This window comes from Ambystoma mexicanum, chromosome 1p, assembly GCF_040938575.1.
Source record: "Ambystoma mexicanum isolate Mex_15411 chromosome 1p, UKY_AmexF1_1, whole genome shotgun sequence".
NCBI classification, from domain to species: domain Eukaryota; kingdom Metazoa; phylum Chordata; class Amphibia; order Caudata; family Ambystomatidae; genus Ambystoma; species Ambystoma mexicanum.
In genome coordinates, this window is record NC_090921.1 from 899143500 (window position 1) to 899215588 (window position 72089).

The following is a 72089-nucleotide window of genomic DNA, read 5'->3' on the forward strand; positions in this document are numbered from 1 at the left end:
ACTTTGTTAAAGGGACGTTATGGTTAAGTTGCGCTACTAAAAACCTATGAAATTCAGTGAAAAAACTTTGTTAAAGGGACGTTATGCTTCCAAGTAAAACCGAAAAACCCTTGAAATTCGCCAGTTATGGTAAGCTAAGCAACCATAACTCGCGACACCACCATGCACTGCTAAGACTAACACCCAGGACATCAAAGATGACATCACAAATGTCATTGATGACATCACTGATGACATCACATGTCTGGCTCACTATTTTTTCTTTTGCTGCCATATCTAGGCCACATGGTTTTCTTCAGTAACAGTGAGAAACTAAGAATTTTATTTTATTTGTAGACATATCCTTCTAGTCGGTTCTTACAGTAATTCCCTTAGAGTACAGTCACATCATATGAAATATATACATATGGGAAAACACAAGCTTGAAAGACAGCAATCCTTTTTGTGCATAAAGATAATTACTAGACTTATGAGCACTTTCTGATAGTTCTGTTGTTTTTTTTTATGGCTGTACTTTCCCTGTATATGGTCATATTTGTATACATTGTACTCACACTACTTTCCTTAGGGTCCAATCACATCAAGTGATACATATACATAGGGTAAATAGCAGCTTTGAAACAGAGCAATCATTTATTTGCATGAAACTAATCAGTTAAGTTATGAATTGTTTCTGCTACTACTTGTGCTTTTTTGCTAACTTCACTTTCCCTGTATATACCCATAATGGTATGTGTTCTTGTGTCTTTGTGTTTTGTCTATAGTAATGCAATTATGTAATACATGGGTTTTATTAGCTAATTATTACATATTTCACAGTACACACAAATCTATTAAGAAAACAATTATCATTTAATTATTCAACATATTAACATTACGAATATCATACCTTCATCTTGTACGCTGCACACAATGTTATGTTTCTGTATGAGTAACTTAGTATACTAGATAGAACCCCATAATAGGATGCTATTTATATCAATGCATCGTTCAATGCACGTATTAGGGTATATTTCTTGCAATGATTCTTGACACTTTTCTCGCAACATAATAAGAATCCCGTCTACACATATTTCATGAGAAGTACATATACATGTGATGTCATCAGTGATGTCATCAACGACATTTGTGATGTCATCTTTGATGTCCTGGGTGTTAGTCTTAGCAGTGCACGGTGGTGGCGCGAGTTATGGTTGCTTAGCTTACCATAACTGGCGAAGTTCAAGGGTTTTTCGGTTTTACTTGGAACCATAACGTCCCTTTAACAAAGTTTTTTCACTGAATTTCATAGGTTTTTAGTAGCGCAACTTTACCATAACGTCCCTTTAACAACTTTTTTTTCACTGAATTTCATAGGTTTTTAGTAGCGCAACTTAAACATAACGTCCCTTTAACAAAGTTTTTTCACTGAATTTCATAGTTTTTTAGTAGCACAACTTAACAATAATGACTTTGACTTTATATACATGTCATATGGAACTGACTAGATCTCTTCTTATGAACTTGATGTCCGCGAACTTATTTAATGTTCGCGGACATGTTCGGAGAACAGTACCACTACCTAAAAACTGTGGGGGGGGGGGGTGGTGGGGTATGTTTGATTGTTATATCATAATATAGGAACATTTAACAAATTCAAAAAGCAGCACACAAACACATTATATATAGTAATACATAAGAAATGTAAACCATATATGTAACACAATAACCATTCATTTAAATACAATATGTTCTGAAATGGAATATACCACAAGAAGATAAATTGGCTTCCAACATAATTACCTCACATACACAACAGAACTGAGAACACGACCAGACCCACTGAATACATAGGACTTATTTTACCAGAAATAGTAAGTGTACTTCATTTTACTCATATATTTATAAACTTTCTGTATTAGATTAAAAAATATATTATCTTTTTTTTTTTTTCTCACAGAAATGTCTAGTACTCTGGAATGGCTAGAGGAGCATTTCCCACATGAAAAAATGTCACAAGATAGTGAAACTAATGGTAAACACTTTATAATATAAACCATTTATTTATTATTTTTTTATATACATTTAACATATATATAATTTTTTTGTACAGAGCATACCAAAATAGAAAAAACTTCAGAAAACCCTGTTATGGATAACAGTCTTCACAATATAGAAGAAAAAATGGATGTATTGTTGGCTAATTTTATTAATTTAAAAACTTTTATTGAAAATCATTTCAAACCAAAAACCTCGTACCATTGCCCCACATGTACTTGTCCCTCCTCACCATATCCCAGTCAATTATCCCCAAACCCTCTCCATAATCCAAAACGTTTTGATGAGACTTCCATCCCTTCTTCACCTAATACCAATCATGTTGAAACCCCAAATTCTCCTGTTTTTGTTTCTGTTTCTGCCTCACCTTCTCTGTCATAAATTATTAATATATGTTAAATAAAGTTTAATTTTTATATTGTATTGTGAATAGTTTCTGTTTTTTTTTTTATAAAAACAATAAAAGTGTCCGCGGACAGTGCGAGTGTTCTGAAATGATCGTACATAAATGAAAATGGAGGTGTCCTGAAGAACACCACACCTGTTCGTACTGTTCGCTAGCAAGTAGAAACTGTTCTAAGAACACACGTGGTGTCCTGAAATGTTCGTAAAGAAACAAAAATTAAAGTGTTCTAAAGAACACTATATCTGTCCGTAATGTTCGCTATCAACTTAAAACTGTCCTAGGAACACAATTGGTGTCCTGAAATGTTCGTAAATAAATGAAAATGATGTGTCCTGAACAACAGTACAACTGTTCGTCGTGTTCGCTAGCATCATGAAACTGTACTAAGAGCACACGTGGTGTCCTGAATTGTTCGTAAACAAACAAAAATTAAAGTGTACTAAAGAACACTATACCTGTCCGGTACTGTTCGCTAGCAAGTTCAAACTGTTCTAAGAACGCTATTGGTGTCCTGAAATGTTTGTACGTAAACGAAAATGGAGGTGTCCTGAAGAACACTATACCTGTTCGTAGTGTTCGCTACCCAATTGAAACTGTTCTAAGAACACAATTGGTGTCCTGAAATGTTCGTACATAAACGAAATTACACGTGTCCTGAAGAACACTATATCTGTCCTTACTGTTCGCTACCAAGTTTAAACTGTTCTAAGAACACACGCGGTGTCCTGAAATGTTCGTTTCACGTGTGACGCACTTTTAATTACTTCAGAACCCGAACAGTGTCCGTAGGACATCAATGCGCATGCGCTAACCAATCTCTGTGCACTTGGTGTCCTGAGGACAGGTGCTTCCTTCACGGACTAGTTCGCGAACGGATCATATGACCACGCCCACGCTCATCGTGTGTCCTGAAATGCGGACACTGTTCGTGTCCCCGAACAATTTAAAAGTACATTTTCAGTTAATCCATAATATTTTTCAATAAAGTCTCACCATGGCACAAGTCCCACATAGCAATCTTGAGTTTCTATATACCTTTTGAAACTTTCCGATCCTTTTTTTGTGTTCGATCTGTCGGTGGACAGTGCGCATGTCCGCGAACCACGCACAAGCACCCCTATAAAAGACCACGCCCAAGAGCTTATTCCCATTGTGTTTCTGGCTATTCTTCAGAATACAGTGATTTTTGCTGCCACCTGCAGACTACACCATCATCGAGATGGCATCCTTGGCTGCTGAACTGCCACTTGGTGCTGCACCTGCTTCAGCACCACCCCAACCCCCTCCACCACCACCCCCTCCCCAAGGGCCTGAAGATGGGAACAGGAGTGAGGATGCGGAGGAGGAAGAAGAGGATGATGAGAATGAGGTAGAGGAAAACCCTACTACCCGCACTAGGCGTGAGTCTTGGGTGTGGCGGTTATTTACCATTCATGGTAATGTTCCTAAGGCTCGTGCGAACTGTGTTACCTGCAATGAGTGCAAAATGATACTCACTCGCGGGAAGTACGGTAACTACAGCTTTGGGACCACTACTATGAAGTGACACCTGAGGTCATTTCACTCTGGGGCTATTTGCAGGGTTGTACCTTGTGAAGAACGTAGCAGGTTGATTTCCTCTACTTCATCCTCTGTTTCTGATCCTGTCACCACAAGGACCACCTCTGTGGGACAGCGTCTTCCTCAAGCTGCCTCACAGGCCATACAGAATAGTGATGACCCTTACCTTTCGAGGGTCACAGTTGTATGTATGTATGTGACACAGTACTCTGCAGGGGGGAGCGACTTCGGAGTGCTTTTGAGACTATCGTCTCAGAGCACAAGAAGACCTGCTCACTACCCAAATAAAACCCACTCTACATCTTCCTCTCTCAGCTCGCCCTTTCTTATCCCTGTGGTTGGTGTCCCCCCTTTACCCTCCTTTACCCTCCTCTCCTAGTGTGTTGTGTCTGAAAAACCCCAAAAAATACAAAATTACAAAAATCAAAAAAAATAAGGCTCTTTTCAGAGCCGCCTTTCCCAGTTAAAAAATAGTAGTGAAAATAAATGAAGCAGGGCTCTTTGTATTTTTTAGAAGTCCGCGGACAGTTCGCGAACATTAAAAAAATTGGGTTGCTGCTCCATCACAAATATTGTAATTTTCTCTGGAAAGAAGTGGTGGCTCTGAAAAGAGCCTTTGGGTGGTGTTTGTAAGTCAAAAATTGTAAATGCTTAACATCTACTTCAAAATCGTTGTTGTAATTCCAAAAAAGGTCGCAATGCATTTTGTACATTTCTCAGAAAAATCTGATTGCCAGCATAAGTAAGATGGACTCCATCTCTGCGAAAAATGTATGTACTACAAAACATAATATTTTCATTGTGAAAAGAAGACATGCCAAAATCTCTTAGAAAGGCACAAACAGCCTTATTAACATTGCGCCTTGCTTTCTCCATTTATGGACCAAATGAAGAAGAACGAAGCCACATTTGTCTCTGCGCAATCCATGAAAATATCACTTGAGAATTAGGAAACATGTCCATAACCTTCCTAAATCCTTCTTTCATAGCAAATTGCAAAAAAATTCCAGTCACATGTCCTAAACTGTTCCCTCCACAATGAATTACAATTATGTCTGGATGTTGCTCTGTCTCCAAAGTAGCACAGAGAGGTAGCAAGTCCAACCACTTCATTCCACGTACTCCATGCCAGTGTACTTCCACATGTGGGAATCCAAGATCTACAGCTACTCCACAGCTTTCTGCATGCACCTTCAACCAATGTATCCACGAATCTCCTAAAATCCAAACAATCTGTTTTCTGAAACACACAGCCATAGCTATCTGATGTTCTCGCAGCAAAAAGAGTATCTCAGAAAATCTCTCCTGGCACAACACACCCACCAAACTTTCCTGACCAATCCCTTTCATTGCTTATTCTCATTTACATGACTTCTGAACCCAAAAATCCCTGGATGTAACTCCCGATGTCCGCGAACTACCGCCATGTCCGCGGACATATCGTAACATGAACAGCCCTTCTACCATGTCCACTACACTCTCTCTGCCATTCCCTCATTGGATGTACCACAAAAATCACATGACCATGCACCAATCACATTCAAGACCTCTACATCTGACTGCATCATCATAGATCAGCACTGCAAATGTACTCTGAATCTCTCTGAGTACAAGTGTCATATCATTGGCAAGCAGCATCTACCAGAAATACTGTACGAGTCTTCAAGATTTCTACTTGCAGCTCCATGCATATCCATATGCATGAACACAAACTTCAGGTAGGCATATTTTCTGTATAGTAGATGAGCACATTTTCAAACATACTTTTACCTTGTAAAATCTGTAAAATGAATTTACTGTACTTTTTTCAATTTCCTAACATCAACTATCACTTATAAACCTTTATACTATTTACTTTCTTTATACACACACACTCAAATCATGTTAAACTAACATTTTTTAAATGAAATATATAGACTACATATATTCAAACAAAATTGCATGCAAACACAATCTATGTTTAAACCTTTATAAAAATATTTATACAATTTCATATTTTTTGTTTTTATTTATTTATTCACTTAATTACTTTAAATTAGACATGACATTGAGGCGCTATTACCTAGAACAGTTTACTTACAGAAATAGTGGTATTCACTAATATATTATAAATTTCACAAGACATAGTAAAGATATTTTTTTTTGCTACAGTTAGTCATTCAATACAATTTGTTCATTAAGAACATATCATATGTACTGAAATGATGCAATGTATCTAATGTAAATAAATTAGTTTAATGGTTTTACAGAAGGCACTGAGGATTTCAATTAAAATAATCAATATCTACATTAAAAACAGTGCTATATAGAAACAAAGTTACTAAATTGAAGCTTTTACAATTGCAGTGAAGACCAGTTTCCTGAAAAGAAGCAGCGGAATTCGAAGAAGAAAGAAAAACTAAGAAGTTACCTGTTAATTAAAAAAAAAAAGTAAGTAAAATATCACCATAATATTTGTATTATTAATTAAATATACTATAACGTTAATACGAGCTATTTTGGTCTAGATTTTGTACCATTTTGTCCAATAATGTCCATGTCTTAAACAGCGATCTACAGCCAGAATGGCCCACAAATTTCTATTTTTGGACACACAAATTACCCAACTGAACCACTACAATTTTCATATTATAGAACAAACAACTGTTTTAATTGTATACATTAGATTTACTATTTGTACTTTTCCACACCACTAGCTTACTTTTTTTTGTCATCTGAACCCCAGTTTAGTAACACATAAATTCAAGAATACCTATCCCTACTAGTTTTAGTTCCCAATGCACAATCACACACCATTACATACATCTTTATCATCTTACTCAAACACTCATGCACACAGCACACATACATTCCAGACCACCCCAACCCATATCTTATTTATTTTTTTCAACAGACCCTAAAGAATGCCTACCAAAAGTCAAGTCCGTAGAAAGCAACGCAAAAGTAGAGCAAATGAAAATAAAGGTGTCCAACATAAGCATCCATCTCTAGCAGAATTTGTAAAAAAAGTTGAAACAAAACAGCTAATACAATCATTCGTGAAACACAAGAAGTTTCAAGTACAACAACGTCGCTTCCTCTATCAAAATGTAAAACAAACCAAAAAACAATTAACAGAAAATCAGCTATCAGTACAGATAAAACTACTTCTTCAAATTTCAATATAGTGCAAAGTAAGCATACCAAGAAAAGTATTTTAGCCAAAATATACCGTCACAAAGTCCTTCAAAATCTTATAAAAACAGGAGAGAAATCAGGTTCAAAGCTTAAAACCTATCGTAGGAAATTAATCTTAGAAGCATTGATGGACAGTGCAAATCTTCTCAAAAGAAATTTATTTATTTTACTGTTAAACAAAATGAAACCACTAACAAAACTAATAACTAAATTACAAAAAAGACTTCTCAATAAGCGAAATATCAACAGAAAGAACTTCTTAAGTATCAGCCGAGGTGAATGGAATCACACTACAAGCACAGAACCATGTTTTAATGAAGAACGTACAAACAAAAGCAAACAAATACAATTGCCATACGTAACAGTGGTCGAGGTTATGAAAAAGTGAATAATACCATAATGGAACAAGAAGTACTTCTTACAAAAATATGCCCTGAAAACTTAGAATTACCCCTCCATTCAACTGAATCAGAACATCTAGTGTACAAATGGCCATGCACGTCAATGTGTAACATTCCCAAACAATGTTTCAAATCTTTACGCCAATTCCTCAATAAATATGTAAAAAGCAAAGACAAAATCAAAATTAAATTACTGCAAAATATAGATACCTGTCCAGTGTGCAAGTACACAGGACTGCAAGGACATTCACTGGCCTGCATTACAGCACCTACTTGTAAAACCACTTTCAATGATATCAAAAGGATATCAACACATCATTCAACTATAAGAAATCTAGTCTATAAACTGTACTATGCTAAAAGTCCTGCTTTAGCACTAGCAAAGTTAAATAACATCCTTCTACATGGTACAGCAAAAGACCTACTTGAAGAAATTCACTATATCCAGAAAAAATATTTTGGAAGTGAAAGCCATTTACAGAATGAAATAGCTTTAAACCAATTAAGCAACAATTCTACACATGGCAACCTTTTGCTAAACACATACAAAAAAGAAATACTAACATTTAAATGTACATCAGCTGAAGTACCAAACCATGTATATGTATGTTGCTTTAGAATTTTTTATAAAAGTAACACAAAAACTGTGGACCTATCATACAAGATAGAAGACAATGAAGATTCTAAATGGTTTGAATTAGCTCTCTACCTTGTAGCAGAAAACAAATATGAAATAACTGAGCCCTTAATACTTTGCAGTTATTGCACTACGAAACTTGACAACAACCAAACTCCTTCACGTTCTATCACAAATAATTTGGAATTATACCCAGTACCAAAACCTCTACAACAACTTAATTTATATGAGAGCATCATAATTCAAACAGTACACCCATTTCAAGCAATAATACGCCTTCAATCAAAAACAGCAAAATTACCTCCCTCTGAATTCGTAAAAGGCATTTGTGGAAAAGTAGTTTATTTACCATTAAATCTAAAAGAAAATGTGCATACTCTAGGAGTGCAACGTCCAATGCAGCAATCTTTAATTATATTAGTAAATGGAGTACCTACAAAAGACAAAAAAATATGGCAACAGCTGGTAGATTTCTTTAAAGTTAGACAAGCCTTCCAATATCTTTAAGAGAATAATGAATATTACAGAGAAATTAATATTGAAGAAAACTTGAAAGATACAACTGAAATAATTCAAGAAACACAAGAAGCTGGTCAATTTGAGCTACTAGATCCTGCTACAATGTCAAATACTTTAGACCAGTATACAATTCATCCTTTGCACTGTAATGACACCGTACAAGATGTACTGGAAACTTACCAAATGCGTCAAACAAAAGGATCGCCAATCAGTATATGGGAAAAAAGTATAGAAGCATGTGCTTTTCCTCTACTCTTTCCTACTGGCAAAGGAGGAAGGTATGATGATAGACCTATTCAAATATCAGCTTCAGAATACCGTTCATTACGGATGTATTCTGAAGATCCCAGATTTAGACAAAATGTGGAATACATATTCCACCTACTCTTTGAAAGTGAACTAGCACCTTTATGTTATGGAGTTGCACACATATTAAAATCAGGATCACACTTTCAAAATATGACAGCTACACAATTATTAGAGAAAGTGCAACAAAAGGATGAGGTTTTACAATCAGATATTACAAATCTATTAGCAAATATGCGTGGTACTAAAGAGTACTGGTTTCGACGTCATGGAGATGTACGTTGTATGATCAGAAACCTTGGCCCACTCTCTTGGTTTGTTACATTAAGTTGTGCAGAATATGCATGGGAAGATTTACATGATTTCCTACGCATATCAAATAAAAACAAAACAAACATAGATATTCTAACACCTGGAGAACTTTGTTCTTTGGATCCTGTTAATGTTTCAAGATATTTTCACCATCGCTTCATTGCTATGCTACATTTTATTTGTAATAAAACTGTTCCTCCCCTTGGAGAAGTGCAACACTTCTTTTGTAGAAAAGAATACCATGCCAGAGGAGCCCCACATATCCACATGCTTTTATGGATTAAAGATGCTCCTAAATTTGGTCAAGACAGTGATGCCACTGTTTTACAGTTTATTGAAAAATATGTCCCTTGTGAAATTCCATCAGAAGCCACAAATAGTGATCTTCATGCACAAATTTTACAATTTCATAGACACAAATGTGAAAAATATTGTCGTCGCAAATACAAAAACAAAGGCAAATACTTCACCAAATGCCGATTTGGTTTGCCCACTTATGGAATGCAAAGATAGATGTGCAGTACATTGCAGACAATTCTACTGCAGTTGCACGATATGTCACAGCATACTTAACTAAAGCAGAAAAGACAGAGCTCCAAGACCTCTGGAATGACTTGTTATCAGATAAAACAGTATCTCAGAAATTATACAGCTTGGGCATAAAAATGCTCACCCATAGAGAATGTGGATTTTATGAAGCAGCTGATCGTTTAACTGGTACTTCATTGTATGGTAAATCTGAAAATATAGTATGGCTAAGTCTTGGTCCAGCTAAATCTAGAAAAAGAGTTCTAAAATCATATGAAGATATAGAAACAATAGCCAAACATGATCCCAACAGCCAAGACATTTTAAAAAAACAATTTATTGGACACATACTACCCAAACAGAGGTAATGCTTTGGAAAACATGTGTCTATACCAAATAGCCCAAAACTACACATACAGAAATAATATGAAACCTGATGAAAAAAAAGGTAAATATAGAGTGACAGACTGTGAAGGCACCTTAGTTAAACTCACTAAACCAAATTTAATTAATCATATCAAATTGTCATTGAAGACTCCTCAACATAAAGAAGTATATTACATGTCCCTGCTACAACTCTTCAAACCATGGAGAAAAGAAGAACAATTACTATATAACTATGACTCATATGAGGATGCTTTCAAAGCAAATGAAAGCACTATAACTGATGTAAACTTTACACAGTACAAAACAAGGTTGCATAATGAACAGAAACATGAAAAAGAACTCCAAGCCCAACTAGATAAGGATACTCCTGACAGTAGTCAACCTTCTGTAACAGGAAGCCAAGAACCACTGGGAGAACCACTAATAACAAATGAGGCAGAATTAGCTATGATAGAAGTAGAAAACACCATGTGTCAGTATGAAGATAAGGAAGACTTAACTATACTACAATCAAAACTAAACAATGAGCAAAGTAGCATTTTTCAAGAAGTAACAAAACAAATTGCACATGGTGTAAAACATGAAAATAAAGAATGCCCCTGCCATAATTATAAACCTATACTACTGTACGTCAGTGGTGAAGCTGGTTCTGGCAAAACATTCCTAATCAAAATCATTAGTAAGTTCCTTCAACAATTGACAAACAACAAACTGTCAGCTGTTGTCACTGCCCCCACAGGTTTAGCTGCCTACAACATAGGTGGTGTTACATTACACCGATTACTACTATTACCAGTAGAACACCAGAACAAATTAGACTATTACAAACTTTCTGCAGAAGCTGCAATGGAATTATGCAGAGTATTGAAACAAATGAAAATGCTACTAATAGATGAAGTGAGCATGGTCTCCTACCTGATGTTAGCTTTGATTCACCTCAGATTACAAGAAGTACTCAAAACAGACTATGAAGAGCTCTTTGCAGGAAAACACATTATTGTTTTTGGAGATCTGCTTCAATTAACACCAGTAAAAGGTAAACCTATTTTTAAAACATTAGGGCACAAACTCTGACGTAAAACTGTTGGGAGCATTGGAAATGTCAACCTTTGGCAACATTTCCAATACAGAGAATTAACAGTAAACATGCACCAATCTGCAAATCTAACTTATGCCAACATTTTAAAAAGTTTGAGAGTTGGTATACTTTCTAAAGAAGCAGAAGCAACATTGAAAACCCGGCACATTAATGCACTTTATGGCGATAATGCATGTGCTACAGATGTTATGGAACAATTAGCCCACAAAAATGTCAATTGTATGGCCTTAATGCCAACTCTTGCAAGCTGTCTCAAATTCAATTAAATAATGTTAAGTAAAGAAATGCAACCAATAATGGAAATTAGCGCCACAGACAAACTAGATGTACATGGTATGACACTACCCATGTGTGACCAAGCCGCAACAAGACTAAATAATTTAGAAAAATCAATCTCAAACACAGCAGGCTTAGAAAAGATGTTAAAATTATCCTTAAATTGCAGAGTAATGCTTAAACGTAACCTTGACGTGGACCAAGGACTAGTTAATGGAGCACTGGGTACAGTTGTTGGCTTTCAAACATACCCACGTGACAACAAAATTCAGTTTGTCAATATACTCTTTGACAAACTTTCAGAAGTAAAACAGATAGGACGCTCAACAGCTAGATTCCTTCTCTTCAAAGATATGTATGTACGCAGAGAACAATTTTCTCTAACTCTTGCATACGCAGTCACAATTCACTTGACGGTCTATTTCTAATCAACTTTGATGCAAGTAAAGTAAACGCTGATATTCCTTGCATTTTAGAATATAATAGACTTCGCTCACTATACACTCCCCATCTAAATACATATTCTGTTCCACAAAAACTAAAACGTTGTAAAAGAAAACTAAATCAAACAGAAATGCAACAGGACGTCACTGCAAATCCTCCAAAGAGAGTAAAAGAAACTAATACTTCATCAAGTACCATAAACAAAAAAGAATCAATTAGAGAAAGTAAACCAGGTACTTCTTTAAAGAAGGAAGACAAACTCCAAAAAAAGCAGTTAGATACAGAACTACCTGGACCATTTAAATTCTCAAATATAGTTGGTGTAAGTTGCTATGCAAATGTAGCAATGAATATTCTATTTCAATTACCACCATTTGTTGACAAAATTTACTCACACAGTACAGACCCATTGTGTTTGCAAATGTTAGTACTTCACAGAAATGCAGCAAACAATCCTGACAACACATATAGTGTTTTTGGAATAAGACGAAAATTGGACTACTGTGCTGGAATGGTGAAATTCACTATAAACTCACAGGAAGATCCACAAGAATTTCTAATGTACTTACTATTAATACTGTAAAACAAAAACATACCTATAAATGAAATCTTCCAGATTTCATACATGCAGAAACATACATGCACTCTGTGCAACAATGTGACACAAGAAGAAAATCCCAATGAACGCTTCATATATATATCAATACCAAATTGTGAATCCATTCCATTTCAGCAACTTGTACAAAATGCAAACCATGGTAGATTATGCTCTACCTGCAATTCAGATAATCGCTCCACGTTAGTAATACAAACACATAGTAAATACGTAATACTAATGCTTCAACGTTACAATGCAGATGGTACCAAAAACAACTGCAAGCTGACTGGATTCACACATAGTCAAATATCACTTGGTAAGAAAACCTTCACAACAATAGGTATAATATACCACGCAGGAGCCACAACCAATTCAGGGCACTACACAGCATATATAAAAAAGAAATGTGGATGGTTTGAATGTAATGATAGTACCATTACTCTAAAGCAGAGATTACCAGCAAATCTTACAAACGCTTATTTGATGTTCTTAAAACCAAAATTTGATAAACAAACTGTATTTAAACCCTTAAGTAAATTTGTGTTAAAAAAATATAAACTGTTAGAATACTCCAAAAGCTATCTAACTGCTCAAAGATTCTACAACAACTAATCAGATAAATGAATACCACTAAATTAGACCAAAAAATACACAGTTAGAATTCGCCAATTGGTATCTAACTGTCCCAAAATTATAAATTTGTGTTAAAATAATATAAAATGTTAGAATACTCCAAAAGCTATCTAACAGCTCAAAGATTCTACAACAACTAATCAGATAAATGAATACCACTAAATTAGGCCAAAAAATACACAGTTAGAATACGCCAATTGGTATCTAACTGCTCCAAAATTTTATAATATCAAAACACATGAAGAATCTGTTACTGCTCCAAAAAAAATACAACAAAGCAAAGAATAAAGCATTAGCCAGAAACAGCAAGTGAACACTGAAAACAAACAAACAAATAAACTGTAGCATAACATAAAAAGGTTTTTTTTAATCCAACATGGATTTTTTTTTCTCCCACAGACCCAATGATTTTAGCAACAAATACAGACTCTGAGCAAATTGCACAGTACTCTGATTTGTACTCTACTAAATATGAGGGTCGAAAAAAATAAAAGTATATTGCTTATACAATGTAATAAGTCATTACAAAATACTAATACTAACATGCTATTTTCTTTTATCACAGAAATGAAGAAGAAAAACATGGACTCCCATTACTAGACCAAACAGTAAGCATACAATAATAAGGACAACCATAGCAGCATATCACATCCATAGTATCTAATACCTTTGTTCCTTATACATTTGTTTTTCACCCAAAGTTATAAGCAAATATGAATGTGATATGCTGTGGTGGTTGTTGCCAGGGCATAGAGTCTTGGGTGCATGGCCAAAACGCTTTTGGCCATGCACCCAAGACTCTATGCCCTGGCAACAACCACCGCAGCATATCACATCCATAGAGTCAAACATTTCAACTATGATCTATGGGAAACTTTTAATGTCCGCGAACAATGTGAGTGTTCTTGGAACACTTTGAATTTACCAGCGAACAATACAGACACCGTTTTCAGGACACCCCCTACGAACATTTCAGAACAACGCAATAGTTCTTAGAACACTTTCAACTTAACAACGAACAATACGGACAGCGTCCTAAGGACACCCCCTACGAACATTCCAGGACACCGGGAGTGTTCTCAAAAACGTCTTCAGAACACCCCCATTTTGTTTATTTGTGAACATTTCAGGACACCGCGGGTGTTCTTAGAACACATTCAACTTGACAGAGAACAATACGGACAGCGTCCTCAGGACACCCCCTACGAACACTCCCCGGACACCGCGAGTGTTCTTAGAAGTGTCTTCAGAACACCAACATCTTGTTTATTTGCGAACATTTCAGGACACCGCGAGTGTTCTTAGGACACATTCACCTTGACAGAGAACAATACGGACAGCGTCCTCAGGACACCCCCTACGAACATTCCAGGACACCGGGAGTGTTCTTAGAAGCTACTTCAGAACACCACCATCTTGTTTATTAGCAAACATTTCAGGTCACCGCGAGTGTTCTTAGGACACATTCAACTTGACAGAGAACAATACGGACAGCGTCCTCAGGACACCCCCTACGAACACTCCCCGGACACCGCGAGTGCTCTTAGAAGCGTCTTCAGAACACCACCATCTTGTTTATTTGCGAACATTTCAGGACACTGCGAGTGTTCTTAGGACACATTCAACTTGACAGAGAACAATACGGACAGTGTTCCCAGGACACCCCCTACAAACACTCCCCGGACACCGCGAGTGTTCTTAGAAGCGTCTTCAGAACACCCCCATTTTGTTTATTTGCGAACATTTCAGGACACCGCGGGTGTTCTTAGAACACATTTAACTTGACAGAGAACAATACGGACAGCGTCCTCAGGACACCCCCTACGAACATTCCAGGACACCGGGAGTGTTCTTAGAAGCGTCTTCAGAACACCACCATCTTGTTTATTTGCGAACATTTCAGGACACCGCGAGTGTTCTTAGGACAAATTCAACTTGACAGAGAACAATATGGACAGCGTCCTCAGGACACCCTCTACGAACACTCCCCGGTCACCGCGGGTGTTCTTAGAAGCGTCTTCAGAACACCCCCATTTTGTTTATTTGCAAACATTTCAGGACACCGCAAGTGTTCTTAGGACACATTCAACTTGACAGAGAACAATACGGAGAGCGTCCTCAGGACACCCCCTACGAACACTCCCCGGACACCGCGAGTGTTCTTAGAAGCGTCTTCAGAACACCCCCATTTTGTTTATTTGCGAACATTTCAGGACACCGCGGGTGTTCTTAGAACACATTCAACTTGACAGAGAATAATACGGACAGCGTCCTAAGGACACCCCCTACGAACATTCTAGGACACCGGGAGTGTTCTCAAAAACGTCTTCAGAACACCCCCATTTTGTTTATTTGCGAACATTTCAGGACACCGTGGGTGTTCTTAGAACACATTCAACTTGACAGAGAACAATACGGACAGCGTCCTCAGGACACCCCCTACGAACACTCCCCGGACACCGCGAGTGTTCTTAGAAGTGTCTTCAGAACACCACCATCTTGTTTATTTGTGAACATTTCAGGACACCGCGAGTGTTCTTAGGACACATTCAACTTGACAGAGAACAATACGGACAGCGTCCTCAGGACACCCCCTACGAACATTCCAGGACACCGGGAGTGTTCTTAGAAGCTACTTCAGAACACCACCATCTTGTTTATTTGCGAAAATTTCAGGACACCGCGAGTGTTCTTAGGACACATTCAACTTGACAGAGAACAATACGGAGAGCGTCCTCAGGACACCCCCTACGAACACTCCCCGGACACCGCGAGTGTTCTTAGAAGCGTCTTCAGAACACCACCATCTTGTTTATTTGTGAACATTTCAGGACACCGCGAGTGTTCTTAGGACACATTCAACTTGACAGAGAACAATACGGACAGTGTTCTCAGGACACCCCCTACGAACACTCCCCAGACACCGCGATTGTTCTTAGAAGCGTCTTCAGAACACCCCCATTTTGTTTATTTGCGAACATTTCAGGACACCGCGAGTGTTCTTAGGACACATTCAACTTGACAGAGAACAATACGGACAGCGTCCTCAGGACACCCCCTACGAACACTCCCCGAACACCGCGAGTGTTCTTAGAAGCGTCTTCAGAACACCCCCATTTTGTTTATTTGCAAACATTTCAGGACACCGCGAGTGTTCTTAGGACACATTCAACTTGACAGAGAACAATACGGAGAGCGTCCTCAGGACACCCCCTACGAACACTCCCCAGACACTGCGAGTGTTCTTAGAAGCCTCTTCAGAACACCCCCATTTTGTTTATTTGCGAACATTTCAGGACACCGCGGGTGTTCTTAGAACACATTCAACCTGACAGAGAATAATACGGACAGCGTCCTCAGGACACCCCCTACGAACATTTCAGGACACCGGGAGTGTTCTCAAAAACGTCTTCAGAACACCCCCATTTTGTTTATTTGCGAACATTTCAGGACACCGCGGGTGTTCTTAGAACACATTCAACTTGACAGAGAACAATACATACAGCGTCCTCAGGACACCCCCTACGAACACTCCCCGGACACTGCGAGTGTTCTTAGAACAGTTTCACTTTGCTTGCGAACAAAACGGACACATGTTGAGTCCTTAGAACACCCCCCAGTCAGTTTATTTAGAACATTTCAGAACACCCGTGATGTCCGCAAACAAATCGAACACAAAAAGAACGTCTAACACATAAAAACACAACTTTCATCCTATCTCATACACTCCCACCCTCCCCAAACACTCCTACACACAACACACTCTACAAAATACACATTTTGAACAAAGTTTCACCGCGCTGTCCGCGGACGTCCGCGAATCCAAGATGGCGGGCGCTACCGAAAAATCTGACGCTATTCACGCTCCACGCCGTCCAATCAGCGAACACGTTGCATGTCCGCGAACATCACGCAAGACGATTGGCCAATCAGGACACTGTCCGCGGAGCGAACAGGGAAGTGTGTCCGCGAACCGAACACAGATATCACACATTTCTTTTGACCTACTTTTTGGTCATTTTAAAACAAACTACTGGATGGATTTTCACCAAATTTGCAGAAGCACGCTTTCGGGACCAAGCCGCTGCTCCTGGTCCAAATTTGGTGGAAATCCGTCCAGCGGTTTGGGCTGTAGGCGCGAGCACATTTTTTTTCCCATTCAGTCTATGGGAAAAAAAAAAGTTTTGGGACCCCCCCTATAACTTTGCCCCCCCCGGACGAATCCTCAACAAACTTTGCAGAAAAATTCAGAGTGACGCAAATAGTTTGGTGAGGATCCGTCCAGGGAGAGCGAAGTTATAAGCCACCCAAAAAGTGCTCTTCCTATGGAAACAGCAATTTAACCATAACTACATGGCCACTAACGTGGCCATGTAATACATATATATATATATATATATATAATATATATATATATATATATATATATATATATATATATATATATATATATATATATATATATATATATTCTAAGAACACCCGCGGTGTCCTGAAATGTTCGCAAATAAACAAAATGGGGGTGTTCTGAAGAAGTTTTTGAGAACACTCCCGGTGTCCTGAAATGTTCGTAGGGGGTGTCCTGAGGACGCTGTCCGTATTGTTCTCTGTCAAGTTGAATGTGTCCTAAGAACACTCACGGTGTCCTGAAATGTTCGCAAATAAACAAAATGGGGGTGTTCTGAAGACGCTTCTAAGAACACTCGCGGTGTCCGGGGAGTGTTCGTAGGGGGTGTCCTGAGGACGCTGTCCGTATTGTTCTCTGTCAAGTTGAATGTGTCCTAAGAACACTCGTGGTGTCCTGAAATGTTCGCAAATAAACAAGATGGTGGTGTTATGAAGAAGCTTCTAAGAACACTCCCGGTGTCCTGGAATGTTCGTAGGGGGTGTCCTGAGGACGCTGTCCGTATTGTTCTCTGTCAAGTGGAATGTGTCCTAAGAACACTCGCGGTGTCCTGAAATGTTCGCAAATAAACAAAATGGGGGTGTTCTGAAGACGTTTTTGAGAACACTCCCGGTGTCCTGAAATGTTCGTAGGGGGTGTCCTGAGGACGCTGTCCGTATTGTTCTCTGTCAAGTTGAATGTGTCCTAAGAACACTCACGGTGTCCTGAAATGTTCGCAAATAAACAAAATGGGGGTGTTCTGAAGACGCTTCTAAGAACACTCGCGGTGTCCGGGGAGTGTTCGCAGGGGGTGTCCTGAGGACGCTGTCCGTATTGTTCTCTGTCAAGTTGAATGTGTCCTAAGAACACTCGTGGTGTCCTGAAATGTTCGCAAATAAACCAGATGGTGGTGTTATGAAGAAGCTTCTAAGAACACTCCCGGTGTCCTGGAATGTTCGTAGGGGGTGTCCTGAGGACGCTGTCCGTATTGTTCTCTGTCAAGTGGAATGTGTCCTAAGAACACTCGCGGTGTCCTGAAATGTTCGCAAATAAACAAGATGGTGATGTTCTGAAGACGCTTCTAAGAACACTCGCGGTGTCCGGGGAGTGTTCGTAGGGGGTGTCCTGAGACGCTGTCCGTATTGTTCTCTGTCAAGTTGAATGTGTTCTAAGAACACCCGCAGTGTCCTGAAATGTTCACAAATAAACAAAATGGGGGTGTTCTGAAGACGTTTTTGAGAACACTCCCGGTGTCCTGGAATGTTTGTAGGGGGTGTCCTTAGGACGCTGTCCGTATTGTTCGTTGTTAAGTTGAAAGTGTTCTAAGAACTATCGCGTTGTTCTGAAATGTTCGTAGGGGGTGTCCTGAAAACGGTGTCCGTATTGTTCGCTGGCAAGTTCAAAGTGTTCTAAGAACACTCACATTGTTCGCGGACATTAAAATTTTCCCATAGATCATAGTTGAACTGTTTGACTCTATGGATGTGATATGCTGCGGTGGTTGTGGCCAGGGCATAGAGTCTTGGCTGCATGGCCATGTGGCCATGCACCCAAGACTCTATGCCCTGGCCACAACCACAGCAGCATATCACATTCATATTTGCTTATAACTTTGGGTGAAAAACAAATGTATAAGGAACAAAGGTATTAGATACTATGGATGTGATATGCTGCTATGGTTGTCCTTTTTATTGTATACTTACTGTTTGGTCTAGTAATGGGAGTCCATGTTTTTCTTCTTCATTTCTGTGATAAAAGAAAATAGCATGTTAGTATTAGTATTTTGTAATGACTTATTACATTGTATAAGCAATATACTTTTATTTTTTTTCGACCCTCATATTTAGTAGAGTACAAATCAGAGTACTGTGCAATTTGCTCAGTTTCTGTATTTGTTGCTAAAAGCATTGGGTCTGTGGGAGAAAAAAAAAATCCATGTTGGATTAAAAAAAAAACCTTTTTCTGTTATGCTACAGTTTATTTGTTTGTTTGTTTTCAGTGTTCACTTTTTGTTTCTGGCTAATGCTTTATACTTTGCTTTGTTGTATTTTTTTTGGAGCAGTAACAGATTCTTCATTTGTTTTGATATTATACAATTTTGGAGCAGTTAGATACCAATTGGCGTATTCTAACTGTCTATTTTTTTAATATATTTTAGTGGTTTTGATTTATCTATTTGGATATTGTTAAATTTTGGGACAGTTAGATACCAATTGGCGTATTCTAACTGTGTATGTTTTGGCCTAATTTAGTGGTATTCAGTTATCTGATTAGTTGTTGTAGAATCTTTGAGCTGTTAGATAGCTTTTGGAGTATTCTAACAGTTTATATTATTTTAACACAAATTTATAATTTTGGGACAGTTAGATACCAATTGGCATATTCTAACTGTGTATTTTTTGGTCTAATTTAGTGGTATTCATTTATCTGATTAGTTGTTGTAGAATCTTTGAGCAGTTAGATAGCTTTTGGAGTATTTTAACAGTTTATATTTTTTAACACAAATTTACTTAAAGGTTTAAATACAGTTTATTTATCAAATTTTGGTTTTAAGAACATCAAATAAGCGTTTGTAAGATTTGCTCGTAATCTCTGCTTTAGAGTAATGGTACTATCATTACATTCAAACCATCCACATTTCTTTTTTATATATGACGTGTAGTGCCCTGAATTGGTTTTGGCTCCTGCGTGGTAGATTATACCTATTGTTGTGAAGGTTTTCTTACCAAGAGATATTTGACTATGTGTGAATCCAGTCAGCTTGCAGTTGTTTTTGGTACCATCTGCATTGTAACGTAGAAACATTAGTATTACATATTTACTATGTGTTTGTATTACTAACGTGGAGCGATTATCTGAATTGCAGGTAGAGCATAATCTACCATGGTTTGCATTTTGTACAAGTTGCTGAAATGGAATGGATTCACAATTTGGTATTGATATATATATATATGAAGCGTTCATTGGGAATTTCTTCTTGTGTCACATTGTTGCACAGAGTGCATGTATGTTTCCACATGTATGAAATCTGGAAGATTTCATTTATAGGTATGTTTTTGTTTTCCAGTACTAATAGTAAGTACATTAGAAATTCTTGTGGATCTTCCTGTGAGTTTATAGTGAATTTCACCATTCCAGCACAGTAGTCCAATTGTCGTCTTATTCCAAAAACACTATGGGGCCGATTCATGGCACCAACGTGCACCGAAAAAAGTAGCGCAAGCTGGCGCAAGCGCGAAAAAACAGGCGCACGCGCATGCGTGCGATTCATGGAAGTCCCTGCGCGTGTTTACCTCAGGATGTGCGCCAAACCTGTGCATGGCGCACACGTCACTGCAACATCCCGAACGGCGTGCGCGACGCGCACAGTGAAAGCGCACAACCTTGGCGCACACACCAAAAAGGGGGCTGAACACGGGGCGTAACGCGCGGAATGGGGAACAACGCGCGAAAATAAGGGCGTAACTGTGATGTACTGCTAGGAAGCAGACGGAATGCCCACACGCACGCGAACCACACATATTCATGGAATCGAATAGGGCAAAGCCACGCAAGGCCAAAGACACGCACAGGCCTAAACACGTCCGCCACAGGAAGGCAGGCGGTAGCGTCCCCGCGCATTACAAAAGTGCCAATATACAGCAATGTTGAATGTCCCATACTGTTACTGTGCCTGGGGGAGCGGGCCACGTGTATCTCAGGGGTTCGCGTGAAGTTTTACACGCGATCGGGCCTGGGGGAGCGGGCTCCGTGTATTTCAGGGGTTCGCGTGAAGTTTTACATGCGATCGGCCCTGGGGGAGCGGGCTACGTGTATTTCAGGGGTTTGCGTGAACTTTTTCACGCAATCGGGCCTGGGGGAGCCAGGTACCACTCACCATCTGCCTTGCGTGTAGAAGAACGCGTAGCCAACACCCGCTGTGAAGTAATAGCGTGGGAACCCCAACGGATGGAAAACACACGCACCGCACGAAAAGCACGTACAGAGCAGTGTAAAGGCACGCAGGATCTCCAAGCCCTGTCAGGGCAACGCCCGTGCGCAAAACGTCACAGACGCGCTTACGTTGTAAGGGCCTTTGGTCCAATGAAATCGCGTACGCGCTAAGGGCCTTTCCTCGAATTTCACACTGACGTGCAGGATTTTCACGTGCCAAATCACTCCGTATCAAGCTGGCCACACGGAAACACACGGAAGACCACGCTCCTGCCCACGAGGCTGAATTACTGCCCCCCAGTGCCCCGAGCAGCCTCCCACGTGCCATCTGCTGCTGCCTGCCTGCTGCCACCGTGCCCTGCCATTTGGTGCCTGCACATCAGCCATCTGCAGGGGTCCAGTTGCTGTGTCCACCCCTGCTGGAACAGAAGAGTCCCGACTCGGATAACATCGCTCCACAGCCCAGCCCCAGGACCCAGTTGCCCACCCACCCCTGCCCCTGGGGTTGCCATGTCGGGCACATCAACATCTGGCACCAGTGGCAACCCCCGGCCAGAGGGGCAGAGGGGCACCAGCTTCACTGCCACCGAAGTTGGTGTCCTGGTGGAGCAAGTCCTGGGGCAGTATGATGCCCTCTTCGGATCGTCCCGCGCCAACAAGGAAGGACGGGAGAGGATCTGGGCCGACTGTGTGGTTGCCATCAACGCGGAGGGGGTGGCAACCCGCACCATCCAGAAGGTCAAGAAGCGCTGGGAGGACTTGAGGTCCAGGACCCTTATAAAGGCCCGGCGCCTCGTGGAGGGGGACCGGGGCGGCATGAGTTCCATCCAGATGAGGGTCCTGGAACCCGTACACCCAGCGCTCCACGCCCAGGTCCTTGAGAGGGAGACCCGTCTGGAGTTGAGCGGTAAGTGGCCAAGCATTGCTGTGTGAGACAGGGCATGTTGCAGTGTGCTGGTTGTCTGATACTTGCCTGTATGTGTGACATAGGCCATGTACGCATGTATGTGTGCAGGGATATCATGGTAATGCATGTGAGACCAGTAATTTGTGAACTGCACGGTTGTTGCATGTGTTTAAATGCTACATGGGGAGCCCTATGCAGATTGTACACATGAGAGCATGGCAGTCTCTGTTCCTGGACATGGGTGGGGGTGAGGGATGGGTGCTGATGCCAGGTACATATATGGTATCCATGTCTGTGTGCCTGACCTGCGTGTCTGTGACCTGTGAATGCCATGGATGCATGACACATGTCTGTGACAATGTACAGATTCACTGATGCAGCCTAGTCATCCTTGTATCCACTGTGATTGGGGTGTACGGGGCCAGATGGATGTGACTGAGGTGAAGTGTATGCATGTGATAAGCATGACCCATGATGCATGTGAGTTCCATTACATTGTATGTTTCGAGAGTCCATTGGACATGTATGGAAATGTCCATGGCATGCACCTTGACTGTCACTGTGTGTGTTTTGCCTGGACTGACACATGTGTTGTGGAGGGACATGATGGAAGTGTACTTTGACAGTGGCACCCATCTGCTATTGCTTCCTGTCTAGGGGACCATTGTACCGTACCCTGATGCTTGTGTTCTATGTCTCCCTCTACGCAGCGGCTAGTGAAGAAGAGGGCGGAGATGGCGCTGTGGAGCAAGGCGGCGGGGATGCCCCCACGGCTGCAGCGGAAGGGGTGGGTGAGCCCCCACGCCAGTCGTTCTCCTTGCCGTCTTCCGGCCCAGATGCCACCAGGTCCCCCTGTGGACCTGCCCTGACCAATGCAGCCAGCTCGGTGGGGATCCCATCCCTGCCACAGTCGGGAGTCAGAGGTCCAGCAGGGGTGGACACCACAGCAACTGTACCCCAGCAGATGGAGGATGTGCCGGCATCATCAGGCAGGGCACGTGCACAACGGCGTCGGTGGATTACATCAGCCTGGATGCCGTTGTGCTGGCAGAGGCGGTGGCATCGGAGGCAGCAGCGGAGTCAACGTGGGAGGCATCATGGCTCGGGGCCATCAACATTGGAGGGGCAGGCATCGGCCGGAGGGCAGGAGGACCCAGGACGGGAAGTGTCTTCCGTGTGGCAGCGGTTGGGCCAGCAGACAGGTGCGGAGCGGCGGCAGGCGGAAGAGGCGTGGCTCACAATGGTCAGGGCGGAGAACTCCATGCAGAGGGCCCTGAGGCGGGCCGAGTGCCTCGAGGCAATCCGCAGGGGGTTGGAGGAGGAGATGGCGTCGTCCCTGCGGACCCTCGGGGCCATGGAACAGGACCGCCTCCGGGACATCGAACAGGAGTTCGATGATGCCCTGGCCCGGAACACCACGGAGTGAGCCACTGGACTTGCCCGCCGCCTTTGTATATAGTTATATAGTTAGTGTTAGGTTTCCTTTATTTTTTTTTTTATTTGGTTGCGATTGGACAATGCGCCACATTTTTGTATATAGTTCAGTTTTTAGTTAGTTGTCATAGTTAGGTTTCATTTGGTTGAGCTCATGGACCCGGGATTATCTTGTAAATAGTTCTTAAATGGATTTTTTTCATCGCCATGGAGCAATGGTTTTTGTTTATCATTTACACTTGGATTACTTTTCTGACTGTGACTTTGGACACCATTTATTTTGATTGTGCTGTGTGTTTTTGATTTTTTTCATGGACATTCATCTTCTTTTGGTTGTTTTGCTTTGTGGTTTTTCTCATTTCATTTCCATTCAAGTTAATTTTAAATACATTTTTATTTTCATCCTTCAATGTGTCGTATCATCTCATTGCTTTCATGCATGTCATGTTGGGTGTTTTAACATTCACTTGCAGCCATTGTGTGTGACAGACATGTGTTCATTTGCATTATTTACATTGGGGGTCTAACATGTAATTGCCTTTGATATGTGGGTTGATGTGATAGTTGGTTGGACCTTTTGGCAGGGGAGGATGACCATTACGGACATGATTGGGGATTGTTGGGACCCAGGTGCAGGGGGGCATGGATGGGACATGGGCGAGGACCTGGTGGAGGGTGCCCATGACTGCCGGAGGCTGGGGGTGGTGGGAGACATGTGTGGGGGCCTGCTGGCAGGTGCCCCATGACTGCTGGGGGGTGGGGGTGCTGGGAGACATGTGTGGGGGCCTGCTGGCAGGTGCCCCATGACTGCTGGGGGGTGGGGGTGATGGGGAACATGAGCGGGGGCAAGGTGGAGGGTGCCCATGACTGCTGGGGGCTGGGGGTGGTGGGAGACATGTGTGGGGGCCTGCTGGCAGGTGCCCCATGACTGCTGGGGGGTGGGGGTGCTGGGAGACATGTGTGGGGGGCCTGCTGGCAGGTGCCCCACGTTGCTGGGGGGTGGGGGTGGTGGGGAACATGAGTTGGACATGGGTGGGGGCCTGTTGGCAGGTGCCCCACAGTGCTGGGGGGTGGGGAACATGAGTTGAACATGGGTGGGGGCCTGGTGGAGGGTGCCACACAGTGCTGGGGGGTGGGGGAGGTGGGGAACATTTATTGGACATGGGTGGGGGCCTGGTGGAGGGTGGACCACAGTGCTGGGGGGTGGGGGGTGGGGGGTCGGAGACATGGGTGGGGGCCTGCTGGCAGGTGCCCCACAGTGCTGGGTGTTGGGGGGTGGGGAACATGAGTTGGACATGGGTGGGGGCCTGCTGGCAGGTGCCCCACAGTGCTGGGGGGGTGGTGGGGAACATGAGTTGAACATGGGTGGGGGCCTGGTGGAGGGTGCCCCACAGTGCTGGGGGGTGAGGGGGTGGGAGACATGGGTGGGGGCCTGGTGGAGGGTGCCCCACAGTACTGGGGGGTGGGGGTGGTGGGGAACATGAGTTGGACATGGGTGGGGGCCTGCTGGCTGGTGCCCCGCAGTGCTGGGGGGTGGGGGGTGGGAGACATGGGTGGGGGCCTGGTGGAGGGTGCCCCTGGTGGCTGGGGGTGCAGGGGGACATGCATTGGTAGGCAGTAGTGCAAGTTGACATGTGGGTTGGCTGGGGGGCATGGCCATGGTGGATGGGGTGCCTGCAGGACATGTGCATGGTAGGCCCCTGTGGTGTGAGCCACCTGCAGGGGCCGTGGAGCGTGTACAGGGAACACCTGGGAGGACCCACACGTGCAATTCACGTGTGGTGCTCCCCGCGCACCCCTGTAATACACGTGCCCTGATGGAATTGTGTGTGGAACTTCCTGCGCACCCCTGGAATACACGTACCCTGCTGATGTTGCGTGTGATACTTCCCCCGCTCCCCGAAGTACACGTACCCTGATGGAATCGCGTGTGGAACTTCCCGCGCACCCCTGATATACACTAACCCTGCTGATGTCACGTGTGAAACTTCCCGCGCACCCCTGAAATACGCGTACCCTGCTGAAATCGCGTGTGGAACTTCCCGCTCACCCCTGAAATACGCGTTCCCTCCTGAAATCGCATGTGTAACTTCCTGCGCTCCCCTGAAATACCCGTACCCTGCTGAAATTGCGTGTGTAACTTCCCGCGCACCCCTGAAATACGCATACCCTGCTGAAATCGCGTGTGGAACTTCCCGCACACCCCTGAAATACACGTACCCTGCTGGAATCGCGTGTGGAACTTCCCACGCACCCCTGAAATACGCGTACCCTGCTATAATCACGTGTGGAACTTCCCGCGTACCCCTGAAATACACGTACCCTGCTGAAATCGCATGTGGAACTTCCCACGCACCCCTGAAATACGCGTACCCTGCTGAAATCGCGTGTGTAACTTCCCGCGCACCCCTGAAATACACGTACCCTGCTGGAATCGCGTGTGGAACTTCCTGCGCACCCCTGAAATACGCGTACCCTGCTCGCACGGGGCCAATCATGTGTGGAACTTCCCGCACACCCCTGAAATAAGCGTACCCTGCTGGAATCGCGTGTGGAACTTCCTGCGCACCCCTAAAATACACATACCCTGCTGGAATCGCGTGTGGAACTTCCCGTGCACCCCTGAAATACGCGTACCCTGCTGGAATCGCGTGTGGAACTTCGCGCGCACCCCTGAAATACACGTACCCTGCTGAAATTGCGTGTGTAACTTCCCGCGCACCCCTGAAATACGCGTACCCTGCTGAAATCGCGTGTGTAACTTCCCGCGCACCCCTGAAATACACGTACCCTACTGGAATCGCGTGTGGAACTTCCCGCGCACCCCTGAAATACGTGTACCCTGCTCGCAAAGGGCCAATCGCGTGTGGAACTTCCCGCGCACCCCTGAAATACGCGTACCCTGCTGGAATCGCGTGTGGAACTTCCCAAACACCCCTGAAATACACGTACTCTGCTGAAATCGCGTGTGGAACTTCCCGCGCACCCCTGAAATACGCATACCCTGCTGAAATCGCGTGTGGAACTTCCCGCGCACCCCTGAAATACGCGTACCCTGCTCGCACGGGGCCAATCACGTGAGGTACTTCACGCGCACCCCAGTGATACACGTAGCCCACTTGCCGTGCCGGTACAGGGTTAGCGCAGCCCTTTGCGCTGGATTGGGGATTTTGATGGCTTTTCCCTGCGCGAGAGGCGTTCTTGGGGGCGTAACTGGCACTGCTGCAGGGTCGCTGCGCCACTGTGCACCACGGCTGGTTTTGGTGGCTGGAATCCATGAATATGCTGTGCGCGGAAATGGATTTTAGCGCACGCGGCTGGCGCAGGGATTCGCACGCGCACACTGTCCGCCAGCCACGTGCGCCACTTGTGCGCTGCATTCTATGAATTACCCCCTGTATGTGTTGTCAGGATTGTTTGCTGCATTTCTGTGAAGTACTAACATTTGCAAACACAAAGGGTCTGTACTGTGTAAGTAAATGTTGTCAACAATTGGTGGTAATTGAAATAGAATATTCATTGCTACATTTGCATAGCAACTTACACCAACTATATTTGAGAATTTAAATGGTCCAGGTAGTTCTGTATCTAACTGCTTTTTTTGGAGTTTGCCTTCCTTCTTTAAAGAAGTACCTGGTTTACTTTCTCTAATTGATTCTTTTTTGTTTGTGGTACTTGAAGTATTAGTTTCTTTTACTCTCTTTGGAGGATTTGCAGTGACGTCCTGTTGCATTTCTGTTTGATTTAGTTTTCTTTTACAACGTTTTAGTTTTTGTGGAACAGAATATGTGTTTAGATGGGGAGTGTATAGTGAGCGAAGTCTATTATATTCTAAAATGCAAGGAATATCAGCGTTTACTTTACTTGCATCAAAGTTGATTAGAAATAGACCGTCAAGTGTACGTAAGCGTGATAGTGCTACGTAGCTCATGCCTTCTTTAAAGACTGTGTTACCAATATCTATCATTGCTTTGTCTAGGGTAAGACCTTGTGATTTATGAATTGTGACTGCGTATGCAAGAGTTAGAGAAAATTGTTCTCTGCGTACATACATATCTTTGAAGAGAAGGAATCTAGATGTTGAGCGTCCTATCCGTTTTACTTCTGAAAGTTTGTCAAAGAGTATATTGACAAACTGAATTTTGTTGTCACGTGGGTATGTTTGAAAGCCAACAACTGTACCCAGCTCTCCATTAACTAGTCCTTGGTCCACGTCAAGGTTACGTTTAAGCATTACTCTGCAATTTAAGGATAATTTTAACATCTTTTCTAAGCCTGCTGTGTTTGAGATTGATTTTTCTAAATTATTTAGTCTTGTTGTGGCTTGGTCACACATGGGTAGTGTCATACCATGTACATCTAGTTTGTCTGTGGCGCTAATTTCCATTATTGATTGCATTTCTTTACTTAACATTATTTCATTGAATTTGAGACAGCTTGCAAGAGTTGGCATTAAGGCCATACAATTGACATTTTTGTGGGCTAATTGTTCCATAACATCTGTAGCACATGCATTATCGCCATAAAGTGCATTAATGTGCCGGGTTTTCAATGTTTCTTCTGCTTCTTTAGAAAGTATACCAACTCTCAAACTTTTTAAAATGTTGGCATAAGTTAGATCTGCAGATTGGCACATGTTTTCTGTTAATTCTCTGTATTGGAAATGTTGCCAAAGGTTGCCATTTCCAATGCTGCCAACAGTTTTACGGCAGAGTTTGTGCCCTAATGTTTTAAAAATAGGTTCACCTTTTACTGGTGTTAATTGAAGCAGATCTCCAAAAACAATAATGTGTTTTCCTGCAAAGAGCTCTTCATAGTCTGTTTTGAGTACTTCTTGTAATCTGAGGTGAATCAAAGCTAACATCAGGTTGGAGACCATGCTCACTTCATCTATTAGTAGCATTTTCATTTGTTTCAATACTCTGCGTAATTCCATTGCAGCTTCTGCAGAAAGTTTGTAATAGTCTAATTTGTTCTGGTGTTCTACTGGTAATAGTAGTAATCGGTGTAATGTAACACCACCTATGTTGTAGGCAGCTAAACCCGTGGGGGCAGTGACAACAGCTGACAGTTTGTTGTTTGTCAATTGTTGAAGGAACTTACTAATGATTTTGATTAGGAATGTTTTGCCAGAACCAGCTTCACCACTGACGTACAGTAGTATAGGTTTATAATTATGGCAGGAACATTCTTTATTTTCATGTTTTACACCATGTGCAATTTGATTTGTAACTTCTTGAAAAATGCTACTTTGCTCATTGTTTAGTTTTGATTGTAGTATAGTTAAATCTTCCTTATCTTCATACTGACACATGGTGTTTTCTACTTCTATCATAGCTAATTCTGCCTCATTTGTTATTAGTGGTTCTCCCAGTGGTTCTTGGCTTCCTGTTACAGAAGGTTGACTACTGTCAGGAGTATCCTTATCTAGTTGGGCTTGGAGTTCTTCTTCATGTTGCTGTTCATTGTGCAACCTTGTTTTGTACTGTGTAAAGTTTACATCAGTTATAGTGCTTTCATTTGCTTTGAACGCATCCTCGTATGAGTCATAGTTATCTAGTAATTGTTCTTCTTTTCTCCATGGTTTGAAGAGTTGTAGCAGGGACATGTAATATACTTCTTTATGTTGAGGAGTCTTCAATGACAATTTGATATGATTAATTAAATGTGGTTTAGTGAGTTTAACTAAGCTGCCTTCACAGTCTATCACTCTATATTTACCTTTTTTTTCATCAGGTTTCATATTATTTTTGTATGTGTAGTTTTGGGCTATTTGGTATAGACACATGTTTTCCAAAGTATTACTTCTGTTTGGGTAGTATGTGTCCAATAAATTGTTTTTTAAAATGTCTTGGCTGTTGGGATCATGTTTGGCTATTGTTTCTATATCTTCATATGATTTTAGAACTCTTTTTCTAGATTTAGCTGGACCAAGACTTAGCCATACTATATTTTCAGATTTACCATACAATGAAGTACCAGTTAAACGATCAGCTGCTTCATAAGATCCACATTCTCTATGGGTGAGCATTTTTATGCCCAAGCTGTATCATTTCTGAGATACTGTTTTATCTGATGACAGGTCATTCCAGAGGTCTTGGAGCTCTGTCTTTTCTGCTTTAGTTAAGTATGCTGTGACATATCATGCAACTGCAGTAGAATTATCTGCAATGTACTACACATCTATGTTTGCATTCCATAAGTGGGCAATGATTGCATTATAATCATTGATATATTTTTCTTCTTCTTTTCTTTTTATGTAATATGTATTTTTAGGTGACTTACCTTTAACACTATGTCTAACTGAAGACATGAGGTTGTTTACTTGACCTGTATTTGTAACTGGTCTAGGGAAACCAAATCGGCATTTGGTGTAGTATTTGCCTTTGTTTTTGTATTTGCGACGACAATATTTTCCACATTTGTGTCTATGAAATTGTAAAATGTGTGCATGAAGATCACTATTTGTGGCTTCTGATGGAATTTCACAAGGGACATATTTTTCAATAAACTGTAAAACAGTGGCATCACTGTCTTGACCAAATTTAGGAGCATCCTTAATCCATAAAAGCATGTGGATATGTGGTGCTCCTCTGGCTGGTATTCTTTTCTCCAAAAGAAGTGTTGCACTTCTCCAAGGGGAGGAACCGTTTTATTACAAATAAAATGTAGCATAGCAATGAAGCGATGGTGAAAATATCTTGAAACATTAACAGGATCCAAAGAACAAAGTTCTCCAGGTGTTAGAATATCTATGTTTGTTTTGTTTTTATTTGATATGCGTAGGAAATCATGTAAATCTTCCCATGCATATTCTGCACAACTTAATGTAACAAACCAAGTGGGTGGGCCAAGGTTTCTGATCATACAACATACATCTCCATGACGTCAAAACCAGTACTCTTTAGTACCATGCATATTTGCTAATAGATTTGTAATATTTGATTGTAAAACCTCATCCTTTTGTTGCACTTTCTCTAATAATTGTGTAGCTGTCATATTTTGAAAGTGTGATCCTGATTTTAATATGTGTGCAACTCCGTAACATAAAGTTGCTAGTTCACTTTCAAAGAGTAGGTGGAATATGTATTCCACATTTTGTCTAAATCTGTGATCTTCAGAATACCTCCGTAATGAGCGGTATTCTGAAGCTGATATTTGAATATGTCTATCATCATTTGCCAGTAGGAAAGAGTAGAGGAAAAGCACATGCTTCTATACTTTTTTCCCATATAATGATTGGCGATCCTTTTGTTTGACGCATTTGGTAAGTTTCCAGTACATCTTCTACGGTGTCATTACAGTGCAAAGGATGAATTGTATAATGGTCTAAAGTATTTGATATTGTAGCAGGATCTAGTAGCTCAAATTTACCAGCTTCTTGTGTTTCTTGAATTATTTCAGTTGTATCTTTCAAGTTTTCTTCAATATTAATTTCTTTGTAATATTCATTATTCTCTTTAAGATATTGGAAGGCTTGTCTAACTTTATATAAATCTACCGGCTGTTGCCATATTGTTTTGTCTTTTGTAGGTACTCCATTTACTAATTTAATTAAAGATTGCTGCATTGGACGTTGCACTCCTAGAGTATGCACATTTTCTTTTAGATTTAATGGTAAATAAACTACTTTTCCACGAATGCCTTTTACCAATTCAGAGGGAGGTAATTTTGCTGTTTTTGGTTGAAGGCGTATTATTGCTTGAAATGGGTGTACTGTTTGAATTATGATGCTCTCATATAAATTAAGTTGTTGTAGAGGTTTTGGTACTGGGTATAATTCCAAATTATTTGTGAGAGAACGTGAAGGAGTTTGGTTGTTGTCAAGTTTTGTAGTGCAATAACAGCAAAGTATTAAGGGCACAGTTATTTCATATTTTTTTCTGCTACAAGGTAGAGAGCTAATTCAAACCATTTAGAATCTTCATTGTCTTCTATTTTGTATGATAGGTCCACAGTTTTTGTGTTACTTTTATAAAAAATTCTACGGCAACATACACATACATGGTTTGGTACTTCAGCTGATGTACTTTTAAATTTTAGTATTTCTTTTTTGTATGTGTTTAGCAAAAGGTTGCCATGTGTAGAATTGTTGCTTAATTGGTTTAAAGCTATTTCATTCTGTAAATGGCTTTCACTTCCAAAATATTTTTTCTGGATGTAGTGAATTTCTTCAAGTAGGTCTTTTGCTGTACCATGTAGAAGGATGTTATTTAAATTTGCTAGTGCTAAAGCAGGACTTTTAGCATAGTACAGTTTATAGACTAGATTTCTTATAGTTGAATGATGTGTTGATATCCTTTTGATATCATGGAAAGTGGTTTTACAAGTAGGTCCTGTAATGCAGGCCAATGAATGTCCTTGTAGTCCTGTGTACTTGCGCACTGGACAGGTATCTATATTTTGCAGTAATTTAATTTTGATTTTGTCTTTGCTTTTTACATATTTATTGAGGAATTGGCGTAAAGATTTGAAACATTGTTTGGGAATGTTACACATTGACGTGCATGGTCATTTGTACACTAGACGTTCTGATTCAGTTGAATGGAGGGGCAATTCTAAGTTTTCAGGGCATATTTTTGTAAGGAGTACTTCTTGTTCCATTATGGTATTATTCACTTTTTCATAACCTCGACCACTGCTATTTATGGCAATTGTATTTTTTTGCTTTTGTTTGTACGCTTCTTCATTAAAATATGGTTCTGTGCTCGTAGTGTGATTCCATTCACCTCCGCAGATACTTAAGAAGTTCTTTCTGTTGACATTTCGCTTATTGAGAAGTCTTTTTTGTAATTTAGTTATTAGTTTTGTTAGTGGTTTCATTTTGTTTAACAATAAAATAAATACATTTCTTTTGAGAAGAATTGCACTGTCCATCAATGCTTCTAAGATTAATTTCCTACGATAGGTTTTAAGCTTTAAACCTGATTTCTCTTCTGTTTTTATAAGATTTTGAAGGACTTTGTGACGGTATATTTTGGCTAAAATACTTTTCTTGATATGCTTACTTTGCACTATATTAAAATTTGAAGAAGTAGTTTTATCTGTACTGATAGCTGATTTTCTGTCAATTGTTTTTTGGTTTGTTTTACATTTTGATAGAGGAAGCAAAGTTGTTGTACTTGAAACTTCTTGTGTTTCACTAAATGATTGTATTAGCTGTTTTGTTTCAACTTTTTTTACAAATTCTGCTAGAGATGGATGCTTATGTTGGACACCTTTATTTTCATTTGCTCTACTTTTGCGTTGCTTTCTACGGACTTGACTTTTGGTAGGCATTCTTTAGGGTCTGTTAAAAAAAATAAAGAAGATATGGGTTGGGGTGTTCTGGAATGTATGTGTGCTGTGTGCATGAGTGTTTGAGTAAGATGATAAAGATGTTTGTAATGGTGTGTGATTGTGCATTGGGAACTAAAACTAGTAGGGATAGGTATTCTTGAATTTATGTGTTACTAAACTGGGGTTCAGATGACAAAAAAAAAGTAAGCTAGTGGTGTGGAAAAGTACAAATAGTAATTCTAATGTATACAATTAAAACAGTTGTTTGTTCTATAATATGAAAATTGTAGTGGTTCAGATGGGTAATTTGTGTGTCCAAAAATAGAAATTTGTGGGCCATTCTGGCTGTAAATCGCTGTTTAAGACATGGACATTTTTGGACAAAATGGTACAAAATCTCTATTTTTAGAAACCAAATTAGCTCATATTAATGTTATAGTATATTTGATTAATAATACAAATATTATGGTGATATTTTACTTACTTTGTTTTTAAATTAACAGGTAACTTCTTAGTTTTTCTTTCTTCTTCGAATTTGGCTGCTTCTTTTCAGGAAACTGGTCTTCACTGCAATTGTAAAAGCTTCAAATTAGTAACTTTGTTTGTATATAGCACTGTTTTTAATTTAGATATTGATTTTTTTAATTGAAATCCTCAGTGCCTTCTGTAAAACCATTAAACTAATTTATTTACATAAGATACATTGCATCAGTTCAGTACAAATGATATGTTCTTAATGAACAAATTGTATTGAATGAATAACTGTAGCAAAAAAATATCTTTACTATGTCTTATGAAATTTATAATATATTAGTGAATACCACTATTTCTGTAAGTAAACTGTTCTAGGTAATAGCGCCTCAATGTCATGTCTAATTTAAAGTAATTAAGTAAATAAATAAATAAAAACAAAAAATATGAAATTGTATAAGTATTTTTATAAAGGTTTAAACATAGATTGTGTTTGCATGCAATTTTGTTTGAATATATGTAGTCTATATATTTCATTTAAAAAATGTTAGTTTAACATGATTTGAGTGTGTGTGTATAAAGAAAGTAAATAGTATAAAGGTTTATAAGTGATAGTTGATTTTAGGAAATTGAAAAAAGTACAATAAATTCATTTTACAGATTTTACAAGGTAAAAGTCTGTTTGAAAATGTGTTCATCTACTATACAGAAAATATGCATACCTGAAGTTTGTGTTCATGCATATGGATATGCATGGAGCTGCAAGTAGAAATCTTGAAGACTTGTACAGTATTTCTGGTAGATGGTGATTGCCAATGATATGACACTTGTACTCAGAGAGATGCAAAGTACATTTGCAGTGCTGATCTATGATGATGCAGTTAGATGTAGAGGTCTTGAATGTGATTGGTGCATGGTCATGTGATTTTTGAGGTACATTCAATGAGGGAATGGCAGAGAGAGTGTAGTGGAAATGGTAGAAGGGCTGTTCATGTTACGATATGCCTGCGGACATGGTGGTAGTTTGCGGACATCGGGAGTTACATCCGGGGATTTTTGGGTTCAGAAGTCATGCAAATGAGAATAAGCACTGAAAGGGATTGGTCAGGAAGTTTGGTGGGTGTGTTGTGCCAGGAGAGATTTTCTCAGATACTCTTTTTGCTGAAAGAACAAAAGATAGCTATGGCTGTGTGTTTCAGAAAACAGATTGTTTGGATTTTAGGAGATTCGTGGATACATTGATTGAAGGTGCATGCAGAAAACTGTGGAGTAGCTGTAGATCTTGGATTCCCACATGTGGAAGTACACTGGCATGGAGTACGTGGAATGAAGTGGTTGGACTTGCTACCTCTCTGTGCTACTTTGGAGACAGAGCAACATCCAGACATAATTGAACGCTATTGGTGTCCTGAAATGTTCGTACGTAAACGAAACTGGAGGTGTCCTGAAGAACACTATACCTGTTCGTAGTGTTCGCTACCCAATTGAAACTGTTCTAAGAGCACAATTGGTGTCCTGAAATGTTCGTACATAAACTAAATTACACGTGTCCTGAACAACACTATATCTGTCCTTACTGTTCGCTACCAAGTTTAAACTGTTCTAAGAACACACGCGGTGTCCTGAAATGTTCGTTTCACGTGTGACGCAGTTATTAATTACTTCAGATCCCGAACAGTGTCCGTAGGACATCAATGCGCATGCGCTAACCAATCTCTGTGCACTTGGTGTCCTGTGGACAGGCGCTTCCTTCGCGAACTAGTTCGCGAACGGATCATATGACCGCGCCCACGCTCATCGTATGTCCTGAAATGCGGACACTGTTCGTGTCCCCGAACAATTTAAAAGTACATTTTCAGTTAATCCATAATATTTTTCAATAAAATCTCACCATGGCACAAGTCCCACATAGCAATCTTGAGTTTCTATATACCTTTTGAAACTTTGCGATCCTTTTTTTGTGTTCGATCTGTCCGCGGACAGTGCGCATGTCCGCAATCCGCACACAAGCACCCCTATAAAAGACCATGCCCAAGAGCTTATTCCCATTGTGTTTCTGGCTATTCTTCAGAACACAGTGATTTTTGCTGCCACCTGCAGACTACACCATCATTGAGATGGCATCCTTGGCTGCTGAACTGCCACTTGGTGCTGCACTGGCTTCAGCACCACCCCCACCCCCTCCACCACCACCACCTCCCCAAGGGCCTGAAGAGGGGAACAACAGTGAGGATGCGGAGGAGGAAGAAGAGGATGATGAGAATTAGGCAGAGGAAATCCCTACTACCCGCACTAGGCGTGAGTCTTGGGTGTGGCGGTTATTTACCATTCATGGTAATGTTCCTAAGGCTCATGCGAACCGTGTTACCTGCAATGAGTGCAAAATGATACTCAGTCGCGGGAAGCACGGTAAGTACAGCTTTGGGACCACTACTATGAAGCGACACCTGAGGTCATTTCAGTCTGGGCTATTCGCAGGGTTGTACCTTGCGAAGAACGTAGCAGGTTGATTTCCTCTACTTCATCCTCTGTTTCTGATCCTGTCACCACAAGGACCACCTCTGTGGGACAGCGTCTTCCTCAAGCTGCCTCACAGGCCATACAGAATGCTGATGACCCTTACCTTTCAAGGTTCACAGTTGTATGTATGTACTGTGGCACAGTACTCTGCAGGGGGGAGCGACTTCGGAGTGCTTTTGAGACTATCGTCTCAGAGCACGAGAAGACCTGCTCACTACCCAAATAAAACCCACTCTACATCTTCCTCTCTCAGCTCGTCCTTTCTTATCCCTGTGGTTGGTGTCCCCCCCTTTACCCTCCTTTACCCTCCTCTCCTAGTGTGTCATGTCTGAAAAACCCAAAAAAATACAAAATTACAAAAATCAAAAAAAATAAGGCTCTTTTCAGAGCCGCCTTTCCCAGTTAAAAAATAGAAGTGAAAATACATGAAGCAGGGCTCTTTGTATTTTTTAGAAGTCCGCGGACAGTTCGCGAACATTAAAAAAATTGGGTTTCTACTCCATCACAAACATTGTAATTTTCTCTGGAAAGAAGTGGTGGCTCTGAAAAGAGCCTTTGGGTGGTGTTTGTAAGTCAAAAATTGTAAATGCTTAACATTTACTTCAAAATCGTTGTAATTCCAAAAAAGGTCGCAATGCATTTTGTACATTTCTCAGAAAAATCTGATTGCCAGCATAAGTAAAATGGACTCCATCTCTGCGAAAAATGTATGTTCTACAAAACATAATATTTTCATTGAGAAAAGAAGACATGCCAAAATCTCGTAGAAAGCCACAAATTGCGCCTTGCTTTTTCCATTTGTGGACCAAATGAAGAAGAACGAAGCCACATTTGTCTCTGCGCAATCCGTAAAAATATCACTTGAGAATTAGGAAACATGTCCATAACCTTCCTAAGTCCTTCTTTCATAGCAAATTGCAAAACAATTCCAGTCACATGTCCTAAACTGTTCCCTCCACAATGAATTACAAATATGTCTGGATGTTGCTCTGTCTCCAAAGTAGCACAGAGAGGTAGCAAGTCCAACCACTTCATTCCACGTACTCCATGACAGTGTAGTTCCACATGTGGGAATCCAAGATCTACAGCTACTCCACAGCTTTCTGCATGCACCTTCAACCAATGTATCCACGAATCTCCTAAAATCCAAACAATCTGTTTTCTGAAACACACAGCCATAGCTATCTTTTGTTCTCTCAGCAAAAAGAGTATCTGAGAAAATCTCTCCTGGCACAACACACCCACCAAACTTTCCTGACCAATCCCTTTCAGTGCTTATTCTCATTTGCATGATTTCTGAACCCAAAAATCCCCGGATGTAACTCCTGATGTCCGCGAACTACCGCCATGTCCGCGGACATATCGTAACATGAACAGCCCTTCTACCATTTCCACTACACTCTCTCTGCCATTCCCTCATCGGATGTACCTCAAAAATCACATGACCATGCACCAATCACATTCAAGACCTCTACATCTAACTGCATCATCATAGATCAGCACTGCAAATGTACTCTGAATCTCTCTGAGTACAGGTGTCATATCATTGGCAAGCAGCATCTAGCAGAAATACTGTACAAGTCTTCAAGATTTCTACTTGCAGCTCCATGCATATCCATATGCATGAACACAAACTTCAGGTATGCATATTTTCTGTATAGTAGATGAACACATTTTCAAACAGACTTTTACCTTGTAAAATCTGTAAAATGAATTTACTGTACTTTTTTCACTTTCCTAAAATCAACTATCACTTATAAACCTTTATACTTTTTACGTTCTTTATACACACACACTCAAATCATGTTAAACTAACATTTTTTAAATGAAATATATAGACTACATATATTCAAACAAAATTGCATGCAAACACAATCTATGTTTAAACCTTTATAAAATACTTATACAATTTCATATTTTTTGTTTTTATTTATTTATTTACTTAATTACTTTAAATTAGACATGACATTGAGGCGCTATTACCTAGAACAGTTTACTTACAGAAATAGTGGTATTCACTAATATATTATAAATTTCACAAGACATAGTAAAGATATTTTTTTTGCTACAGTTAATCATTCAATACAATTTGTTCATTAAGAACATATCATATGTACTGAACTGATGCAATGTATCTTATGTAAATAAATTAGTTTAATGGTTGTACAGAAGGCACTGAGGATTTCAATTAAAAAAATCAATATCTAAATTAAAAACAGTGCTATATACAAACAAAGTTACTAATTTGAAGCTTTTACAATTGCAGTGAAGACCAGTTTCCCGAAAAGAAGCAGCCGAATTCGAAGAAGAAAGAAAAACTAAGAAGTTACCTGTTAATTTAAAAAAAAAAGTAAGTAAAATATCACCATAATATTTGTATTATTAATCAAAAATACTATAACATTAATACAAGCTATTTCGGTTTCTAAAAATAGAGATTTTGTACCATTTTGTCCAAAAATGTCCATGTCTTAAACAGCGATTTACAGCCAGAATGGCCCACAAATTTCTATTTTTGGACACACAAATTACCCAACTGAACCATTACAATTTTCATATTATAGAACAAACAACTGTTTTAATTGTATACATTAGATTTACTATTTGTACTTTTCCACACCACTAGCTTACTTTTTTTTTGTCATCTGAACCCCAGTTTAGTAACACATAAATTCAGGAATACCTATCCCTACTAGTTTTAGTTCCCAATGAACAATCACACACCATTACATACATCTTTATCATCTTACTCAAACACTCATGCACACAGCACACATACATTCCCGAACACCGCAACCCATATCTTCTTTATTTTTTTCAACAGACCCTAAAGAATGCCTACCAAAAGTCAAGTCCGTAGAAAGCAACGCAAAAGTAGAGCAAATGAAAATAAAGGTGTCCACATAAGCATCCATCTCTAGCAGAATTTGTAAAAAAAGTTGAAACAAAACAGCTAATACAATCATTTAGTGAAACACAAGAAGTTTCAAGAACAGCAACTTCGCTTCCTCTATCAACATGTAAAACAAACCAAAAAACAATTAACAGAAAATCAGCTATCAGTACAGATAAAACTACCTCTTCAAATTTTAATATAGTGCAAAGTAAGAATACCAAGAAAAGTATTTTAGCCAAAATATACCGTCACAAAGTCCTTCAAAATCTTATAAAAACAGGAGAGAAATCAGGTTCAAAGCTTAAAACCTATCGTAGGAAATTAATCTTAGAAGCATTGATGGACAGTGCAATTCTTCTCAAAAGAAATGTATTTATTTTACTGTTAAACAAAATGAAACCATTAACAAAACTAATAACTAAATTACAAAAAAGACTTCTCAATAAGCGAAATATCAACAGAAAGAACTTCTTAAGTATCAGCGGAGGTGAATGGAATCACACTACAAGCACAGAACCATATTTTAATGAAGAAGCGTACAAACAAAAGCAAACTAATACAATTGCCATACATAGCAGTGGTCGAGGTTATGAAAAAGTGAATAATACCATAATGGAACAAGAAGTACTTCTTACAAAAATATGCCCTGAAAACTTAGAATTACCCCTCCATTCAACTGAATCAGAACGTCTAGTGTACAAATGGCCATGCACGTCAATGTGTAACATTCCCAAACAATGTTTCAAATCTTTACGCCAATTCCTCAATAAATATGTAAAAAGCAAAGACAAAATCAAAATTAAATTACTGCAAAATATAGATACCTGTCCAGTGCGCAAGTACACAGGACTACAAGGACATTCATTGGCCTGCATTACAGGACCTACTTGTAAAACCACTTTCCATGATATCAAAAGGATATCAACACATCATTCAACTATAAGAAATCTAGTCTATAAACTGTACTATGCTAAAAGTCCTGCTTTAGCACTAGCAAACTTAAATAACATCCTTCTACATGGTACAGCAAAAGACCTACTTGAAGAAATTCACTATATCCAGAAAAAATATTTTGGAAGTGAAAGCCATTTACAGAATGACATAGCATTAAACCAATTAAGCAACAATTCTACACATGGCAACCTTTTGCTAAACACATACAAAAAAGAAATACTAAAATTTAAAAGTACATCAGCTGAAGTACCAAACCATGTATGTGTATGTTGCCGTAGAATTTTTTGTAAAAGTAACACAAAAACTGTGGACCTATCTTACAAAATAGAAGACAATGAAGATTCTAAATGGTTTGAATTAGCTCTCTACCTTGTAGCAGAAAACAAATATGAAATAACTGAGACTTTAATACTTTGCAGTTATTGCGCTACAAAACTTGACAACAACCAAACTCCTTCACGTTCTATCACAAATAATTTGGAATTATACCCAGTACCAAAACCCCTACAACAACTTAATTTATATGAAAGCATCATAATTCAAACAGTACACCCATTTCAAGCAATAATACGCCTTCAACCAAAAACAGCAAAATTACCTCCCTCTGAATTGGTAAAAGGCATTAGTGGAAAAGTAGTTTATTTACCATTAAATCTAAAAGAAAATGTGCATGCTCTAGGATTGCAACGTTCAATGCAGCAATCTTTAATTATATAAGTAAATGGAGTACCTACAAAAGACAAAAAAATATGGCAACAGCTGGTAGATTTATATAAAGTTATACAAGCCTTCCAATATCTTAAAGAGAATAATGAATATTACAAAGAAATTAATATTGAAGAAAACTTGAAAGATACAACTGAAATAATTCAAGAAACACAAGAAGCTGGTCAATTTGAGCTACTAGATCCTGCTACAATATAAAATACTTTATACCATTATACAATTCATCCTTTGCACTGTAATGACACCGTACAAGATGTACTGGAAAGTTACCAAATGCGTCAAACAAAAGGATCGCCAATCAGTATATGGGAAAAAAGTATAGAAGCACATGCTTTTCCTCTACTCTTTCCTACTGGCAAAGGAGGAAGGTATGAGGATAGACCTATTCAAATATCAGTTTCAGAATACCGCTCATTACGGATGTATTCTGAAGACAAAATGTGGAATACATATTCCACCTACTCTTTGAAAGTGAACTAGCAAACTTTATGTTACGGAGTTGCACACATATTAAAATCAGGATCACACTTTCAAAATATGACAGCTACACAATTATTAGAGAAAGTGCAACAAAAGGATGAGGTTTTACAATCAAATATTACAAATCTATTAGCAAATATACGTGGTACTAAAGTGTACTGGTTTCGATGTCATGGAGATGTACGTTGTATGATCAGAAACCTTGGCCCACCCACTTGGTTTGTTACATTAAGTTGTGCAGAATATGCATGGGAAGATTTACATGATTTCCTACGCATATCAAATAAAAACAAAACAAACATAGATATTCCAACACCTGGAGAACTTTGTTCTTTGGATCCTGTTAATGTTTCAAGATATTTTCACCATCACTTCATTGCTATGCTACATTTTATTTGTAATAAAACTGTTCCTCCCCTTGGAGAAATGCGACACTTCTTTTGGAGAAAAGAATACCAAGCCAGAGGAGCACCACATATCCACATGCTTTTATGGATTAAAGATGCTCCTAAATTTGGTCAAGACAGTGATGCCACTGTTTTACATTTTATTGAAAAATATGTCACTTGTGAAATTCCATCAGAAGCCACAAATAGGGATCTTCGTGCACACATTTTACAATTTCAAAGACACAAATGTGGAAAATATTGTCGTCGCAAAAACAAAGGCAAATACTACACCAAATGCCGATTTGGTTTCCCTAGACCAGTTACAAATACAGGTCAAGTAAACAACCTCATGTCTTCAGTTAGACATACTGTTAAAGGAAAGTCACCTAAAAATACATATTACATAAAAAGAAAAGAAGATGAAAAATATATCAATGATTATAATGCAATCATTGCCCACTTATGGAATGCAAACATAGATGTGCAGTACATTGCAGACAATTCTACTGCAGTTGCACGATATGTCACAGCATAGTTAACTAAAGCAGAAAAGACAGAGCTCCAAGACCTCTGGAATGACCTGTCATCAGATAAAACAGTATCTCAGAAATTATACAGCTTGGGCATAAAAATGCTCACCCATAGAGAATGTGGATCTTATGAAGCAGCTGATCGTTTAACTGGTACTTCATTGTATGGTAAATCTGAAAATATAGTATGGCTAAGTCTTGGTCCAGCTAAATCTAGAAAAAGAGTTCTAAAATCAAGGTAAATATAGAGTGACAGACTGTGAAGGCAGCTTAGTTAAACGCACTAAAGCAAATTTAATTAATCATATCAAATTGTCATTGAAGACTCCTCAACATAAAGAAGTATATTACATGTCCCTGCTACAACTCTTCAAACCATGGAGGAAAGAAGAACAATTACTAGATAACTATGACTCATATGAGGATGCTTTCAAAGCAAATGAAAGCACTATAACTGATGTAAACTTTACACAGTACAAAACAATGTTGCACAATGAACAGCAACATGAAGAAGAACTCCAAGCCCAACTAGATAAGGATACTCCTGACAGTAGTCAACCTTCTGTAACAGGAAGCCAAGAACCACTGGGAGAACCACTAATAACAAATGAGGCAGAATTAGCTATGATAGAAGTAGAAAACACCATGTGTCAGTATGAAGATAAGGAAGACTTAACTATACTACAATCAAAACTAAACAATGAGCAAAGTAGCATTTTTTAAGAAGTAACAAAACAAATTGCACATGTTGTAAAATAAAGAATGTTCCTGCCATAATTATAAACCTATACTACTGTACGTCAGTGGTGAAGCTTGTTCTGGCAAAACATTCCTAATCAAAATCATTAGTAAGTTCCTTCAACAATTGACAAACAACAAACTGTCAGCTGTTGTCACTGCCCCCACAGGTTTAGCTGCCTACAACATTGGTGGTGTTACATTACACCGATTACTACTATTACCAGTAGAACACCAGAACAAATTAGACTATTACAAACTTTCTGCAGAAGCTGCAATGGAATTACGCAGAGTATTGAAACAAATGCTACTAATAGATGAAGTGAGCATGGTCTCCAACCTGATGTTAGCTTTGATTCACCTCAGATTACAAGAAGTACTCAAAACAGACTATGAAGAGCTCTTTGCAGGAAAACACATTATTGTTTTTGGAGATCTGCTTCAATTAACACCAGTAAAAGGTGAACCTATTTTTAAAACATTAATGCACAAACTCTGCTGTAAAACTGTTGGCAGCATTGGAAATGTCAACCTCTGGCAACATTTCCAATACAGAGAATTAAGAGAAAACATGCGCCAATCTGCAGATCTAACTTATGCCAACATTTTAAAAAGTTTGAGAGTTGGTATACTTTCTAAAGAAGCAGAAGCACCATTGAAAACCCGGCACATTAATGCACTTTATGGAGATAATGCATGTGCTACAGATGTTATGGAACAATTAGCCCACAAAAATGTCAATTGTATGGCCTTAATGCCAACTCTTGCAAGCTGTTTCAAATTCAATGAAATCATGCTAAGTAAAGAAATGCAACCAATAATGGAAATTAGCGCCACAGACAAACTAGATGTACATGGTATGACACTACCCATGTGTGACCAAGCCACAACAAGACTAAATAATTTAGAAAAATCAATCTCAAACACAGCAGGCTTAGAAAAGATGTTAAAATTATCCTTAAATTGCAGAGTAATGCTTAAACGTAACCTTGACGTGGACCAAGGACTAGTGAATGGAGCACTGGGTACAGTTGTTGGCTTTCAAACATACCCACATGACAACAAAATTCAGTTTGTCAATATACTCTTTGACAAACTTTCAGAAGTAAAACGGATATGACGCTCAACAGCTAGATTCCTTCTCTTCAAAGATATGTATGTACGCAGAGAACAATTTTCTCTTAACTCTTGCATACGCAGTCACAATTCATAAATCACAAGGTCTTACCCTAGACAAAGTAATGATAGATATTGGTAACACAGTCTTTAAAGAAGGCATGAGCTACGTAGCACTATCACGCTTACGTACACTTGACGGTCTATTTCTAATCAACTTTGATGCAAGTAAAGTAAACGCTGATATTCCTTGCATTTTAGAATATAATAGACTTCGCTCACTATACACTCCCCATCTAAACACATATTCTGTTCCACAAAAACTAAAACGTTGTAAAAGAAAACTAAATCAAACAGAAATGCAACAGGACGTCACTGCAAATCCTCCAAAGAGAGTAAAAGAAACTAATACTTCATCAAGTACCACAAACAAAAAAGAATCAATTAGAGAAAGTAAACCAGGTACTTCTTTAAAGAAGGAAGACAAACAGCAGTTAGATACAGAACTACCTGGACCATTTAAATTCTCAAATATAGTTTTTGTAAGTTGCTATGCAAATGTAGCAATGAATATTCTATTTCAATTACCACCAATTGTTGACAACATATACTCACACAGTACAGACCCATTGTGTTTGCAAATGTTAGTACTTCACAGAAATGCAGCAAACAATCCTGACAACACATAGACAGGCCGATTCATGGAAATACAGTCAAAAGTATCGCACGCGGCTGGCGCAGAGTGTTCCCGTGCGAATGTCTGCGGCAGCCGCATGTGATAAAATCCATTTCAGCGCACATCGTATTCATGGATTAATCCTCCAAAACAAGCCGTGGCGCAGAGTATTGCAGCGACCCTGCAGCAGCGCCAGTTACGCCCCCAAGAACGCCCTCACGTAAGGAAAAGCCATCAAGATCGCAAAACCATCGCAAAGGGCTGCGCCAACCCTGTACCAGTGCGAGAAGCAACACACGCGACCTGGGGGAGCGTGTGCGTGTAATTCAGGGGTGCGCGAGAAGTTCCACACGCTATCGGGCCTGGGGGGAGCGTGTGCGTGTATTCCAGGGGTGTGCGAGAAGTTCCACACGCGATTAGCCTGGGCGTGTGTATTTCAGGGGTGCGCGAGAAGTTACACACGCGTTAGGCCTGGGCGCGTGCATTTCAGGGGCTCGCGGGTGCTCCCACACGCGATCTGGCCTGGGGGAGCGTGTGCGTGTATTTCAGGGGCTCGCGGGTGCTTCCACATGCGATCGGGCCTGGGGGGAGCGTGTGCGTGTATTCCAGGGGTGAGCGAGAAGTTCCACACGCGATTGTCCTGGGCGCGTGTATTTCAGGGGTGCGCGAGAAGATTCACACGCGTTAGGCCTGGGCGCGTGCATTACAGGGGCTCGCGGGTGCTTCCACACGCGATCGGGCCTGGGAGGAGCCTGTGCCTGTATTCCAGGGGTGCGCAAGAAGTTCCACACGCGATTAGCCTGGGCGCGTGTATTTCAGGGGTGCGCAAGAAGTTACACATGCGTTAGGCCTGGGCGCGCGCATTACAGGGGCTCGCGGGTGCTTCCACACGCGATCGGGCCTGGGGGGAACGTGTGCGTGTATTCCAGGGGTGCGCGAGAAGTTCCACATGCGATTGTCCTGGGCGCGTGTATTTCAGGGGTGCACGAGAAGATTCACACGCGATCGGGCCTGGGGGGAGCGTGTGCATGTATTCCAGGGGTGCGCGAGAAGTTCCACATGCGATTAGCCTGGGCGCGTGTATCACAGGGGTGCGCGGGAAGTCCTACACGCTCGCCTACAACACGTATTCATGGAATCGAACGTGGCCAATCCGGAAGCACGTACGCCAGCAGGAAGCAGGCGTACGTTGACCCGCACAGCATAAAAGTGCGCGCAAACAACAAACAATCTCAGACGCCAGGATGAATATACCGTTCCTAGCAGCAGTGGCCGTGGGATATCGCAGGAGGAGGAGGATAGTCCAGGCCAGAATTTTCACACCCAGAACCAGCCTTTTTGGGATGCCTGATGACCAGGTGTATGGGAGGTACAGGTTTCCACCTCACATTATACTCGACCTGGTCAGTGAGTGGGAGGATGACCTCACATCACCCACCCTTTGCTCCCAAGCCCTCAGCCCCCTGGAGAAGGTCCTCAATGTACTGCACTTCTTGGCCACTGGATCATTTCAGCGGACAAGTGCCATAGTGGGGGGGGGTGTCACAGGCCACCCAGTCACGCTGCCTACACCAGGTCTTGGCCATCATCACTGCACGCCCATCAGTCCGCAGGCACATATACCTGCCCAGAACACCTGCAGAAAGGCAGGCTGTCGCACAGGAATACTACAGGGTGGCACAATTCCCCAAAGTGCTAGGCGCCATTGATTGCACCCATGTGGCTCTACGTCCCCCCAGGGCAACTGAGCACATCTACAGAAACCGCAAGCACTGGCATTCCATCAACGTCCAGGTAGTATGTGATGCCAAGGGAATCATCACCTCAGTATATGCAAACTATCCAGGCTCAACCCACGACAGCTTCATCTACAGAATGTCTACCCTAAACCGGGACATAGAGGCTGAGCGGCATGGCGATACATGGCTGCTCGGTGAGTATGAATGCCACTGCGCGTGCATGCATGTCAGATACTGAGTAATGTCACAACCCCACTAATGATACCCATCACCACCTCCCCAGGGGACAGTGCCTACCCTCTCAGCACCCACATGATGACGCCAATTCGGAACCCCACCACGCCACCCCAGGTAAGATACAACACAGCCCACATTGCAACCCGGGGCATAGTGGAGCGCACATTCGGAGTGCTCAAGTCACGCTTTCGCTCCCTTGACCGTTCTGGCGGGCAGCTGTTATACGCTCCCCCAGTAGTGTGCAGGATCATAGTGGCAGCATGTGTCCTGCACAACGTTGCAACACGCCGGGGCCTGGCCGTGGACATGGTGGTGCCCCCACATCCCCAACCACATGCACGCCCGCTGCGCATGGGAGGGGAAAGGGCACGGGGGGAGGCAGCCCGCACGCAGCTGGTGGCTGATTACTTCACATAAAATCACACCCCTGTGGAGTGGGCACAGCCCTGGCACATACCAGCTGACAATCAATGATGACTCATTCTGACAAAGATGATGCCTCAATGGAGAGTCACCTGTCACAACCATACCAGCCTGAGACTGCACAACTGGAAGTGTACCATTGTGTGCCACCCTACCTACACAAACACCACCAATGCTGTGTCATCAAAAAACACACTTCAATGATGCCAATATCACTACCACCATCAAAGATAGTACATGACAACAGTGCCATGTCACCCAACACCTCCCCCCCAGGCCCCCATCCATGTCCCCTGCACCCCCACCCCCCAGCAGTGAGGGGCACCTGCCAACAGGCCCACACTCATCTCCACCATGGCATGTCATGCAATGTGAGAGCAAACAAATTCATACCCCAAACATTACACAAGTGCCATAGAGTACAGTGTCCCAAATGGAAACTGCCCACACACAGTATGCCCACATACATGTACAAATAACAACAAACATTTCCAAATACTAAAGGATACGTTGACCTACAACCTGATGATGCCAGCACATCGACCACCTCTTACTGTACAGTGTTGGTGCCAGCCACATCTGCGAGTGCACTGCTAACAACATGAACTCCATCTCCAAAGTAGACGGGCTTGTGAAGACATGAGGACTGACCCTGCAAATTAGGAGGGAGACATGGAAGCACAAGCACACATCAATACACCATGCAGTGTACAATACTACTACAATTTGCACTAGGAATGTATACACAGTATTGACTACAGACTGGCCACATAGCTCATGGGAGTCCAACGTCACTGTGTAATTCACTGTCACTTGGGCATACCCTTTGCAAGCCCATGGAAACGGGAAGCAGGAGGGGTGTGTGTCTCACAAGCTGTTAGGAAAGATTTCGTTATTGTAGGGAACTTTCCTTCCATGTGGCAACCCCTAAACTTTTTGCTATTGTTTTCAACCAGTTTTTTTGACTTTGCCAGAGAAGTGCAGCCTTCTGCTGTACTCCTCTGGGCTTTCGCTCCTTTCTTACGGGGAAACTGACATGCCCTTAAGACAGTCAGTACCGGGGAACGCTGTTTCCCGTAGTTTCTTTTATCGTGTCGCCATTTTAGTGCAACACGACACAAGAGGGCACTGTAAGCTAAGTTACAGCTCTCTTGGGTCTCTAGCCTTCTACAGACCCTAGACACTCTTATAGGATGGTTTTTGGATCGGTGCGGGTCATTCAGGGACTGGGCTGGTGGCAGCGATCATTTGGTTTATTTTGAGCTCCTTTTGCCGTTCTGAGCACGTTTTTGCCGCGAACACAAAAGGGTGGCCCGGCTACACAAAATGGCCGGACCACGAGGCTCCTTTGTCTAGTCCACTGTCCGTCTTGCTCCCTTTACCTTCCCCCGGGTCAGGCGACCCGGGGCCTTCCTTATTTGGGCATGTAGTTTCCCGCGAAACACGGTTGCTTTCGCGGGCTTCTACATGTCGTTTGAGTGCCCCCAGGATGTGGGCTGGGCTGTCTGGTCCCAATACACATCCTGGGTGCCAGAGAGTCTAGGGTGGTGTGAATGCCTGGGACCACTGTGGTCCGTGATTGGTCCACGTATGGTATGTGTGTTGATGAGCGGATCTCCCATTGGCTCCCCTCCGTTTTGGCGCGAAGGGAACCTTGGATAAGAGGGAGCTGGAAACACCACTACCAGGTCGATCTCCTGAGTTCTTACGAACCCAGGGATACAGGAGCCAAGTATCCTGCGAACACGAGGCTGGACCGAGGAATCGCTGGTGACCCCCTGAAGAACTTCTGCTCCTCATTGCTGTCGTCCGGTGAAGCCCTTTCCACCTAAGATCGAACAAGAAGGCCTGTACTGGCGCTTCGACCTATTGGAATAGCAGGACCAGCTATTCCCGGCACCTTCATCAACTCCTGCTGTAAGCCTTCGGAAGTGTCTCTGGGCCATCCAGTTGACTGACCAGCTTACTAAGGAGGCCTGCTCTGTAATCGCCGACAGGTTGGGTGGTATTCTGAGTCCGGGGCACGCTCACACGCTTCGTTTGCTTAGCAGTCCTAAGCTAGAGGTGAGCGGTGCTCGCTTGGCTTGAATACACCCGGCCGTTCCGTTGCCCTGCTGTGGCGACAAAACTGTGCTTGTTTCTTCGATCGGGACGTCTTTTTACTCTGCACGACGACGAGACGTTCCCTGCTCTTCAGAACCTGCCAGAAGCTGCATCTATCGAGGAGAAGCTCGGGCCTGCTTGCTTCGGGGACCGGTGAGTAGATTAGCTAGGATCTGGTCGCCCTCCTGCAGTGCCCCCTTGCTTTTCCCCGCTGTGAATACAGCACCCCTTGTCCGTACTCGCGCCCTGCTTCTGCCTCACAGTGGAGGCTGCGCTAGAGTCGCGGACCGTGTTCTCCTTCATTAGAGCTCCCTACAGAGCTGTTCAACGTCCTCCGAAGAGCTTCACCTTCTGCCCATTGGCACCGGCGTGTGCAGGTACTTTTGAGCGCTAGGCTCCACTCTTCGTAGGGATTGGACTACCATCTAGTTAGGGGCCTCAGAAGGCGGACATATCACACGCATTGGTTCGCACTGCCTGTTTTCCTTCCCCTGCAGGTGGATAACATATTTCGTGCTGCTAATGCTGTGAAACTGTGTATTCTGTATATATATTGGGTGGATAGTGTATGTGTTGGTTTAATATCGTTGTATATTGCTGCTTTTACTGTGGTTATTAGTTTCAAGGCCTTATAATAAATGTGTATCTATTTTTGATATAAACAACTGTTTGGAGTAGTTTGTAAGCGCTCTTGCTTTGTGTGCTCATTGCGGGCTTTCAGTCACCCTCACCCCTCTTGAGACCTAGTCTTGACCGCCGCGATCGCTACCTTGATTGGTCTGGCTTGTCCAGAGGTTACCCTGTTCCAAGTAATTAGGTTGGCCTTCTGAACTTCTGCGCCACCAGGACAGAGTTCAGAAATCCGTCTTAACAAATTGGTGTACAGCGGTGGGATACGACTGAAGGTATCCAGTGTTGCGCACGAGCTAAGGCGTTTTCAGGTTATTCCAACTAGGACACGCAGTAAAGTATTGAATATAACGTTAAAAAGGCCATAGTCCTATCAACAGTATGGAAACGAATACTTTGTTAACCTTAAATGCTTCGAAATCTGAAACATTGAAGAAGATGTGTGCGGAGAGAGGGGTTTCCTCTCAAGGCACTAAATTGGAAATGATCCAGAGAATCGTGGCGTGGCAAGAAGCGCAGCTTGACGCTATAACTTCCGAGGACAGTGCAGAAGGTGGTGGGGCTGCTCTCACTGGCAGAACCGACGGTTCTGCCGCTGCACTGATCCATCACGACCACGAGGACAGGGAGGATGTAATGTCTAATGTTTCCTCTGCCAGTATTGATGGGGAGGCTATGCTTGAATTCAAGAAGCAAGAGCTGCGGTTTAGGCAGCAGGAGCTTGAATTCAGCATAGCCAAACTGAAAATCGACCAGGCAGAAAAACAAAAAGACAGGGATCACCAGTTGGAACTGGCCAAGCTTCAGTTCGCAAATGGGTCCAAGGGTCCTGGACATGGTTCTGGGGCTTCCTCTCATCCACGGTTTCCAAAAGATCTGCTCAGTGTGTATGAGGAACGAAATGACATTATGGACTGGTTAAATGCGTTTGAGTATGCATGCGAGGTTCAAGAGGTTGATAATGCGGATAAGATTGCATGGTTACTCAGCAGACTGCCCCATTCTGGTTGCAGTGCCATTATGGAAATGTCGAAGGCTGAGCGCGCTGATTTTGCAATGTTGAAGCAGACTCTCATTTTAAAGTTTGGGAAGACTCCGACCCAATATTTGAAAAGGTTTAGAGAGTATAAGAAAAAGGAAGGTGGTACTTGGGTGTCGTATGTAGCTGAGTCCCTGAAAAACTTGACTGGCTGGGTTGAAGGTTATAAGGTTTCTACCTTCGAAGGCATGATCAATCTGGTCATGCTGGAACACATTTTTGCTTCTTCTTCCCCGGAGCTTAAGCAGCATTTGGCCGATTCGAAGGAGATAGATCCTAAGAAGCTGGCCATTGCAGCAGACTTATGGGTGTCACATCGAGTGTCCCATAAGGACAAAACTCATCCTGGTAAGCAGGAGGAAGGGAAAAAGTCCAAAGATATGGAGGGTGGGGAATCTGCTAAATCTTCTTCCCATAAGGGCCACAAAAAGAAAAATAAGGGTAAGCCATCCGAGAACTCACAGGGTAGTGGAGGTTCGCCTCCGAAACAGAACTCTGGTTATAATAAGCCTCCCTACGTAAACAGACCCAATGGGGCTTGTTTTTCTTGTGGAGCAACTGACCATGTGAAGGGGGATCCCCGTTGTAAGGTTAGACCTTTGGGGGTCCACTCCGCTAATCTGGCCTTCTCCTCCTACGAGGAAGAAGAGATTACAGGAGCATCCTTCTCCTCAGACTCATTTCCCAGCGGAATAGAGGCTGAGGTAGTTTTAGTGTCCCTGGGTTCCTGGGAGCCTAAAGTCGCAGAGGCGTATGCTAGGATTCCGGATAATACCAAGCACTACTTTAAAGACAGTGTGCTGATCAATGGAGTGGATACTCCAGCTCTTAGGGATAGTGGGTGCAGTCGAACTGTAGTGGATTCTACCTTGGTAGACTCAGAGGAAGTTGCCAGAGCTACTCTGATGCCCACTAAGTTGGCTGACGGCCCCCTCCGTATGTTTCCCGTGATCCCTGTTAATCTAACTTTAAATGGTACAGCAGTTAGGATTCCAGTGAGCATTCAGAGAAACGTCCCGGGAAAGGTCTTGTTGGGCAATGATCTCAGAGCTCTAGGGCTCGTAGGAGACACTGCCGAAAGACCCTACACACGGTCTCAAGCACGGGCAGCATTGGCCAAGTCCAATACGCCGCCCCAGCCGAAGGGGAAACCCAAGGCGAAAGGAGTCAACAAGTCCCGACGGGGGAAAGAGAATATTCCCCCGAACTCGCCTACCACTGCGGTGGAGGGAGTTGGTCAATCGCCCGAGCCTGACGAGGAGGTGGCGATGCCTGAAGTGTTCGACCCCAACGACCATCCTGAACTAAAAGACTTGTTAGTTGAAGGAGGTCCTGATAGGGACGACTTCAGTAAGGGCCAACGTGAGTGCCCATCTCTGGAAGGCCTAAGGAGACAGGCCTGCTCCCAGCTTGAGGGTGAACCTCCTGGGAAGCATCGGATTTATTGGGAAGGTGGACTCCTGTACAGTGAGCCCACAGAGTCTACAGAAGGAGACCATAGGAGGTTGGTGGTTCCCCTTTCTGTTAGACCCTTCCTCCTGCAGTTGGCGCATGAAGTTCCCCTTGCTGGTCACCTTGGAATGAAGAGGACCAAGCAAAGGTTATCTATGCACTTCTACTGGCCCAAGATGGGGGTGCAAGTAGAAAGTCACTGCAGGAGTTGTGCCTCCTGCCAGTTGTCTGGTAAGGTTGGCGCGACAATCCAAGCTCCGTTGGTACCGCTCCCAGTTGTGGGGGTACCATTTGAAAGGGTAGGGATCGACATCGTTGGTCCCCTTGACCCGCAAACATCCTCAGGCAATAGGTTTATCCTGGTGCTGGTCGACCATGCAACCAGGTATCCTGAGGCCATCCCATTAAAGACTGTAACTGCCAAGTCAGTTGCAAAAGCGTTACTCGGCATATTTACTAGGGTTGGCTTCCCTAAAGAAGTTGTGTCAGATCGTGGCAGCAACTTTATGTCGAAGTATATGCAGGCTATGTGGAAAGAATGTGGGGTCACCTACAAGTTCTCTTCTGCATACCACCCCCAGACCAATGGTCTGGTGGAGCGTTTCAACAGAACGCTAAAGAGCATGATTGGGGCTCTGGAGGAGCCCCAGAGGAGGAAATGGGACCTTCTTTTACCATGCTTGTTGTTTGCCTACAGAGAGGTACCACAGGAGGGTGTTGGCTTCAGCCCCTTCGAACTTCTGTTCGGTCATCCCGTACGGGGACCCTTAGCCATCGTCAAAGAGGGATGGGAGATGCCCACTCCCCCTGTTACTACCAATGTAGTTGACTATGTGCTAGGGCTCAGAAAACGGATGGTACTCCTGATGGGCTTGGCTAGTGAAAAGTTGAAAGCAGGACAAGCGCTGGTGAAACATTGGTACGACCAGAAAGCTTCCTTAATTCACTTTACACCTGGTCAGCAAGTCCTGATCATGAACCCCATAAGGCCTCGCGCTTTACAGGACAAATGGTCAGGCCCTTACACAGTGGTGGAGCCCCTGGGTGAGGTGAACTATTTAGTGGACCTTGGAAGGCCTGGACAGGCTCCAAAAGTGTTCCACGTAAATAGGCTGAAGGCTTTCGTCCCAAGAGTCGAAATCGCAGCACTGCTACTGGCGTCAGACGTTGAGGAAGAGGAGTCAGAACCTCTTCCCGACCTGTTCCAAAGCGGTCCTTCAGATAGCTCCGTTGAGGGTGTCCGAGTGGCCCCTCACCTGACTTCTGATCAGCAGGCTGAGGTGAAAAGTTTGCTTAGGCAGTTTTCCCCCCTGTTTTCACAGTCGCCTGGTTTGACACCTTGGTGCAAACATAACATTGACACAGGAGGCAGTGTACCTACCAAAAGTAGGGGATACAGGATGTCGGATAAAGTACGGTCTTATATTAAGACCGAGGTCAACAAGATGTTAGACCTTGGGGTGATTGAACCCTCTAGTAGTCCTTGGTCCAGTCCTGTGGTATTGGTTCCAAAGGCAGGCACCTCTGAATTGAGGTTCTGCGTGGATTACAGGGCTCTGAATGCTGTCACCAAGACAGACGCTCACCCCTTGCCTCGAACTGACGAGCTGGTGGATACCTTGGGTGCCTCCAAGTACCTCAGCACGTTTGACCTGACTGCGGGCTATTGGCAAATAGCTTTAGCAGAACATGCCAAGGAGAAGACAGCATTTTCAACTCCCGATGGGCTTTACCAATTCCGGGTAATGCCGTTCGGATTGAAGAATGCACCTGCCACTTTCCAGAGGCTTGTGAATCATGTGTTGAATGGGTTGGACGAATTCTGTCTTGCATATCTGGACGATATAGCAGTTTTCAGTGCCACCTGGGAAGACCATGTGAAACACCTCGGGATTGTGCTCCAGGCTCTTCAGAAAGCCCACTTGACCATAAAGGCGAGTAAATGCCAGATTGGACAAGGCTCAGTGGTTTACCTTGGGCATGAAGTAGGTGGAGGAAGGATACAGCCTCTCCCCAGTAAAGTACAAGCAGTACAAGACTGGCCTACCCCCACTACACAAACCCTAGTGAGAGCCTTCTTAGGACTCACGGGTTATTACCGCAATTTTATGGCAGACTATGGCACCATAGCTGCTCCTCTGACTGCCCTCACAACTCCGAAGAAACCCAAGAAGGTAACTTGGACTGACGAGTGTGAGAAGGCCTTCAATGGCTTGAAAGACTCCTTGTGCCAGGCCCCTGTGCTCAGGGCCCCTGATTATCAAAGACCTTTTATCGTGCAGACGGATGCCTCTGACACTGGGATAGGAGCTGTACTATCACAAGTAGATGAGAAGGGTAAGGAACACCCTATCGGTTTTATTAGTCGCCAGCTTAAGGACAGAGAGCTCAGATGGTCCACGGTAGAGAAAGAATGTTTCTCTGTTGTGTGGGCCCTAAGGAAGCTGCGGCCCTACCTCTATGGGACCCACTTCACTGTGCAGACTGACCATAAGCCGTTAAAGTGGCTAATGAACATGAAGGGGGAGAATCCAAAGTTGCTTAGGTGGTCCATAAGTCTACAAGGCTTCGACTTCACTATTGAGCATAGGCCAGGTGTCCAACATAGCAATGCTGATGGGTTGTCCAGAATGTTTTACCGACCTGAACAAGAGACTCATCCAGGGGTGGATTAGTTCCCCCTGTCCATAGTCTGGGAGGGGCGAGTGTTAGGAAAGATTTCGTTATTGTAGGGAACTTTCCTTCCATGTGGCAACCCCTAAACTTTTTGCTATTGTTTTCAACCTGTTTTCTTGACTTTGCCAGAGAAGTGCAGCCTTCTGCTGTACTCCTCTGGGCTTTCGCTCCTTTCTTACGGGGAAACTGACATGCCCTTAAGACAGTCAGTACCGGGGAACGCTGTTTCCCGTAGTTTCTTTTATCGTGTCGCCATTTTAGTGCAACACGACACAAGAGGGCACTGTAAGCTAAGTTACAGCTCTCTTGGGTCTCTAGCCTTCTACAGACCCTAGACACTCTTATAGGATGGTTTTTGGATCGGTGCGGGTCATTCAGGGACTGGGCTGGTGGCAGCGATCATTTGGTTTATTTTGAGCTCCTTTTGCCGTTCTGAGCACGTTTTTGCCGCGAACACAAAAGGGTGGCCCGGCTACACAAAATGGCCGGACCACGAGGCTCCTTTGTCTAGTCCACTGTCCGTCTTGCTCCCTTTACCTTCCCCCGGGTCAGGCGACCCGGGGCCTTCCTTATTTGGGCATGTAGTTTCCCGCGAAACACGGTTGCTTTCGCGGGCTTCTACATGTCGTTTGAGTGCCCCCAGGATGTGGGCTGGGCTGTCTGGTCCCAATACACATCCTGGGTGCCAGAGAGTCTAGGGTGGTGTGAATGCCTGGGACCACTGTGGTCCGTGATTGGTCCACGTATGGTATGTGTGTTGATGAGCGGATCTCCCATTGGCTCCCCTCCGTTTTGGCGCGAAGGGAACCTTGGATAAGAGGGAGCTGGAAACACCACTACCAGGTCGATCTCCTGAGTTCTTACGAACCCAGGGATACAGGAGCCAAGTATCCTGCGAACACGAGGCTGGACCGAGGAATCGCTGGTGACCCCCTGAAGAACTTCTGCTCCTCATTGCTGTCGTCCGGTGAAGCCCTTTCCACCTAAGATCGAACAAGAAGGCCTGTACTGGCGCTTCGACCTATTGGAATAGCAGGACCAGCTATTCCCGGCACCTTCATCAACTCCTGCTGTAAGCCTTCGGAAGTGTCTCTGGGCCATCCAGTTGACTGACCAGCTTACTAAGGAGGCCTGCTCTGTAATCGCCGACAGGTTGGGTGGTATTCTGAGTCCGGGGCACGCTCACACGCTTCGTTTGCTTAGCAGTCCTAAGCTAGAGGTGAGCGGTGCTCGCTTGGCTTGAATACACCCGGCCGTTCCGTTGCCCTGCTGTGGCGACAAAACTGTGCTTGTTTCTTCGATCGGGACGTCTTTTTACTCTGCACGACGACGAGACGTTCCCTGCTCTTCAGAACCTGCCAGAAGCTGCATCTATCGAGGAGAAGCTCGGGCCTGCTTGCTTCGGGGACCGGTGAGTAGATTAGCTAGGATCTGGTCGCCCTCCTGCAGTGCCCCCTTGCTTTTCCCCGCTGTGAATACAGCACCCCTTGTCCGTACTCGCGCCCTGCTTCTGCCTCACAGTGGAGGCTGCGCTAGAGTCGCGGACCGTGTTCTCCTTCATTAGAGCTCCCTACAGAGCTGTTCAACGTCCTCCGAAGAGCTTCACCTTCTGCCCATTGGCACCGGCGTGTGCAGGTACTTTTGAGCGCTAGGCTCCACTCTTCGTAGGGATTGGACTACCATCTAGTTAGGGGCCTCAGAAGGCGGACATATCACACGCATTGGTTCGCACTGCCTGTTTTCCTTCCCCTGCAGGTGGATAACATATTTCGTGCTGCTAATGCTGTGAAACTGTGTATTCTGTATATATATTGGGTGGATAGTGTATGTGTTGGTTTAATATCGTTGTATATTGCTGCTTTTACTGTGGTTATTAGTTTCAAGGCCTTATAATAAATGTGTATCTATTTTTGATATAAACAACTGTTTGGAGTAGTTTGTAAGCGCTCTTGCTTTGTGTGCTCATTGCGGGCTTTCAGTCACCCTCACCCCTCTTGAGACCTAGTCTTGACCGCCGCGATCGCTACCTTGATTGGTCTGGCTTGTCCAGAGGTTACCCTGTTCCAAGTAATTAGGTTGGCCTTCTGAACTTCTGCGCCACCAGGACAGAGTTCAGAAATCCGTCTTAACACAAACCCAAGCATCTAACCCAAACTCAGGACAAGCCTGCATGTGCCCAACGGAACACAGTGTAAGCCCACGCGAGCCACACAAGGCAACACACTGCACCTCAAAAATCAAAAAGCAAAAATCAAAAATGGCCATGTGGGGGCCAGGGGGGGTGGGGAGGCCACCCAGGAGGTCCGAGGACAGGATGCTCACCAACAGCCACCTGGGTGAATGTTGCGAAAATGAAACACCTCCATGGGCTCATGGCCTGCACAGCTACTAATTTGTGGGAGAATCACTGCTAGATTCGCTCTCCTCGACCTCTGCTGCTGCCACAGGAGGTAGTGGTGCAATGGGAGGCAGCCCACGCAAAGCCCTGGTGTGGTCCTCCATTGCAGCAAGCATGCGGGTGTTGAAGGCCTCGTTCTGGAGGGATATGGTGCGGAGATCCCCATGCAACACCCGACGTGTTGCCCGGACCTCCGCACGAGTTGCCTGCATCTCTGCCGAGAGCGTACGGGTGACGTGCTCCAGCAGCTGTTCTGTCCTGGTGAGAGTGGAAGCCTCAAGGTCCAGTAGAGTCTGCCTGAGGTGCTGGACCTCCCCCCTCAGGGCTTCCCTCTGTCCCTGGGCATCTAGAGAAATTGATTCCCTCAGATTGTCCAGGGCCGCCTGTCTGTCCCTGTTGGACGCCAACATGTCCTCCCTTACTGATTGGCAAATGGAGGCTGTTGCCTGCTCAAGTAGCTCCCTCTGCCTTTCTGGGGGGACAATGGAAGTGGCCACCCTGTCCATGGCTTCAGCAATCATTTCTGATGATGCTGCCTGTTGGTTGGCCATACCATATATGGATTGCTCCCATACGGTATTGCCAGGTGGCGGACGGCCACCGCGTTGGCGGGCACCACACCTGTCTGGGGCAAGGCGAACTGCGCCTCGCTGTGTCGGCATTGCCTGAGGCTGCAGGACTGCATTTCCCCTCTGATCTGCTGGCCCAGGAACAGGATCAGATGTTGCGGAGTGTGGCCCTGCATCCGTAACCACCACAGGCGCACCTACCAACACTGACATCCCCATTGTGGGCTCTACCCCTGGTGCAGGTGGGTCAGACAGAACAGTATCCCTTCCATGAACACATACCTGCGAATCCACATGGGTCTCATCCGAATCAACACTTGAAAAGAGTTCTGGGGAGGTGCACCCATATACAGCCCTGGACAGAATGCCCTGCAGCAAGAGTGGGTTCTCACCCACCAACACACCACGTCCCCCACTTGTGCTCGGACGTGTCAGAGATCCCTCCTGGGTGAGCACCATCTCCTCACCCTCAACAGCATCAAGTGCGTAATCCTCTGAAAAAACATGAAAGACAGAAAATGGAAACAGGCATTAGCACCATGGCACACAAATAGGCCAGACAAGCTACAGGAAATGTACTTGATAGACACATGTCCCACATGACTATGTCCCTCACATGCATGCACTGTCACTGAGTTGGAAGGGGAGGTAAATGTCAGACACTGATGACACCAAGATGGAAGGGCAACACATCAGATGCATGCTGGCTAGCAGTGCCATCCCACAGTTGGCATGTACCATAGGCATGTCATATTTGTGAGAATAGGGCAGAGTGATGTGCAATAGAACTGGGGGTATTCCTACAATCAGCCAGAACGTGCACAGCGAAATACGGAACAATGTTGTTGCATGTTGCCACTTCAAGGTCAACTGGCGCAATATAGTGGCAAATGCCTGCTGTGGCCAGAAGGGACACTGCAATACCCAAATCCCGGGGGGCAAAATGCATTGGATGAAGCACATGGGTAACCCAAACCACTCAGGCACACACACCCTGACCTGGCACCCACTCTGGACCCCTCCCACATGCAACGTAAACATGGATCACACACACATGCATGTGCACTCACCGGACAATGCCTCGTAATCTGGAAGTTCTCCCAAACTGTGGATCTGCTCCTCTGTGACGTAGGTCCCAGCGACATTCTCATGTGGAGTGAGCTCAATGTCCTCTACTGGAGACCCACCTCCAGTCACCAGAGTTGCGGCATGACTTGAGGCCAGTTTACTCTTTGCCCTGCGCTTCAGGTCATTCCATCGCTTGTAGCACTTGGTAGCTGTGCGCCTCATAAACCCAAGGGAACTTATGCTGTCTGCGACGGCCTGCCAGTGTGCCTGACGGTGAGCAGGTGTGATCCTAGACCCTGGAGTGCTCAACATTTCGGCGTCATGATCGGACACATACTGCACAAGTTGATTCAGTTCAGCATCATTGAAGCTAGGCTTCCTCAGCGTGCCGGACTGTGTAGCCGTGTCTGGGGCATCAGCCTGTAGTGCACGTGCACTCTTCCTCTTCCTCTTGTATGGTGGTGGGGACTGTGAGTGGCATATGCCGCTCTGGCCACTCGGGGCAGGAGCACCGGTAGACTGTGTCGTAGTGTGCAATGGCACACTGACCATCTGACTTCCTGCAGGCATTAGCTCGAGTGTGATAGTGGCAGGGGGAACCTCAGACTGACGGACTGGGACCAACACTGTCCTGGCTGGGAGAGTCAGAGCTGGGGTGGACGGAGCTGCAGCTGCCCCTGCAGCCATCCCACCCCGCCTACTTGGGGCAGCAGATGACATGGCTGCCCCTGATACACGTGGCCTGGTGACACTGACTGGCACGGCCACCCGTGGCCTAGACTTGTGGACCTGGAAATCAGTCTCGGAGTCAGCCTGTGCCAGGTCAGGTGCCACAATGGACGGGTCCAACAAGGGCTGAGCATCGATGGTGTCAGCCACGTTTTCCTCAACCACGGGGGGGAGCATGGGTCTCCCTGACTGGTCCTCCACACGTGGGGTGCTAGGGGTAGCCTGCAAATCCCGGCCACGTCCCCTACCGCGCCCACCACACCCACCTCTTGAGGGTCGGCCACCTTTGCCACCCTTACCTCTTGCTCGCTTCCCAGACATGGCACTGATGTAGCTGTGCATATGGGAGTAGCAGGGAAGTATTGTCCTGGGCAATTGGGGGTCAAAGGGGTAGGGTACTAGATGGTATTTGTACCCTTGTGCACTTGCAAGGCTGAATGGAACCCCTGGGGAAAGATGACAGGTCACGCAATGCACAGGCACCCCAATAACAGAAAATGACGTGCAAGCGACCCCTCGTAGACCACGTGCGTGTAAACAAAAACACGCACTACGCTGTGGCACCCAGAAACACAATAATGAACGTATGCGTGTCACACGCAGCCTACAATGACCTCTGAAGGGGTACGCGACACACGGGGCAGCACTGTTGGAAAATAGGTGCGCAACTCACCGTCTGCCTGGAAAAAGTGCGTGAAGTACATGCGCGTGCGCGCGCACGCGTTGCCAACACCCCCGCCAAAAGAAGAATTGTACGCTGTCTGAGGAGACAGGACTACAGGAGAAGTGAACGCTGTCTGAGGGAACAGGTCCAGAGAAAAAGAGAAAAAAATAAAACCTGACAGAGGTAACAGGGAATACGAACTCGAAACGCTGTGAAGTAATTTGCGTGTGAACCGACAAGAAGTACAGATTTTACCCACTCGCTCTCCACGATAAGCACGTACAAGGAAATGACGTCCTACACGTACCTTTTAAACCGGACCACACGTCCAACGTCACTTCCGCGTATACGTGCTAAGGACCTATTACAAGTGCTGATACTAGGACGTGCAGTTCACGTCACAGACGCGCCTGCGCTGTAAGGGCCTTTGGTCCAATGGATTCGCGTACCCAGCCAATACACGTGTGGTACTTCTCGCGCACCACTGGAATACACGCACCCAGCCAAAACGCGTGTGAGACTTCGCGCGCACCCCTGGAATACACGCACCCAGCCAAAACGCGTGTGAAACTTCTCGCGCACCCCTGAAATACACGCGCCCAGGACAATCGCGTGTGAAAACACCCACAAGCCCCTGAAATACATGCACACGCTCCCCCAGGCCCGATTGCGTGTGAATCTTCTCGCGCACCCCTGAAATACACGCGCCCAGGACAATCGCGTGTGAAAACACCCGCGAGCCCCTGGAATACACACACACGCTCCCCCAGGCCCGATCGCGTGTGAATCTTCTCGCGCACCCCTGAAATACACGCGCCCAGGACAATCGCGTGTGAAAACAACCGCGAGCCCCTGAAATACACGCACACGCTCCCCCAGGCCCGATCGCGTGTGAATCTTCTCGCGCACCCCTGAAATACACGCGCCCAGGACAATCGCGTGTGAAAACACCCGCGAGCCCCTGAAATAAACGCACACGCTCCCCCAGGCTCCATCGCGTGTGAATCTTCTCGCGCACCCCTGAAATACACGCGCCCAGGACAATCGCGTGTGAAAACACCCGCGAGCCCCTGAAATACATGCGCCCAGGCCAATCGCGTGTGGGAATTCACGCGCACCCCTGAAATACACGCACACGCTCCCCCAGGCCCGATCGCGTGTGGGCCTTCTCGCGCGTGTAGGACTTTGGTGCACATTTTTTTCCTGCGCAGGGACGCTACCACCTGCTTTCGTGTGGCGGACATGTATGGGCTTGTGCGCGTCTTTGGCCGTGCGCTGTTTTTCCCTATTCGATTCCATGAATACGTGTTGTAGGCGAGCGTGTGGGCGTTCTGCGCACTTGCATCCTGTACTTCCCCCGTGACGCCCATATTTTCACGAGTTTTTCCCCATTCTGCGTGTGACGCCCCGAGTTACGCCTACTTTTGTTCTGTGCGCCGTGCTATGTGCGAATTCGCTGTGGCCTTATCGCACAGCGTTCGATGACCTGTGCGTCAGCGTGCGCCAGCGTGCGCCGCGCACTTTCTCAGCGCACATCCCACATTTCGCGCGTGCCCGTGCTTCCATGAATTGATGTGCGCTGCTTTCTATGCGATTTTCTGCGATTTTTTCTGTGCCACTGCGAATCGCACGTTTTCGCACGCGTGCGCCGGTTTTTCCGCGCACATTATTTCCATGAATCGGCCTAATAGTGTTTTTGGAATAAGACGACAATTGGACTACTGTGCTGGAATGGTGAAATTCACTATAAACTCACAGGAATATCCACAAGAATTTCTAATGTACTTACTACAAGTACTAGAAAACAAAATCATACCTATAAATGAAATCTTTCAGGTTTCATACATGTGGAAACATACATGCACTCTCTGCAACAATGTGAAACAAGAAGAAATCCCCAATGAACGCTTCATATATATATCAATACCAAATTGTGAATCCATTCCATTTCAGCAACTTGTACAAAATGCAAACCATGGTAGATTATGCTCTACCTGCAATTCAGATAATCGCTCCACGTTAGTAATACAAACACATAGTAAATACGTAATACTAATGCTTCTACGTTACAATGCAGATGGTACCAAAAACAACTGCAAGCTGACTGGATTCACACATGGTCAAATATCACTTGGTAAGAAAACCTTCACAACAATAGGTATAATCTACCACGCAGGAGCCACAACCAATTCAGGGCACTACACTGCATACATAAAAAAGAAATGTGGATGGTTTGAATGTAATGATAGTACCATTACTCTAAAGCAGAGATTACCAGCAAATCTTACAAACGCTTATTTGATGTTCTTAAAACCAAAATTTGATAAATAAACTGTATTTAAACCTTTAAGTAAATTTGTGTTACAAAAATATAAACTCTTAGAATACTCCAAAAGCTATCTAACTGCTCAAAGATTCTACAACAACTAATCAGATAAATGAATACCACTAAATTAGGCCAAAAAATACACAGTTAGAATACGCCAATTGGTATCTAACTGTCCCAAAATTTAACAATATCCAAATAGGTAAATGAAAACCACTACAATATATTAAAAAAATAGACAGTTAGAATACGCCAATTGGTATCTAACTGCTCCAAAATTTTATAATATCAAAACAAATGAAGAATCTGTTACTGCTCCAAAAAAAATACAACAAAGCAAAGTATAAAGCATTAGCCAGAAACAACAAGTGAACACTGAAAACAAACAAACAAATAAACTGTAGCATAACAGAAAAAGGTTTTTTTTTTTTAATCCAACATGGATTTTTTTTTCTCCCACAGACCCAATGATTTTAGCAACAAATACAGAAACTGAGCAAATTGCACAGTACTCTACTAAATATGAGGGTCGAAAAAAAATAAAAGTATATTGCTTATACAATGTAATAAGTCATTACAAAATACTAATACTAACATGCTATTTTCTTTTATCACAGAAATGAAGAAGAAAAACATGGACTCCCATTACTAGACCAAACAGTAAGTATACAATAATAAGGACAACCATAGCAGCATATCACATCCATAGTATCTAATACCTTTGTTCCTTATACATTTGTTTTTCACCCAAAGTTATAAGCAAATATGAATGTGATATGCTGCGGTGGTTGTTGCCAGGGCATACAATCTTGGGTGCATGTCCGCGAACAATGTGAGTGTTCTTAGAACACTTTCAACTTGCCAGCGAACAATACGGACACCGTTTTCAGGACACCCCCTACGAACATTTCAGAACAACGCGATAGTTCTTACAACACTTTCAACTTAACAACGAACAATACGGACAGCGTCCTAAGGACACCCCCTACGAACATTCCAGGACACCGGGAGTGTTCTTAGAAGCGTCTTCAGAACCCCACCATCTTGTTTATTTGTGAACATTTCAGGACACCGCGAGTGTTCTTAGGACACATGCAACTTGACAAAGAACAATACGGACAGCGTCCTCAGGACACCCCCTACGAACACTCCCCAGACCCCGGGAGTGTTCTTAGAAGCGTCTTCAGAACACCCCCATTTTGTTTATTTGCGAACATTTCAGGACACCGCAAGTGTTCTTAGGACACATTCAACTTGACAGAGAACAATACGGACAGCGTCCTCAGGACACCCCCTACGAACACTCCCCGGACACCGCGAGTGTTCTTAGAAGCGTCTTCAGAACACCCCCATTTTGTTTATTTGCGAACATTTCAGGACACCGCGAGTGTTCTTAGAACACATTCAACTTTACAGAGAACAATACGGACAGCGTCCTCAGAACAACCCCTACAAACATTTCAGGACACCGGGAGTGTTCTCAAAAACGTCTTCAGAACACCCCCATTTTGTTTATTTGCGAACATTTCAGGACACCGCGCGTGTTCTTAGAACACATTCAACTTGACAGAGAACAATACAGACAGCGTCCTCAGGACACCACCTACGAACACTCCCCAGACACCGCGAGTGTTCTTAGAACAGTTTCACTTTGCTTGCGAACAAAACGGACACATATTGACTCCTTAGAACACCCCCTAGCCAGTTTATTTAGAACATTTCAGAACACCCGTGATGGCCGCAAACAAATCGAACACAAAAAGAACGTCTAACACATAAAAAACACAACTTTCATCCCATCTCATACAATCTCACCCTCCCCAAACACTCTTACACAACAACACACGGCACTAAATACAATTTTTTATCCACGTTTCACTGCGCTGTACGCGGTCGACTGCGAATACAAGATGGCGGGTGCCAAAGAAAATCTGATGCGCTCCACGCCCCTCGCCGTCCAATCAGCGAACACGTTGCATGTCCGTGGACATGACGCAAGCCCATGGGCCAATCGGGGTGCTGTCCGCGGAGCGAACAGGGTAGTCCGTTCGCAAAGCGAACGCAGATATCACTAATTTTTTTGCCTTACATTTTGGTCATTTTTTAAAAAACTACTGGACAGATTTACACCAAATTTACAAAAGCATGCTTTTGGGACCAGGCCGCCGCTCCTGCCGCAAATTTGGTGTAAATCCATCCTGCGGTTCGGGCTGTAGCCGTGCGCAAAGTTTTTTCCCATTCAGTCTATGGGAAAAAAAAAGTTTTGGGACCCCCCCTATAACTTTTCCCCCCCTGGACGAATCCTCACCAAACTTTGCATAAAAATTCAGAGTGACCCAACTACTTTTTTTGCACAGTTTGGTTTCCGTCCAGGGAGAGCGAAGTTATAAGCCGCCCAAAATGTGCTCTCCCTATGGAAACAGCAACTTAACCATAACTACATGGCCACTATCGTGGCCATGTAATATTCAATGAAAAAAGTTTGTTAAAGGGACGTTAAGGTTAAGTTGCACTAGTAAGAACCTATGAAATTCAAAGAAAAACTTTGTTAAACGGACGTTATGGTTCCAAGTAAAACCGAAAAACCCCTAAAATGTGCCTGTTATTGTAAGCTAAGCAACCATAACTCACGCCACCACTGTGCACTGCTAAGAGTAACGCCCAGGACATCAAAGATGACATCACAAATGGACATGGCCACCTTCATCCTTTGTTTTGTCACTTGTGATCATGGCCAGTAGCCAGATTATCCGGATCATGACCTTATTCCATGACCCGGACAATCTGGCCACTGCCCATGGCCACAGGCTATCCCTCAGTCATTAAAGGTATACTGCTATTTTTTGTAGCTACATTATGACACTTGTCAAATAATAAAACACTGGCACATTTGCAAAACCATGCTTGTAGGTCCTTGCCAATGCTCCTTACGCAAGTTTGCTGGAAATCCACCCATGTTTTATTTTTTCAAAAGTGTCAAATGTATGCAGATACAATCGTCATATAACCTAGCCCGTACTTGACAAAATCCATTCAGACTTTACGAAAACATCTAAATCTAGATCTATAATCTTTTTGCAAACCTTTGTGCAGATTTGTCAATTGTCGCCACACTTATAAGCCTTTACAATATTGTGGGACCCCCACTCTAATGTTGCTCTCTCTCGACAGAATCCCACCAAACTTTGCAAAAACATGTATATCTTGATCTATTATCAGTTTGCCAAATGAAGTGTAGATTCTTCAAATGGCACTTCATTTATAAGCCTTTACAATATTTTGGGACCCCCTCTAATTTTGCCCCCTCTTCACAAAATCCTACCAAACTTCAGAAAAATATTCATATCAAAGTGTATTACCAGTTTCCTAAAATAAGTGAGGACTCGTCAAATGGCACCTCATTTATAAGCCTTTACTTTATTTTGGACCCCCCCTCTAATTTTGCCCCCTCATGACAGAATCCCACCAAACTTTGCATACCCACTCAGAATCAGCCCAGGAATAAACATGCAGTTCCATTAAATGGCGCCAAAGTTATAAGCCATTATATCACCAACCCTGTACACCAACCCTGTAATGCTAAGGTTTTCACTTTTCACAGGACTGTTTGCGAACATCCAAACTGTTTGCTGACTTTCTCAGCAAATAACACCCTTTTTTTTTGCTTCTTGCAGCCATATCCCATCCCATCCTCATCACCCCTCACCTCCCCAGAGATTATTTGACAAGTTTGACAAGGGGAATGCTGTGTTTTTTCATATATTTTTACCGCGATGTCCACGGACATCGGACGCTGTCCGCGAATCCAAGATGACGGGCGTTTCCAAAAATCTGACGCACTTCACTCTCCTCACCATCCAATCAGCGAACAAGTCGCATGTCCGCGGACATGATGCAAGCCGATTAGCCAATCAGGACACTGGGCCTCATTAGGACCCTGGCGGAGAGGGTGTTACGCCAGCGTAGTGCATGGCGTACCTCTCCGCCATACTACGAGTTCCCGTAGCGCCATGGCGGCCTTTTCCGCCTGGTTTTACCAGGCGGAGAAAACCATGGCGCTACGGGACCTCGTTGTTAATTACGCCACCGTATTTTACGGTGGCGTAATTAACTCCTTCCCCACTCCCATTATACCCTATGGGGCAAAAATGGGAATGGGGAAGGGCAGAATGGGGATTGGGGATTTACCGCTCCGCCGAGGTCGGAATGGGGCGGTAAATCCGCCAACCCCCATGGCGCTATCGGCGGCTTTCCGCCATGCTTCGCGGTGCATTTAGCACCGCGAAGTCCGCCTGGGTCCTAATGAGGCCCACTGTCCGCGGACCAAACAGGGAAGTGTGTCTGCCGACCGGACATAGATATCACTCATTTTTTGTGACCTACTTTTTTGGTCATTTTTTTAAAAAAGAACGAATGGACAGATTTTCACCAAATTCGGGACCAAGCATCCTGCCGCAAATTTGGTGAAAATCCATCCAGCGGTTTGGGCTGTAGGTGTGAACAAACGTTTTTCTGACAGCGCGGTGAAAGTTTGTTGAACAATACTATTTAGTACAGTGTGTTGTTGTGTGAAAGTGTTTGGGGAGGGTGGTGGAGTAATAAATGTGTTAAATGTTTTATTTATTTAGGTGGTAGACCCCCCTGTTGTGTTCGCTTTGTCCGCGGACAACGTGGATGTTCTAAAATGTTCTAAATAAACAAAAGTGGGGTGTTCTGAGGATACTAATGCTGTCCATATTGTTCGCAAGCAAGCTGAAAGTGTTCTAAGAACACATTAATTGTCCTGGGATGTTCGTCAATAAATAAAATGGGGGTGTCCTGAGGACGGTATGCCTGTCCATTCTTTTTGCAAGCAATTTCAAACTGTTCTAAGAACACATGTTCGCAAGCATGTTCAAAGTGTTCTTAGAACACATTATGTGTCCTGGGATGTTCGTAAATAAACAAAATGATGGTGTCCTGAGGACGATATGTCTGTCCGTACTCTACGTGGGCAAGTTGAAACTGTTCCAAGGACTCTCAGGATGTCTGCGGATATTAAAACTGTCCATATGGCATAGTTGAAATGTTTGATTCTATGGGTGTGATATGCTGCGATGGTGCATAGCCATATGGCCATGCACCCAAGACTCTATGCCCTGGCCACAACTGCTGCAGCATATCACGCCCATAGTGGTTTATAACTTTGGGATTGAAGAACAAATTTATAAGCATCAAAGTTATAAGACACTATGGTGTGATATGCTGTGGTGGTTGTGGGAATGTCCTGTAGTTTTCGGTGCATGGACAAGATCAAATTTATAGGCAGCAAAGTTGAAACTGGTCTAAGAACACTAATAGTGTCCATATGGTATAGTTCAAATGTTTGACTCTATGGGTGTGATATGCCCTGGCCACAACCACCGCAGCATATCACACTCATAGTGGCTTATAACTTTTGGATCCAAGAACAAATTTATAAGCAGCAAAGTTATAAACCAGTATGGGTGTGATATGCTATGGTGGTTGTGGGCAGGGTCTATAGTCTTGGGTGCATGGACAAGATCAAATTTATAGGCAGCAAATTTATAAGTCACTATGGGTGTGATTTGCTGTGATGGTTGTACTTAATATACCATACTTACTGTTTGGTTTAGTAACTGTAGTACATGTATTTCTTGTTTATTTCTGTGACAAAAGAAAAGATCATGTTAGTATTGGTATTTTGTAACAATTTATAACATTGCATAATCAACATTTTTTTTTTACCCTCCTATTTAGTAGATTACAAACCAGTGTACTGTGCAATTCGCTCAGTTTCTGTGTTTGTTGCTAAAATCATTGGGTCTGTGGGAGAAAAGAAAATCCATGTTGGATTAAAAAAAAAACTTTTTTTGTTACACTACAGTCTATTTGTTTGTTTGTTTTTAGTGTTCACTTGTTGTTTCTGTCTAATGCTTTATATATTGCTCGTTGCAGATTTTTGGAGCATTTAGATACCTGTTGACATATTCTAACAGTCTATTTTTTGTTATAATGAAGTGGTATTGATTTATCTATTTGGATATTGTAATATTTTGGGTTAGTTAGACACCATTTGGCGTATTCTAACTGTCTATTTTTTGTTATAATGTAGTGGTATTGATTTATCTGTTTGGTTATTGAAAATCTTGGGGTAGTTAGATACAAGTTGGCGTATTCTAACTGTTTATTTTTTTATATAATTTAGTGGTATTCATTTATCTGTTAAGTTGTTGCAGAATCTTGGGGCAGTTATATAGCTGTTGGCATATTGTAACAGTTTATAGTTTTCTAATAGAAGTTTAGTTAATGTTTAAGTACAGTTTACTTAATACATTTTGGTTTTAAGAAATTATAATGAAGTGGTATTGATTTATCTGTTCGGATATTGTAAACTTTTGGGGTAGTTAGATACCATTTAGCATATTCTAACTGTCTATTTTTTGTTATAATGTAGTGGTATTGATTTATCTGTTTGGTTATTGAAAATCTTGGGGTAGTTAGATACAAGTTGGCGTATTCTAACTGTTTATTTTTTTATATAATTAAGTGGTATTTATCTGTTTAGTTGTTGTAGAATATTGGGGCAGTTATATAGCTGTTGGCATATTGTAGAAGTTTAGAGTTTTCTAATAAAAGTTTAGTTAATGTTTAAGTACAGTTTAGTTAATACATTTTGGTTTTAAGAAGATTAAATAAACGTTTGTAAGATTTGCAGGTAATCTCTGCTTTAGAGTAATGGTACTATCATTACATCCGAACCATCCACAATTCTTTTTTATATATGCAGTATAGTGACCTGCATTGGTTGTGGCTCCTGCGCGGTAGATTATACCTTTTGTTGTGAAGGTTTTTTTACCAAGTGATACTTGACCATGTGTGAATCCAGTCAGCTTGCAGTTGTTTTTGGTACCATTTGCATTGTAACGTAGAAGCATTAGTATTACGTATTTTATATGTGTTTGTATTAGTAAGGTGGAGCGATTATCTGAATTGTAGGTACTACATAATATACCATGGTTTGCATTTTGTACAAGTTGCTGAAATGGAACGGATTCACAATGAGGTATTGATACATACACAAAGCTCTCATTGGGGATTTGTTCTTGGGTCACATTGTTGCACAGAGTGCATGTATGTTTTCGCATGTATGAATATAGGTATGTTTTTGTTTTCCAGTATTTGTAGTAGGTACATTAGAAATTCGTGTGGATCTTCCCATGAGTTTATAGTGAATTTCACCATTCCAGCACATTAGTCCAATTGTTGTCTTATTCCATAAACACTATACGTGTTGTCAGGATTATTTGTTGTGTTTCTATGAAGTACTAACATTTGCAAACACAATTGGTCTGTACTGTGTAAGTAAATGTTGTCAACTATTGGTGGTAATTGAAATAGAATATTCATTGCTACATTTGCATAGCAACTTACATCATTTACATTTGAAAGTTTAAATGGACCAGCTAGTTCTGTATCTGAGTGCTTTTTTTGGAGTTTGTCTTCCTTTTTCGAAGAAGTACCTGGTTTACTTTCCCTAATAGGTTCTTTTTTGATTGTGGTACTTGATGAACTATTAGTTTCTTTTAATCTCTTTGGAGGATTTGCAGTGACATCCTGTTGCATTTCTGTTTGATTTAGTTTTCTTTTAGAACATGTTACTTTTTGTGGAATAAGATATGTTTTTAGATGGGGGGTGTATAGTGAACGCAGTCTATTGTATTCTAAAATGCAAAGAATATCAGCGTTTATTTTACTTGCATCAAAGTTGATTAGAAATAGACCGTCAAGTATACGTAACCCTGATAGTGCTACGTAGCTCATGCCTTCTTGAAAGACTGTGTTACCAATGTCTATCAATGCTTTGTCTAGGGTAAGACATTGTGATTTAGGAATGGTGACTGTGTATGCAAGAGTTAGAGAAAATTGTTCTCTTCGTACATACATGTCTTTGAAGAGAAGGAATCGAGCTGTTGAGCGTCCTATCGTTTTCACTTCTGAAAGTTTGTCAAAGAGAATATTGACAAACTGAATGTTGTTGTCAAATGGGTATGTTTGAAAGCAAACAACTGTACCCAGTGCTCCATTAACTAGTCCTTGATCCACGTCAAGGTTACGTTTAAGCATTACTCTGCAATTTAAGGATAATTTTAATATTTTTTCCAATCCAGCTGTGTTGGAGATATAATTTTCTAAACTATTTAGACTCGTTGTGGCTTGTTCACAATTGGGTAGTGTCACACTATGTATGTCTAATTTGTCTGTGGCGCTAATTTCAATTATTGGTTGCATTTCTTTTTTTAACATTGTTTCATTGAATTTGAAACAGCTTGCAAGTGTTGGCATTAAGGCCATACAATTGACATTTTTGTGGGATAATTGTTCCATAACATCTGTAGCAAATGCATTATGGCCAAAAAGTGCATGAATGTGCCGGATTTTCAATATTGTTTGTGCTTCTTGAGATAATATACTAACTCTAATACTTTTTAAGATGTTGACATAAGTGAGATCTGCAGATTGCCACATATTTTTGTTAATTCTCTGTTTTGGAAATGTTGGCAAAGTTGACATTTCCAATGATTCCAACAATTTTACGACAGAGTTTGTGCCCTAAGGTTTTAAAAATAGGCTCACCTTTCACTGGTGTTAATTGAAGAAGATCTCCGAAAACAATAATGTGTTTTCCTCCAAAGAGCTCTTTGTAGTTTGTTCTGAGGTGAATCAAGTCCAACATTAGGTTGGAGACCATGCTCACTTCATCTATTAGTAGCATTTTTATTTGTTTTAATATTCTGTGTAGTTCCATTGCAGCTTCTGTAGAAAGATTGTAATAGTCTAATTTGTTTTGGTGTTGAACTGGCAGGAGTAGTAATAGTTGTAAACTGACACCACCTATGTTTTAGACAGCTAAACCTGTGGGGGCAGTGACAACAGCTGACAGATGGTTGTTTGTCAATTATTGAAGGAATGTACTGATGATTTTGATTAAGAATGTTTTGCCAGAACCAGCTTCACCACTGACGTATAGTAGTATAGGTTTGTAATTTTGGCAGGTGCATTCTTTGTTTTCATGTTTTACACCATGTGCAATTTCTTTTGTTACTTCTTCAAAAATGCTACGTTGTTCATTGTTTAGTTTTGATTTTAGTATAGTTAAGTCTTCTTTATCTTCATACTGACACATGGTGTTTTCTACTTCTGTCATAGCTAATTCTGCCTCATTTGTTATTAGTGGCTGTCCCAGTGGTTCTTGGCTTCCTGTTACAGAAGGTTGACTACT